Genomic DNA, 72,089 nt, shown 5'->3' on the forward strand with positions numbered 1-72,089 from the left:
GCTTTTATGTTTGAATCTAATCCTATCTGGTGGCCATGCAAAGAAAGATTTGGACACATTTTTTAAAATGGGGGAGCCTGGCATGGTGGCGCACTCACGTAATTCCAGCACTCAGGAGGCTGAGGCAGGAGAACCCTCGTGAGTTCCAAGCTGAGCTCAGCCTGGGCTACAAAGTGAGTTCAAGCTCAGTAAGAACCCTATAGTGAGACCCTGTCTCAAAAAGGCAGGACTAGATAAATAAAACATAAACAAAAATAAACCTGGGAGGGGCGCCTCTGTAGCCAGCGCTGTGGACAGTGGGCCCTCAGGAGGGGTCGCCCTGGGCTGCAGCCTGGCAGCAGTATGAGAGCCTCTTCTCTCAGGCACCACAGCAGGGTAGCAGGCTGCTGTGCAGCTAGGGAGGCTGAGCCAGCCCGCCCTTGTGGCTGCTGCCCCCTCCTGGCAGCGGAAGTCACTGTGCAAGTGGCAGGCCACCTTGATGTGGCTTTACTGAAGAAGAGCGAGAGCATGCCCTTCTCAGCTGGCAGCTGCTGAGCCACCTGAGCTTCACGCTGGACAGGGTGGCAGGGCTCGCTCGAGTGGTCCCTGCACGCGGGTCCCTGCTGGTGGCTGCAGCACAGTCTTTCACAACGTGTTCAAGCGAGCCGTGGCCACCACGTTGTCCAAGATCGAGCTGAGCTTTCTGTATTCAGATGAAGGTCAAGTTGGTCCAGAAGCAGTTACGACTACTGCCTATGCTGTTAAGAAATACGCTGTCCCAGCCTCAGAAGCACATTGTGTGGATTTCGCACCAAACATCTTGGAGCAGATAATGCCTTGATGCTGCTTACTCAGACTGCATTATCTGATGAAGCACAGCTCGCTAATCAGTGTCTGTCTCCACAGCATGAACAAAAGCACCTTGGATGCAATCTGAGCTGAAGGGCTCACTGATAATCATGTCGACAGGCTCTGTGCACTTCTAGAAAGAGACTCACTTAGCATTCCAGAAAGTCAACTTTTTGGGAAAAAACGAGGCAGAAGCAGAATGTTAGAGACAGCAATTGCTGTGAATTTTGGAAACCAAAAAAAAGTTCTCTGAAAAGCACTTTCTTTAATCCAGTTCGCACTGATGGCAAGTGCTGTCAGTCTGGCGTTTGTCAGAAGGTGAAGCAGTGAACCTTTGTCTCCACCTCACTGTCACCCCTAAACCCCTTAGAGCGCATGGATCCTGAAGCGCCACCTGCCGGAAGGAAGGAGGAGTGCGGCCTCCACAGCTTCCAGCAGGCCAAGAGCCACTGGGGATACAGAGGCACCTGAGATGGGATCCTGCAAATATAAATGATCAAAAACGGCAGAAGAGGAAAGACCAAATAGCCAGTTACCATGGAAGCAGTTAGAAGTTGTCAAAGAACGGTCCCTTTATCTGGGGGTTCTCACAGCTTCACAGTTACTAGAAGAATGGCCACAGTGGAGTTTGCCTTATGTGGATCTCTCAAGCATTATCAAGTAAATTTAGAGCTCATTGAGTTTGAGAAAAGGAGACCGAGGGAAAAAGCAATACTGGATTTAGTTGTGACAGAACTGCTAACACACTCAGAGCCATGTTCAAAGAACGTGTAGAGATCCCGCCCAACCAATGCTGCCTAGCTGTGCGACACTCCAAGGTCCTGATTCCCAGCACAAAACGGCTGAGGAACGTCATGCGTGAGAAGCCTGCTGTCAGCAAGTTCATTTTCTCCTTCTTTGGTTTCCCTGGTAGTAATGACGGTACTGGAATAACCCTGGGCAAATACCAGCAATAACATTTTATTCAGAACTGAGCATTAAATGTGTCTTGCTTAAACAGTACCTATGATACAATCTAGACTGAAACATACAAATAAACGGCCACAAAAGATACTTTGAGTGTCATGAATATTTATGATTTTAAGATAAGAAACATTCTAGTTTCTCAGAAGAAATAAAAAAATGTTTATTTAAATCTACGCAAAATCTATAAGCAATTTTCCCAGGGTTTGTTTTTTTTTTTTTTTTTTTTTTTTTTTTTTTTTTTTTTTTTTTTTTTTTTTTTTTTTTTTTTTTTTCGCCTTGATGGAAAAGAGAGCTGGGCTTAGTTGTATAAAAATGTGACTGTTTCAGTTACTTCTTGTATCATTGTTTTAGATCAGATGACTTCTACTCTTTCAGTACTTCTTAAATTGAATGATTCTTATTATATGTAGCTAATCTGGCTTCTTTAGTTTTAATTTTTGAAGGTTAGATTAGATGGGTCAGTATTTCTATAGACTTCTGTTAATTTCACTCAAAAATTGGCTTTTATTTGGGACTTAATAATGTCTTTTCTAGCCAGGCATGGTGAAACTTACCAGCCATCTCAGCAGTTGGAAGGCTGAGGCAGGAGGATCTCTGAGATTCTGAAGCCATGCCAGGCTACTGTGTGAGTCCAAGGTCAGCCTCTACTACGTAATGAGACCTTGTCTCAAAAACAAATCTGCCTGCTAACTTTTGGCATAATGCTAAAAATGCGCCTCATAAATGCCCAAGAAAAATTTCAATGAGTTTATACAAAAGGGTATTTTCTAATAGTTTTTCAACTGTAAGTAGATTTGGTATAAATTCATAATAATTTGATATAAATGGCATCTCTAAAGGTAAAACAAAACACTGAATTGTTTGCAACTCATCAGTATCACCACATCTGCCTGTGTATGTGGGTGCTGCTGCTGAGCCCCAGGATTGAGCTCCTGGCTGTGATTGATGATCATTTAAACAAACACCACTTGAACGTTGTGATTATCCTACACAGCAAGAAATGGAGCACAGTCAACTAACGTTGCTAACAGCGAGGGAGAAATTATAAAGCTATCCACCAGTGTCATTCTTGTCCAAAAGTATGCTTTCTGTCACACAGTTTTATTTGAGAGATAAATACGTTTAATGTTTGTGATCTCATAATGTGAGTGACATCTATATTTGAAGGAGGAAGAAAGTGGTGTATAGGGTAGAGTGTCATTTATATACAGCAATAATATTTAAAAATACAAGTTTCTCATCTAAAGTATCATTTCGTTATATATTTTCAAGACAGTAGTTCTATGTGTTAATGAGAGGTCTCTTGAAGTTAAAGAAAAGATAAATTATTCAGTCTTGGATGCCAAGTCCTTATGGGTATAACTCTCAGTTTAGGGGAATGCCTATGGAATGTGTGGCTCTGGTAAACTAAAGATTACCTGGCAAACACTCAATAGTTATCATGCAGAAAAGTACTTTTGTCTTTAAAGGCACAGTATTCCAGAGAGAAATTACTGAGGGACATTTGTGTTTGAGGCATTTTGCATGTGTTCTGTGTTGTGCCAACTATAAACAAATGTAGCTATAGAATGTGTGTACAAGAAACAGAACTCTACTAATGCTGGGAATTCACATGGAATTGTAAATAAATAAATGCATATTATCCTTTTTTCAATGAAATAAAATAAAGTCAAAGTGTATGATCATTCAACAGAAGGAACAACCCCAATGTAAGTTAGGGATCTTATAATGTTGTTTTAAAAATCAACTTTTCAACTTACTTTTTGGACATTGGTTTCTCATTATAATCAATGTAGCATATCAATAGAGGGTGCTAATGAACAAGGAAACTAAAGGTAGAGTACAATAGTACATGGAAACTATTATTTCTGCTCTGTTATCTTAAAGTGCTCTAAATCACTGGAAGAGATATGGAGCTCAGGCATTATTTTACCAACTTGTGGGCAAAATATGTGTCTGTGGACATATTTTCCAATGTTTACTAAAGTTTTAAAACCATTTCTTGGACTGGGTATAGTGATGCATGCCTGTATCATGCACTCGGCAAGCTGAGGCAGGAGGATGGCCATGAGTTTGAGGCCAGTCTGGGCTACTGTCTTAGTTACTTTTCACTCATCGTTGAGACAAAATACCTGATGCATAAATTTAAGGCAGGGAAAGTTTATTTAGCTCACAGTTTGTGGAGGTTTCCTTCCATAATCAGCTGGTTCCAAGGCAGAGAGGTGTGGCACAGGGACAACGTTTCATGGCATCATGGCAGTGAAGACAGCAGAGGGAAAAAAGCAAAAGGACAAAGGGGAAGATGGGTCCTCTTTCCTTCCCTTACATTTTGTGCAGGCTACCTAGGATGGGTGCAGCACTCATACCACGAATCCTAGCACTAGACAAAGAATGAGACAAACTCTAGATTCAGCTACCTCCCATACAGCCAGCCTCCCATGAGACTTTGGAGACATCCAGACACTAACTGTGACAACTGAAAAGTAAATTTAAGGCCATCCTAAACTGCCTAGCGAAACCCTGCCCCTCTCCCCCCCCCAAAAAAAAAAGCAGAAGCAAAAAAAGTCATCCCTAGTTTCTTGAATGTGAATGATTTCAGCATATCACTGGATTTTAAACTGTTGTTCTGTTTGAAGTCCCTGTTTCTCTATCTGCAGGCGGAGTTTTTCCCTGATGACTGCCTTGGTGATGGACTCTGAGACTCTTATCAGGACACTTTGATGTGGCTGTGTCACCTCTGTAACCAGTGGAACTGATTTTGTTAATTAGACCCACAATTTCTTTGTCTGTTCATGTCAGTTGCAAAGGTACAATACTCCGTTTTTAAGAGTTTCCTGCTTTTTAAACATTTTCCAACTAGATTTGAGATCTTTAGAGACACCATTGCTGGGTTTCCACATGGAGCATGCTTACTTGGTGTGAGGACTGTAAGATCGGTACATCTTCTTCAAAACACTTGGCTCCCTTCAGTGACACTGAAGTGTTTGAGGCAGACCCATTACGTCTGCCAGTAACGTGTGCAGCAGGGAATAGATGCAAAATATCTGAAAGCTCATGCTCTCGGTTGTTGCACTTTCATGTTTGGATGCACTTGCTAATATTTGTGAAAGTGTTTGTTCATGTAAGTATTGAATTTCTAATCCCACTAGAAATATAGTGAGTGTGTTGGTATACAGATTACTGATACAGCCTTGTAAGCTTCTCTGTTTCTGTCTGTCTCTGTCTCTCTCTTTCCCTCTCTCTGTAGATATGATTTTCCCTCTCTCTCTTCTGTTGAATTCTAGGAATAATTATTGAAGAGTGTTTTTGTGTGTCAGAAGCAATAATTACCTACTTTTTGATGCTACTTGAATTTAATTCAGCTAAAGAGAATTCTAGATATGCAGGGTCCTGAACACAGTCAGTTTTGTCTGGTTGTAGCTGTGAAGAGCTCAGTATGCAATAGGGAGAGACTGAGTACATGAGAAGGATGTGATAACACTCAGGGAGAGTGGCTGCTCAGAGGAGATCTGTAAGGGTGCCAGCCCTGAGCACTGTCCACTTGAAACTGCCACCCCTGTTGCTTCTGGTATGGCTGGATTTTGAAAAATGAATAGAAGTTTAAATAAACTTATACCTGCCTAAGTGAGATGAGCTGCCATTTAGCTTGGTTAAAAAGGAAGATGCAGTTTCAGATGCACCAAATAGCCAAAAACAATTTCAGCCTTCAAAATCTTGTTACTCTAAAAGGAGACAAGCGGCACCTAGCCATCAGTGTGCAGAGGAGGGGCGGGGCGGATCTGGGGCGCCTGCATCAGCCTCCCCATGTGCCTGGAGGACTGTGGATACCTCAGCAAGCAGGGAAGGATCCAAGGTTCCAGAGGCACTGTGGCCTGTGCTGAGTACTCAGTGCACTCTGCCCAAAGCCCAGACTGTTTGGGACCCTCCAGGCTTCCAGGTGCAGTGAAGTGGAGAGGTGGGTTTGAGGTGCCTACATCTGCCTCCACATCTCGGCTGCACTTGGAGAGCTGTGGAGCTTCCAACGGGCAGGTGGGTGCACAGTGCCCTGAGGCCCAGCTTATCTGGAACTGCAGAGTTCTGAACAGGCAGAGGAGGGCCATTGGTTCTGCAGGCCCAGTGGCTTGGGGTAATGTGGTGCCAGAGTGTCAGTGGCTGCAAACATAGAAGGGGATTTCCAACAGATCCTGAGGAAGCTTTCAAATAACACTTGAAACACAGAAATATAGGAAAATGAAAAAAACGAAAGACCAAATTACAACCTCAAACCTCCAGCCCATCACAAGAAACCCTAGGAGCAATGTATATAGAAGAAAATATATGCCATTCACCTCAAATATTGGACACAATAGCGACTGAAATTAACAAGCAACTCCGGGAAGCTTTAAAGAAATTCAAACTCGAAATAATCTCCCAGGTAAAAGAAGAAATGATAAAAGAAGTGAAAGAGATTCTGAATATATCTAAAGAAAACACAGATAAAAAATTGGAGGAACTAAACAAAAAGATAAAATCCCTAGACGAGCAATATAAGAAACAAACAGAATACGTAATGCAGATGCACAGAGATATACAAGAAATAAAAAAACTCCACTGAAAGTTGTAAAAACCACCTTAATGAAAGTGAAGATAGAATTTCAGATCTTGAAGACAGGATTGCAGCTAGTGAACAGGAAAGGAAAGATCTTTTAAAAATAACAAGGAATCAGGAAACAAGAATTCAACAACTGCAAGACGATGCAAAGAAAAATAACATAAGAATGATAGGGATTAATGAAAAAGAAGGAGACAACATAAAGGATGTCAAGAGGATATTTAGAGAAGTAATAGCTGAAAATTTCCCAAGCATGAGATCAGAAACTGCCATCAGGATCAGTGAAGCATATAGAACTCCAAATAGTCATAACCAAAATAAAACTACACCCAGACATATAATAATCACTATCCCAGAAATCCAACACAAGAACAGATTATTAAAAGCTGTCAGAGAGAAAAGACAGATCACTTATAAAGGAAAACCTATTAGAATCACAGCAGACTTCTCAGCACAAACAATAAAGTCAAGAAGAGCATGGAGTGAAGTATTCCAGATCCTAAAGCAAAATGTTTTCCAACCTAGACTGATGTATCCTGCAAAAGTATCATTCAAAATTGATGGTGAAATACGATACTTCCATGACAAAGAACAGCTGAAGAACTTCATGAACCCCAAACAAACCCTGCAAAAAATATTGAAAGACAGTTTAGATACACAAAGGAAAAAACCATTAAGCAAAGCAGATAATTAAACACAACAGAAAGACAAAGATGCAACAGTGTTGGGAGCCTGCCATGTTATTCATGAGAGCGTATTCATAAGATGGCACCCGCCTGCCACCTCCGCTGCTCCCCCGCCCATCGTGTGCCCAAGATGGCACACACATCCTGCTTCCTGGTTCTTGCTCGGCTTACTGTCCCCGCCATATATGGTAATGATTGATTGCTTCCTTGTTGCCGCCCAATCGCCTGTCCCCACGTGTAATCCCATGATTGGATAACATTAGCTATATAAGCCCAAGTATAGGAAGTGCCCGACGCACAACACGGGAAGAAGCCGTCGAGGACGGACGTGTATTGAGGTTGCTGTCCAGTCAATAAAGGTGCTTGCAGAGGCTGAGTGTTCGTGTGCTCCATTCCGCGGGACGGAAGCGGCTCCGGACAGCTGGTGGCCCATATGGGGACTTGAAACCATTCCCGTGCCTTCTGCGACTCCTGTGACTGCGTTGAGAGACGGTACGTACCTGCGGGTGAGTGGAGGCTCAACCCGGCCCTTGGTGGACGCACTTTAAGGGACGCACTGTTAGGGTCGATTTTGCCCGAAAAAGAAGGGCAGGCCCCTGCTGGCTATAGTGCCTCGGGGCTTTCTATATTTGCTGAGATGGGCAATGTTAACTGCGGCCCCCTCGCCTTATCGCTGCGGTTGTTGCTTAAGGCGCGAGGGATTAGGATAGATAAGCAAACGGTGCTGCAGTTTTTCGAATGTATTGATGGTTTGGCCCCATGGTTTCTGCCCACCGGACCCCTCACTTTACCCTCCTGGGAGAAATTAGGACGAGACATTCAATTTGCAGAAGAGCAAGGCACGGGTGTCGACCCCATGGTTCACCCCATTTGGGAGATGGTTCGTGCATGTCTCAAAACCGAAAGTATGGTAGGCGCAGCCCAGGGACTCAAAAAGGCACGCCACGCTTTCGAGCAGGCGCGCTCGGAAAGCTCCAGGGAGGCCTCAGAGGTTGGCTCACCGAGCCATTCAGATTCAGAGAGGGAAGACCCTAAGGTGGGCCCAAAGGAGGAAACTGACAGTAAGATAGGCCCACATGGCAATACAGGGCAGAAAGTTCATAAACCTGCTGGAGCCTTATGTAAAGGGTTGATGGAGAGCTTAGAGGAAGAGCTCGAGAGAGTGGAGAATGATATACAGGAAGTACATACCCCAGGGGGACGAGACCAACCCCGTCTGCCCCTCCCTGGGAGCCACCCCAGGAAATGAGCGTACCTGGAGGCTGGGGGCCGCCCCCTCCCTTCCCTGCCACACTTCCGTTCTCCGGACGCCGCTCATTTCATGGCCGTTTATGGGACATCTTGCGTAGGGGCCTTGCCTCGTATGACGCTCCCAGCTTCTACCCGGTCCTCCAGGACCAGGCCGGCGCGCCTTATTATCAGCCCCTGGACATGAAAGTGGTTAAGGGGTTAAAAGAAGCAGTCTCCAATTACGGCCCCAATGCCCCCTTTACGCAGGCTCTTTTGGAAAACATAGGAGCCACCCCTCTGACACCCTCGGATTGGGCACAACTCGCAAGGGCGTGTTTGTCCCCAGGCCAATTTATGGACTGGAAGGCTTGGAACGACGAGTATTGTGGGGAACAAGCTGAAAAAAACGCTAGGGAGCACAATGCTAGATGGAACAAAGATATGTTATTAGGCCAGGGAGCCCATGCGCAGGATCAAATCCGGCACCCTCAGGCAGTTTATGATCAAATTACCAAGTGCGCTATTGCCGCTTGGAAACAGCTTGCCAAGCCAGGCGAACATACCGCCTGTCTTACTAAAATTGTGCAGGGAACGACAGAGCCTTTTTCTGATTTTGTGGCCAGGATGTTAGATGCCGCCGGCAAGGTCTTTCCAGACCCTAGTGTAGCCCAGCCCCTGGTAAAACAGCTAGTCTTTGAGCAGTGTACTAAGGACTGCCGTGCAGTCATTACACCACATAAAAACAAGAGTTTAGAAACCTGGACCAAATTATGTAGAGAAGTGGGGGGACCACTCTCTAATTCAGGTCTTGCAGCCCTGGTGGGCGCTTCAATTAATGCGGCCCTCGGCTCCCGTCCTCCAGCAACACAACAGCAGATGCAAAAGAGTAAAAAATGTTTTGAGTGTGGCCAATACGGGATGTTCCGAGGTGGCTCAAAACATGATGAAACGGATGGGCTATACTCCTGGCAAAGGCTTGGGCATCAAATTGCAAGGAAATACCTCTCCTGTGCCCGCCCTCACTAAGAGGGACAGGAAAGGGGCTGGGAATTTAGCTCAGCAGCATAAGCACTTGCCTTGCAAGCAGGCAGTCATGAGTTCGATCCCCAGTACCGATAGAGACAAAAAAAAAAAAAAAAAAAAAAAAGAGCAGCCTATGCTGTTCTCTCCCTGATCTTTGGATTCCCGTGCAAGCCCAGGACTGGGTTGGACCGGTCTCACAGCAGATCTCGCTCTCTTCCTTACCAACCAGAACTAAAAGAGGGATAAAAGATTGGTTGTGGCAGGCAGCGGGGGTGGTCTCTTCTCTGTTTGTCCCTGCAGTGGGACAGGCTGTTTTGCAGGCATGGACCTCCGAGCAGCTCGCGCTGACCATGGATGCAGTCAATCAGCTGAGCAACGCCACATGAGAGACCATCAAGGCTCAAAGGCAACAGATAGAGCTAAACAGCCAAGCAATACTCCGGCTACAAGAAGAAATCCAACTCATCGGACAAGAGATCAATGCCCTGTGGCAGGTCGCCACTCAACTTTGCGACCAGAGGTGGCTGTCCTTCTGGGTGTGTGTCACCCCTGTTCACACCAACTTGACTGAAACTACAAAACTATGACCGCGTGGTTACAGGACACTTATCTGCCAAAATTTCATAATCTGTCTGTGATTGTTAATCACGAGTTAAACGAGATAGAAAAGGTTCAATTAAACCCAGTTAGGTTTGATTTGTCTACCCTGAGGGACGTCCTAAAAGGTTTGTGGGACCATGTCACTTCCTGGTTCTCTTGGCCCAATTTGACTACTTGGATTCTGATTGTTGTTGCCATACTGGTGGGGTTGGTGGTCGTCAAATGCTTGCTAGACCGCTTGATGCAAACCCAGCAGCAGGTCAAGTTCACAGCTATGGCAGCTATGCAGCTGGCGGAGGCTGGCCCATCTGGTGGTCGGGCGGCTGCATATCTCCTTCATGTTTCAGAGCATCAGTTATAAGGATGCTGAATGGGCGAGCCGAAGACGGGTAAGATCAAGGTACCCCACCTTGCTCAACCTAAGACAGGCCCCATTCCACACAATGACAGCAAGAGGCACCAAGGTGCGAGACCAGATGGTACTGCATGACATTCTACTCTTGGGGTTTTTGAAGAGAGATGTCAGGCTATATGTCTGTATGCATCTAGGTTTCATCCGAATTACCCTAGCCCTGTGCAAAAGGATGAGGCTTGGAGGTCCCTTCCGATGCGGGGGTGGCCAACCTGTGCCGGGGGATGACCTCAGAGCCATGCACAGTGGGGTACAGACCACTGTAGTCACTTGGAAGACCTCGCTGTCATTTGCTTGTAAATAAGAAAGGGGGAGATGTTGGGAGCCTGCCATGTTATTCATGAGAGCATATTCATAAGATGGCACCCGCCTGCCACCTCCGCTGCTCCCCAGCCCATTGTGTGCCCAAGATGGCACACACATCCTGCTTCCTGGTTCTTGCTCGGCTTACTGTCCCCTCCATATATGGTAATGATTGATTGCTTCCTTGTTGCCGCCCAATCGCCTGTCCCCACGTGTAATCCCATGATTGGATAACATTAGCTATATAAGCCCAAGTATAGGAAGTGCCCGACGCACAACACGGGAAGAAGCCGTCGAGGACGGACGTGTATTGAGGTTGCTGCCCAGTCAATAAAGGTGCTTGCAGAGGCTGAGTGTTCGTGTGCTCCATTCTGCGGGACGGAAGCAGCTCCGGACACAACAGCAGAGAGATAACATGTCAACAATAAACCAGCATTTAACAGTAATAACCATTAATGTAAATGGTCTCAATGCACCAATCAAAAAAAAACAGATTAGCAGAATGGATCAAGAAACAAAATCCAACCATATGCTGTTTACAGGAAACCCATCTAACCCAGAAGGATACTCAAAGACTGAAAGTCAAAGGATGGAAAACAATACTTCATGCAGCAGGAATCCAAAAAAGGCAGGAGTAGCCATTCTGTTTGCAGACAATGTGAACTTTAAACCAACAATGACCATAAAGGACAAAGAAGGTCACTACATACTCATAAGGGGAAAACTCCAAGAGGAAGAGATAACTATCTTAAATATATATGCACCAAACTCCAGAGCACCCAGTTATATGAAACAACTATTAACAGAAATGAAAACTCAAATTATCAGTAACACAATTGTAACAGGAGACCTTAATACGCCATTGACACCAAGGGACAGATCAACCAGACAGAAAAATGAGCAAAGAAATAACAGAACTCAATCACACCTGCGAACACATGGATTTGATAGACATATACAGAATGTTCCATCCAACAACATCAGAATACACATTCTTCTCAGCAGTACATGGATCATTCTCTAAAATAGACCATATATTAGCTCATAGAACATATTTAAACAAACGTAAAAGAGTTGAAATCATCCCTTGCATGTTATTGGATCATAGCATTCTGAAATTAGAAATTAATGATAAAAGATACTGCAAAAATCCCGAAAACACATAGAAACTGAATAACACACTCTTGAGTAATCAGTGGGTCACAGAAGAAATTAAACAATACCTAAAAGAAAATGAAAATGCAGATACAACTTACCAGAATTTGTGGGATGCAATGAAAGCCATCCTCAGAGGAAAATTTATTGCACTTAGTTCCCACATCAGGAAAACAGAACGAATACAAATAAATAACTTGATGCTACACCTCAAACAGCTAGAAAAAGAAGAGCAAGTCAAGCCCAAAGCCAAAAGAAGAGAGGAAATTATAAAAATCAGAGCAGAAATCAATGCAATAGAGACTAAGAAAACAATCCAAAGAATCAACGAATCAAAGAGTTGGTTCTTTGAAAGAATAAATAAAATCGATAAGCCCCTAGCCAACCTTATTTAAAAAGGGAAAGAAAAAGCTCAAATTCATGCAATAAGAAATGAAAAAGGTGAAATCACTACAGACCCAATAGAAATACAGAAGATCTTTAACAACTATTTCAAAAACCTCTACTCTCAAAAATTTGATAACACAGAAGAAATAGACAGATTCTTAGAAACATATGAAGCACCAAAGCTAGATCAAGAGGATGTCACACTGTTGAATAACCCAGTCTCTGTTAATGAAATTGAAAATGTAATTAAGTCCTTACCTACAAAGAAGAACCCAGGCCCACATGGATTCTACAAGAATTCTACAAGAAATACAAAGAAGACCTAATGCCGACACTCCTCAAACTATTCAGTGAAATTGAAAGGGAAGCAATCCTTCCTAAGTCATTCCTGGAAGCAAATATTACTCTAGTACCAAGACCTGAGAAAGACCCAACTAAAAAAGAGAACTATAGACCAATCTCCCTAATGAACACAGATGCAAAAATCCTCAATAAAATATTGGCAAATAGGATGCAGCAAATCATCAAGAAGATTATACACCATGACCAAGTTGGATTCATTCCAGGAATGCAAGGATGGTTCAACATACGTAAATCAATAAATGTAATCCACCATACCATAAAGCCAAACATAAGAATCACATGATCATTTCTATAGATGCAGAAAAAGCCTTCAATAAGGTCCAACATTTATTCATGATAAAAACTTTACAGAAAATTAGAATAGATGGTCTTTACCTCAATATAATAAAGGCCATTTATGACAAACCAACAGCCAGCATCATACTAAATGGCCAATAATTGAAAGCCTTTACTTTAAAATCAGGCACAAGACAAGGATGTCCTTTATCACCACTCCTATTTAATATAAAATATTGGAAGTACTAGCCAGAGCAATTAGGCAAGAGAGAGAAATAAAAACAGTAAAGATAGGAAAAGAAGATGTTAAATTATCATTGTTTGCAGATGACATGATACTCTACATAGAAGACCCCCTAAACTCCATTGACAGACTCTTAGATACAATAAATAAATTCAGTAATGTGGCTAGATACAAAATCAATACTCAGAAAGCAATAACATTCCTATGCACAAAGCACAAAATCACAGAGAAGGAAATAAGAGAAACTACACTCTTCACATTAGCAAGCAAAAATATGAAATATTTAGGAATTACTCTTACGAAAGAAGTGAAAGACTTATACAGTGAAAATTATAATACACTGAAAAAATAAATTGAAGATGATCTCAGAAAATGGAAAGACATCCCTTGCTCATGGATAGGAAGAACAAACATTGTGAAAATGGCCATTCTCCCAAAACTGTTATACAGATTCAATGCAATCCCAATAAAATTACCATCAACATACCTTATAGATCTAGAAAAATCACGCCTAAATTTCATCTGGAACGAGAAGAGACCTAGAATAGCAAAGGCAACTCTAAGCAGCAAAGACAAAGCAGGAGGCATCACAATCCCTGACTTGAAGTTATACTACAAAGCAACAGTAGTAAAATCAACATGGTATTGGAATCAAAACAGAGCCGAAGATCAATGGAATAGATTAGAAGATACAACCACAACTACAAACACACTCAACCACCTTATCTTTGATAAAGGAGCCAAGCAGTTTCACTGGAAGAATGACAGGCTCTTTAATAAATGGTGCTGGAACAACTGGCTCTCCATTTGCCGAAAACTAAAGCTAGACCCATGTCTATCACCATGTACTAAATTAAAATCTAAATGGGTCAAAGATCTGAATATTAAAACAGAAACACTAAATCTATTGGCAGACAAATTGGGTAGAAACCTTGAAGACATAGGAGTAGGTAGAGAATTCATGAACCGGATTCAAACCACACAGGAAATACTTCCCAGAATCAATAACTGGGACCACTTCTTATTAAAAAGTTTCTGCATGTCAAAAGAAATCTCCAGCATAGTGAAAAGAAAACTCACAAACTGGGAAAAGATTTTAGTGAACTCTCTCAGACAAGGGACTTTTGTCTAAAAAATATAAAGAATTAAAAAAAAAAAACTCAGACCCCCAAAATTCAAAGATCCAATCCAAAAATGGGCATCTGAGATGAATACGCACTTCTTAGATGAAGAAATGCAAATGGCAAATAAATACATGAAAAAATGTTCATCCTCATTGGTCATTAGAGAAATGCAAATTAAAACCACCCTTAGATACCATCTCACTCCTGAAAGAATGGCCAGGATGAAGAAAACCAACAACAACAAATGCTGGAGAGGCTGTGGGGAAAAAGGAACTCTCCTACACTGTTGGTGGGAGTGTAGACTGGTGCAGCCTTTGTGGAGGTCAGTCTGGAGATTTCTCAAAAAGCTGGGATTGGAAGTCCCATTTATTCCATCTATTCCACTTCTAGGCATATTCCCAGAAGAACTGAAAGCATCATACCACAGTGATATATGTGCACCTATGTTCATAGCAGCACAATTTGTAATCGCCAGATCTTGGAAACAACCCAAGTGTCCATCAACTGAGGAATGGATAAAAAAGTTGTTGTATTTCTATACAATGGAGTATTAGTCAGCTATAAAGAAGGATCACATTGAGATATGTATCAATAAATGGGCGCAGCTTGAGACCATACTCATAAGTGAAGTAAATCAATCTCGCCTGTGTGAATACGGAATAGTTTCCCTAATGTAAGTAATGATTCAAATATATAAAAATATGTGGTAATCATGATTCTCCATTATGTGGCCTTGAAGCCTTATAAAGTTTTCACTTATTAATTGGAAAGGCTTTATTCTGGGCTTCTTGATATGGAAATATTTGAAGCTATAGTATATGAAGTTTTATTCAAATATTTCAAGGAAAAAGACAGACACTATGGTAACTACTATTAAGTCGGGTTATTTGGTGGTGAAGCACTAGGTTGCTGAAACAGTCACGCTTTGACCTGTATTGTTATATTGTTATATCCTCTTTTATCTCAATCTCTCTCTTATTCATTAAAAAATTATTTAATTATTTCTTATGTTTTTTTAATTAAGGGGAAAAATTAAAAAAATTAGCAGGATATATATAGTAACTTTTTTTGATTTCCTATTAACTTGTTTTGAAGTCCTGTAATACTCACACTATCTTGTTTTGACTGATTAGACTCTGTTCCATTCTGTATGATAGTATCAAGTTTGAGGGTATAGGCAACTACTTTGAAGGCAATAAGATTCACTAAGATGCCCATTCTGGTTTGACTATTGTCTCCTTTGGAAGTCCTGTAATGTTTACAATGCTTAAGTTTTATTGGTCTTGTTCTCTACTGTTTTGTTCAACTTTATAATATCTAATGAGATAGACAATTCTTTTTAAGGAAACAAGAGACATTGTTGATTACCATTGTTGATAACCTTGTACTCTGTTCTACATCATGTGCTATGTCTATCCTTGGTTTTTTTTTTTTTTTTTTTGTCTTTTTCATTTTTATCGGTACCAGGGATCGAACTCACGACTGCCTGCTTGCAAGGCAGGCGCTTATACCGCTGAGCTAAATCCCCAGCCCCACTATCCTTGGTTTTGACTGACAGCTTTGTTTTGCCATATTTGACTTTATTCTCTCCCCCCCAAAACAGTAATAAGAACTAAGGAGTAATAAAACCCAAAATGTGTAAATTTTGTTGTAATAAAGAGAGAGGAAAAAAGTGCTCTAAATGATACAACTGCAAGTGTGTTTAGGGGTGTTAAATAGCTGACCATATTAATGTTTTTGGTTGGATCATTGAACACAACTGTTTGCAGTCTCACTGTTTGAATGTCCACTTTGTATGCTTTGATACTGTGATTTGAGCAACTATCTCTAAGATGATAATATGTAATCTATTAACTGGTGATTTCTTATTGTTTTTTTTTTTTTTTTTTGTAGTTCTGTATTACTTCTACCCTTACACCGTTTTGTTTTGTTTTGTGTTTTTCTCTTTTTCCTTTTAAATAAAATTTAAAAAAATAAAATAAAAGGAGACAAGCAAGAAAAATGTTGTTGGCTTTTGACTGTCTGCTTCACTATCTCCCAAGAGAGGCTTCCATCACAGTTGGATTCTAGTGAGGGATCCCCTCACCCATCACCCCTAAAGTCATGTACTCTTACCTGCTCTGCTCTTCAGAACTCAGCCTGGTTACCTGGTGGCAAATTTGGGGCAGTGTGGACTTTGCAGTGGACAGCAGGTTGGGGCAGCCCACTTAAAGGAGGACACTTGCATCCAGACCTGAAGATAAGAAGAAGCCAGCTGGGGAAAGTTTTGCAAACCAGGAGAGATGAATGGCAGAGTTGAGGAGGAGCAGTCCTGTCCTGTCCCAGCACCTAGAGAGAGGACATGACAGCTGGAGAGCGGAGAACTACTGTGCTGTGACCCGCATGAAGAATATGAGGATTCCCGTCAATGGCAAGGCCACCAGGTGAGATGGAACCTGGTCCATCTAAGTGCTAAGTACAGTCCTCCATTGTCAATCCCTAAGGCATCTCAGGGCTGTTGTTTCCATTTGTTTGTATTTGCAAATTTCATATCCATAATTTTAACACTCTAAAAGCTGCAAAACTGAAGTTTGTTGAATTTTCATATGAAATATTTCCAACCGCTTTTTGTGATTTTATATCTCTTACAAAAATTGAATACACTACTGTAATAAAAAAACAAAACTCAACCCCTGGGGTAGCAGGAGTCAGGGCTGATTCACACAGCTGTCCTTCAGAGGCTCATGCACACCTGACGCCTTATTGACTGGGGCAGCAAAAACAGGAACCTAATGCAGTCACACAAAGTCAGAATTACTTTCTTTCAGACCCTGAAGTATTGTTGTGCAGTTATTTTGAGTATGTAAATATATATACAAATGCACATGTCATGAGTTATTTTTACTACAGCTTCAATTTAGCAGTTGGAATATGGTCATGATTTTGGATGTCATTTTGAACTCTGTTTGCATTACAGCCCAATTTAAGTACATTTCCACTTTCTCTATGTTTAGAACTGTAAGTTTGGTATTACACTTGCCTCTTCTGCTCTCCTGTGGGTAATATCACCTTGGCTTTCCTGGTCTAGAATAAATGTTGCCAGATTGCCCTCGTCTGCCAAGATGATGTAATGCAGTTCTATTGTGTGAGTGTAAAAGAAGTTTATTTTCTCTCTCTTGTAGATGCTACAATTCCAAGATCACAGTATCACGGACTTCATTGCTGCCAAGCAATTTCTTCCCACTCTTTCATTACACAGCTTTCCTCCGTTAGGCAGGCAAAGGACAAGGTCCTGGTGTCCCATCTTACAAGGAGAACAGTCCCATTGGATCGGTCTCTGTCACTGTGATCTAATGTAAGGTCAGTTACTTCCTTAGAGGCTCCATGTCCAAATATAAGCACATTGGAATTAGGGCTTCAACATGTGAATAGCGAGGGGCACAAACATTCAGGTCACAACACGAATCTATTGTATAAGCTGTGTATTCCTTGACTCTCTTGGAAAACCAACTCACTATTCATCTTCTCTAAACACCCACATGGCTGTGTAGCCCTTTGCTTCCAAAAGGCTTCTCTGAAAGGAGAAAGGACATTATCAAAACATAAGTGCTTTTGGGGCTGGAGATTTAGCTCAGCAGCATAAGCACGTGCCTTGCAAGCAGGCGGTCATGAGTTCCATCCCTGGTACCGATAAAAAAAAAAAAAAAAACAACAACAAAAAAAAAAAAAACAACAAAAACAAAAAAACATAAGTGCCTTTGAATCTGTCCTGTGGTAAGAACATTAGGTCTGATCGCTACACTTTATGATAGGACATCTGAGCTGCTCTTTTCCCTCAACTATTTTATGGAACCCTGAGCTAAGCTCCTCAGTGATTCTAAGCTCCTCAGTGTTCATGCCTGCTGAATGACCTGGCAAGATCTTGCGTTTTTGAGAATGTGGCACTAATCACAGAATGATAATTGGCTGATTGGCAAGGAAAATCTGATTCCTTTTGTATGCTGTTCTGTGCCTGGTTGGACTTAGCAGTCCACAGTCAGTCGGTGAAAGGATCCTTTGGTGTGTCATGGAGCATACTTAATGTGGGCCTTACAAGGTGCATGTTACTTACTTTGTGTCTGAGAAGAATACTAGAGTGACAGGGAGATTACTGCTGATTGCATTTTGTATTTTACCAGGTTAGTGAAAACTCTGTTCTATGAAATGTGATTATGAAGTGGGATTGTGCTCTCCCTGGTAAATTTGTCTTTCATTAAGAATCTGTTCGAACATTCAATAAGTTTAAAAGAATTTTGCAGTGTAAAACTGTAGCAGTATCACGTGGTTCCACCACTGGTATTTTCTTTACTTGTTTTATCACATATTCACCCAAGTGTTCATTGTTTCCATCCTTTTTTCATGTATGTATGTCACAGTAAAGCGGTGACATTTATATAGTGTTTCCTCAACATTCTAGCATGGGAATCAGCAAGTCAAGTTTGGTATTTTTTTGTTGTTGTTTTTGTTTGGTGCCTGCGTGTCTTTGGATTTTGACAGTCCATGTACTGAAACATTTCTACTGTTTCCCTTCCCTAGTGAATCCTTCTCTTCATCTCCAGACCAAGGACCTTTTACTTTTTGGTAAAAAAAAAAAAAAAAAAAAAGTACAAACTTACCATTCTACCACAAACTTAACTTACTTGTTTAGGAATTTTATTTAATTGAATGAGACATACAGAGTCTTTTGTGTAAGACATTTATTTTTATTGATGCAAAAAAAGACACAAAAAAGGAAAACAAAAAGACACAAACAACAAAAAAAAATCCCGTACAATACCAGTATACTTACAAAACACGATGACAGGAATTTGACAGCGGTTCTAGTATTGCATATTGATACCATCAAAAGGGTTGCTTAAATTAACAGATACAGACATGTAAAATAGATCTAATCATATGAGTGTTAACTATTCTTTTCCAACAACTAAGACAATTAGTATATTGTCTATACTTTAGCTGTCTTATGTACATATATACAAAATTAAGTCTTGTTCGTTTTCCCTTCCTTCTTTCCTCCATTCCCCTATCCCAATTAGTTTTCCTCTTGGAGCAGTTTCTTACCCTTTCACAGGATTTATTGTGGATTTTGAATCGTATATACTTTTTCAGTTTCGTACAACTAGGGAAACAATACAGTATTTCCACATGTGATTTTGATTTATTGCACTCATCAGTATGGTCTCAGGTTGCATCCATTTCCTATAAAAGCTTCAATGTGATCCTTATTTATAGCTAAGAAGTACTCCATTGTATAAAAATACCACATCTTTTTTAATCTATTCCTTGATTGATGGACACTTTTGTTGTTTCCAAGATTTTGCTCTTACATATTGTTTTGCTATAAACATGGCTGCACGTATATCACAGTTGTATGATGTTTTCAATTTTCTGGGAAAATGCCCAGAAGTGAGATCCTGGGTCAAATGGCACCCGCAATCCTAGTTTTGTCAGGAATCTTGGCACCATTCACCAAAGTGGTTGCACCAGTCCCCACTCCTTCCAACAGTGCAGGAGAGTTCCTTTTTCCCCACAGCCTCTCCAGCGTTTGTTGTTGGTAGTTTTCTTGATCCTGGATATACTTTCTGGAGAAGTAGAATCTCAGTTTTGTTTTAATTTGTGTTTCTCTCATGACCAATGATGCTGAACTTTTCTTCATGTACTTATTTGCCCTTTGTAGTACTTCATATGAGAAATGTGTATTCATCACACATGCTCATTTTTGGATTAGGTCCTTGAGTTTTAGGGGCTGATGTTTTTATTTGTTTATGTGTTCTAGATAGAAGTCCTTTGACTGTGGGACATTCGGCTAAGGTATTTTTCCAATTCTTGGGTTTTCTCTTTACTCTGTTGGAGATTTCTGGGTTGAGCAGAGTTTGGATCATTCAGCTAGTGAGGACGCAGACCTGGAGTATGCTTCCTGGTCCTTACACCTGGCTGGGTAGAGTTCAGAACATCTGGGACCCAGGCAGCTAGGCACAGTGTGCCCCCATTCTGTTGTGTAAGACATTTTTAATTCCGAAGGTGCTGTGGGGTACAGGGCCTTGAATTTAGTACCTTCACACTGAGCTCTGTCTCCTTTGGCAGCCCTTTTCCTTTTTTTTTTTTTTTTTTTTGACAGAATCTCACTAAGTCACTGAAGTGTTCAGACTGGGTTTGGAGTGTCAGAGTGCTAGGATTGCAGATGTGCCTATCACACCTGGCTCAGTGTTTTTTTGTTGGACACCATGGCCTAGGGATTTAATTCCAGCTACATGGGAGGCTGAGGCAGGAGACTTGAAAATTTGAGGTCAGGCTGGGCAACTTAGTGGAACACGGTTGCAAAATTGAAAAAAACAATTTAGGAATTAGCTCAGTGGCAGAGTACTTGCCTAAAAAATGGACGGCACTGTCACCAAACTTCAAAATATTTTAAGAACGCTTTATGCTCATCTGTTTCCTAGATGTGTTTGCAGTTTATAACATTGTATTAGATATATAACTTTCCATCGACTTTGCTGTTGAAAGTCATGCTGCCTCCTTTCCTCCCTGTAGTTTCATTATTAATGAGAAAAGCTGTCAATGACATTTTTGTACAAGTCTTTTTCTGAACCCATTGTTTTGTTGTCATGATTAATACATGTAGGAGTAGCACTGAAACTAATGATTCACATTATTAGGAAAAATGTAAATCTACATATCCACGTGTTGCAGAAATATCAATAGACACTTAAAAGTATTCTTATTGATGTTGCTGATTTTCTAGGTATCATCAAATTTAAAAGAACATATCTCCCTCCCTGTCCCTTCCCATAGCCCTCCCATGTTGATCAGTTAGGCTAATTTACATGTGATTAGGCTACTTTACAAGTGATTCCCACATGCCTGAATCTTGACTGGAATATATGTATGAGTCACATATAGCTTTATAGGTCAGAGTAAGAATTCAGACTTTGGGGCCAGGTATTTAATTCAGTGACACAAACAATGCCTGGCAAGTGCAAAGTTGTGAGTTCAGTTCCCAGCACAAAAAACAAAACAAAACAAGTCACCAAAAAAATAGAATTCGGCCTTCGGGGAGGTTGTAAGTAATGGTATTAGTCAAAATCCACTGAGACAAATTTAACAAAGTTTACTTAAGGAAAAGCTTCTAAAACTGTTAATATCAGTCCAGGGTTCTATTCCTCACTAATATTCCTGATGACACAAGGTAATGCTTGGATGTCAACATTTGATACAGCCAGCTGTTGGTCGCTGTCTCTGTCAGCTGTCACTCTAGATCAGTGCTGCTGGATACTGGTCTCTACTGCTCATCACTGGAACTCTTTTGTGTTAATACCTGAGTATTTCTTCATCTCTCTTTGGAAATGACCACTTTGTCCATACTACTCAAAATAAAAATCCCAAGTATATTTAGAAGATTTTTAGAGCACATACTATCTGAAAAGTAATCAGAGATTTACAGGATTCCCAAAGTACATCTCCATCTTATCAGGGCCTGTGCTGCAATACTACATAGACAGTACACAATAGGGAACCTTTCTGGACTAAAACTAAAGAATTTCTAGGAAGTGCTACTTCTTTAGCAACCTGCAGGAAAATTTCAGAGAGGGTGAGTGCTGAAATCCGGGGATCTTCTGGAAGGCTGGTTGTGAATCCTGGCTGTGCAATAAAGGGCTCCAGATTCCTTCCTTCTGGCTCTTAGCCACACCAGGTGCCCTTTCTCTTCTTCAAAAATGCAACCTCATCCTCTTAAAGTGGCAGCAATGGGGGAGGGTCACCATACTGCCTATCTGGCTGCACTCATGTTGGAGGGAAATGCTGTGGTTTGTTAGCCAGAAAGGACACTGCTAGGTAACCAGGGAGGACACCACTAAACAGCCATGGAGGACTCCCTAGACAGATAGAGAGACACTGAAACAAGTGTCCCAATCCATTAGGGTGCAGGAGGAAACAAAGGGAAGCTAGGAGAGGGACAGACAGCTGCTGGTAAACTACAAACCCCCTTTCAGTTAGCAGTGGGAAATTTGAGAGTCAGGGGCTTCTTTTCTGTCTCAAAACTATGCAGCATTCTGCACCAAAGAAGGTTCAGACTGCTAGTGACTCCAGTGTGTTGAATGGCAGCTGTAGCCAAGCCAGAGCAAATCACACACAAACAGAATCAGGAAAAGAGTACAAAGATTCCCTGGTGGATGAAGTTCAGGGTTGGCTTCATTGGGGAATGCTTTAGCGACTTTCATCCTCTGATTGTCTGAGGTTTCAATTGCTATGATTGACGGACAGTTGGTTGATTGGTTACCAGGGTATACTGTCTAGTTAGATGATAAGTTGCCTGTAGATCAAGCTAGATTGCAGTTAACTTCATATGGAGTTCTCTTTAGTCCAAATGTTACCATACATTTATGGAATCTGGTATGGTCCAAATGTAGTTCAGTTTAGCAATGTGTAGTATATTAATTATGTTTCAAGTTATTTATATTGGCTGTGGTATTTAGAATAGCTAGTATGTGACAGAGTGGATTTGGGAAGACAAGTTAGAAGTTGTCACAATCATCTTGGTGAGACTGAAGAACTGCATGAGGTTACAAAAATTTAGACTGTAAGTATGGAATTGATTGTGGATATACTTTAGTTTGAAGTGAATGTACTGAAAGATGAATTGGACATTCACAGTGAAGGAAAGAGAATTCACAAGTGAGCTATGATGATGAATGAGGTTCCAATTTTGAAATGAAAACCTGAGAGGGAAAATTGTGTTTATACCTAGAATACTAGAAAGTCCGTTTCAGATTAGTCATTTGATTGAACATTTGGGTATATGAATCTGAGAATTATTAGAACTTCAGAGATATACTTTGGAATTATTAGTCTCTGAACATTCTATAAAGACTCATAAGAGGAATGTGAAGGAGAAAATGGGAAGCAAGGGAGGAGAAATTTAGTGCTGGTCATGGAGCCATGGTAAAAGTTGGCCATGGTAGAATAGTGGAAAAACAAGGAAAAGACCAGGAAGTTCACTAGGAAATAGTAAGTCAGAGAGCTTAGAAATGTTTGCCTTCAGTTGATATTGCCCATTTCCTAGAGTAGTTATACAATTTATACTTCTGTTAACAGTATTTAAGAGAATTACATTTCCTCAAATCCTCTTCAATTTTTTTAACTCATGACTAGCTTTTAACACTTTGTGTCTATAATATTGATAGCTGCAAGATATAAAACGTATATGGCTTACTAACTGTGCAAAATGCCTTGTAAAAGTGCTTACTTCCAGAGCAGTATGCCCTACTGCTAGTTCTACTACTAATGGCAATCAACATTTATTTGGTGCTGTTTAGGTGTCTGGTACTACGGTACTGGTTCTATTGATTTGTTGCTCGTGTGACTATTGGTAAGTACTACTCTTTGATTTAATTTTAAAGAGAATAAAACAAAAGAGAACACAAACAAAGCAAATCACAACAGAACAATGCAGGTAACAGCACTCCACTGCAAGAGGACAGGACATCAAAAGTAGCTACCATAATGTTTATTTTCTTCAACATAGTTGAGTATGCCTTCACACACAATAATATCAAACATAACAAAATAGTATAAAACCACTCAAAAGAATGAAAGCATTGCAGGACTTCAGAACCAAATAACAAGAAATGAACAATGACTACTATAGTACATCATTTTCCTCAAAAAATTTGTTTACACCATCTCACATAATAAAATCAAAGAAAACACATTAGGATAAAACCAATCAAAACATAAGAACAAAAGCACAGTAGGACTTAAAAACAAGATAATAATAAATCAGCAATGGCTGCCATGTCTTGTTTTCTTCAAAACAGCTGTTCATACCACCATGCATAATAAAATCAAACAAAACAGAATAAAACCAATCAATTGAATAAAAGCACTATAAGACTTCAAAGCAATATAATTGGAAACCATGATTACCATAAAATATCCCATTATATTCAAGATAGCTGGGCCTACCATCTGATAGCATAAAATCTAATAAAACAAGAGAGAGCTAAGCCAAACCTAACAAAATTGTGTAAACAATGCAAGAGTTCAAGATAAGAAAATAAGAAATTGACAGTAGTTTCCACCTTTCCCTCCCACGTGTTTACTCCATTTGCACTTACATTAACTATTTTGCCTTTGAACCCCATTAACTCCTTCTGTTTCTTATGCTAGGATTCACTCATATGAGTTCAAACTGTTTCAGCATGAACATGAGCTCCAGTTGCATACATTTACCTACAGGAGTCTTGAGATTATTCTACTTTATAGCTGGGTAGGTTTCCACTTCACGAAAATACTGTATCTTTCTTATCCATTCTGCAGTTGATGGGAAAGTTACTCTTGCTTCTTTGAGGGGTCTCCTGTCACATGGAACAATTGTTTTCTCTCCTATGATTTTCAGTTGATGAATTTCCTTTCTGGTTGGATGTGTTCTTGTATACAGTGTATTCATGGATCTTGTTTCATGATCCACTCTCACTGTGTTTCTATTTATTGCTGACCTGAGGCTGTCTACATCAATGGTTACAACCAGCATACATTGGTTTGTCTCTGCACTGCTATCCTCCTGTGGTTGGCCCTCCACTTTTCCCCTTCATTCAACTGACTGTCTTTTGGCGATCTTCCTCTGCTGCTGTTCCTGGAGCCATGGTCATCTTTATCTCTTTCTATAATATTCTTTAACACTCTCTGTAAGGTTGGTTTGGTAGTCATGAATTCCTTCAGTTGTTCTTTATCATGGAAGTATCTTATTTTTCCATCAATTTTGAAAGATAGTTTTTCTGGATAGATCAATCTGGGTTGAAAGTTGTTTTCTTTCAGGGTTTGAAATACTTCAAACTTTTCTTGACTCAATGGTTTATGTTGACAAGTCTGCTGTGATTCTGATTGGTTTTCCTTTATCAGATGATCATCAGGTTGAGAATCTTTGCATCAATGTTCATTAGTGAGACTGGCCTATAGTTCTCCTTATTGGTTGGGTCTTTGCCTGTTTGGCTATCAGAGTATCCAGGAACGATTAAGGGAGAATTGCCTCCTTTTCAATTTTATTGAAGAATTTGAGGAGTATTGGCCTCAAATGTTCTCTAAATTTCTTGTAGAATTCAGCCATGAATCCTTCAGGACCTGGGCTTTTCTTTCTTGGTAAGTTTTAATTACATTTTCAATTTCAATAGCTGATAATAGGTTATTCGAAATTGCTGTGTCTTCTTGGTTGACTTTTGTAGTTCATATCTTTCTGGATATCTGTTAATTTCCTCTGTGTTTTCCATCCTGTGAGTAGAGATTTTCAAAGCAGGGATTCATAATCTCTTGAATTTCCATGAGATCTATAGCCATTACCCTCTTTTCAGTCCTTATGCGCAAATTTGTGTTTTTTCTTTTTTTTTCCTTGATGAGGTTAGCCAGAGGTTTGTCCATTTTGTTTTTTCTCTCAAAAACCCAAATTTTTGATACATTAATTCTTTGTATTTTTAAATTTTCAAATGCATTAATTTCTTCTTGGATCTTTACATTTTCCTCTCTTCTTCGACCTCTGGGTTTTACTGGCTCTTCTTTTTCTAGAAGCTTGAGTGAAGCATTAGGTATTTTATTTGTGCTTGTTCTTTTTTCTTGATATGCCAATTTGTTGCTACATGTCTCTCTTAAGACTGCATTCATTGCAATCTATAGATTACAGTATGTGGTTTCTGCATTTTCATTGAATTGTAGGTATTGCTTTATTTCTTCATTAATTTCATCTGTAGCCACTGGTAGGTCAGAAGGTTGTTATTTACATTCCATGCATTTATGCCAGTTTTGCAATTTCTTTTGCCATTAATTTCCAATTTCAGTGTGCTATGGTCATATTATGCATGTGATAATTTTAATACCTTTGCATTTACTTAAGAATGCTTTATGGGATAATATTTGGTATATATTGGAGAATGTCTCATGAACAATTAAGAAGAATGTGTATTCTGATGTAGTTGGGTGGAACACTATGTAAACTTCTACTAAGTCCATGTGCTCACAGATATGATTCAATTCTATTATTTCTTGGCTGACTTTTTGTCTATTTGATGTATCTCTTTCTGACAATGGAGTATTAAGGTCCCCTGTTATAATTGTGTTCTTGTATATTTGGTTTTTTATGTCCTTTAGTATTTATCTTATATAGTTGGGTGCTCCTATATTTGGTGCATATATATTTATAATTGTTAGTTCTTCCTCTTGAATTTCTCCACTAACAAGTATATAGTGACCTTCTTTATCTCTTTTAAATATTTTACATTTGAAGTTCACATTGTCTACAAGTAGAACAGTTACCCCTGCTTTTTTCTTGCTTCCTATTGCATGGAACACTCTTCTCTATTCTTTGATTTTAATCTGTCAGTTTCCGTTCAGATCAGATGTATTTCTTGTATACAGCATACTGTGGAGTTGTTTCTTGATCCATTGTTTCTTGATCTTTTGATAGGTGAATCGAGACCATTTACATTTATAAATATAACTGATACATACTGGTTTGACTTTGCCATGTTATGTTCCAGTTGTTTGTTTTCTGAATTTCCCCACTGTTTAATTGTTTGTCCTGCCTGGTAATTTTTTGTTGTTGTTGTTGTTTTGGAGATCGTGGTCATTTCTATCTCTAGTATGTCTTTTAATGCTCTTTCTAGGGTTGGTTTGGTGGACTTGAATTTCTTCAGTTGTTCTTTGTCATGGAAGTATCTTTTTCTCCGTTAAATTTGAAAGACAGTTTTTCTGGATACATCAAACTGGGTTGAAAGTTTTTTCTTTCAGGACTTGCAGTACCTCACTCCAAGCTTACCTTGACTTGAGGGTTTGTGCTGAAAAATCTGCCATGATTCTAATGGGCTTTCCTTGAGAGATGACTTGTATGTTTTCCCTAACAGCTATTAGGATTCTGTTTTTATGTTGCCTATCTGGAATCTTAACTATTATATGGCTGGGTGTAGATTTATGTTGATTGTGACTGTTTGGCATTCTATATGCCTCACTTATCTGCCTATGAGATTTTCCCACTATGGTTGGGAAATTTTCTGCTTTTACTTCTGTGAATAGTTTACTGATGTCCTTTGCATTGACTCCTGCATCTTCACTGATGCCTATTAGTCTTATATTATTTCTCTTGGCATCCTTTAAAGCTGCTGGTTTGTCATTTCATGCTGCTTTGTTATTTTTAAAAGTCCTTTCCTCTCATGATGTGGATCCCTAATTGTGATCTTGTCCTCAAAGTCCAAAATTCTACCGACAGTTTAATTTAAACAATTTTTCCAGCTTTCAGTAGAACTTTTTATTTGTTGGATGTCTCTTTGACTTTGTTTCATGGATTCTGCTTGTTTTCTGTATTGTTCATTCAAAGTTTCAATCAGTTTCCCATGCTCCTGTATTTTTTTCTCTATTTCTTCTTTAACTGTGCTGAGCAACTGCTTTACTAAGGTTATTATTTCTGTCTTTACATGAGAGACTACTTCTAATTTGATTTCCTTTATAGCCTCATGGATTTGGTTTTTTATTTCATTTGCTAACTTTTCAGAGATTTCCAGTTTGTGATATTTGAAGTCCTCTATTTCAGTGTCTCCTGTACTTGCTCCTGATGGACGAGATGTTTGAGATTGCATTTTGCTTTTTCGTTTTGCCATTTTCCCCTTTCAGGTTAATAATTAGTCTTTCAATCCCACTAGTGTCAACTGTTGGTAGTGTGTATCTTAGGATCATACCGTAAGGTTGATGCTTGTCCAATTGCTGGGTTCCACAATGAACAGGTGGGCCAGTCACCTGAATTTCCCCTGCAGGGCCTGTTGGGTGAGTCCTATATTCTCCCTAGGCTTACAAGCCTAGGTTTATTGATGGAAATCAACATTTAGCTCCTGCTGGTATTATGTCTTCAGGCTGTTCAGCATCACCAGCCCTTCCTGTTTACAGTGTTTGTCTCGAGTGGGACCCTACTGAGTCACTGCATGTGTCATAGGCCTTTTTAATTTTCTCCAGGTTGGGGGAGGCCTTATTGGCACCCTCTTCAACCTTCCTGATGTTCTCTGTATGGAGGAAGGACTCTGCCACACTCTTGCCAAGCTTTCCCAGGGCCTACTTTTGGAAGGGGCTTCGCTATTGCTCTGGTTTACACACTGAAGTTGACAAGCTGTATTCCTATTTTAGGGGCAAACTCACCTTACTGATGGAAGCCTGAGTTCTTCTGTTTGGATGAGCAGTTACTGTGTCTCCTGTCTATACTGCACGGTTAATCCACTGCAGTCCAAGGCTCTGGTGGGAGGAGTGGGAGCCAAGGTCAACAGCAAAACTAGGTGCAGGAGGCCAGGGGTTCCCTGAAGGCAGCAGTGTCACTGCAGTGGTGTGGGAGGTCCTGGATCTGGCCCAGCCCTGTGCACAGCACTAGCTGGAGGTCCTGGGTTCCTAAGTGGGCACCTGGGATGGCAGAGGGCATGGGAGTGGCCTGACTCTGGCCTGGCCTTGTATGTGGTGCTGTTTGGAGTTCCTGGTTCCTAAAGTGGTCACCTGGGACAGCTTAAAACTCCATTCTTATCCAGATGTACTGCTGAACAATCAGTTGTTCATTGCAGTTTATCTTTGGTCTAACTCAAGGGTCTTGAAAAAATTTTTGGCTGGAAATTGTTGCTCATCTATTGTTGCTCTCCAATGTTGATCATATTTAGGGCCAGTGCATCCTCTCCCCATAACTCCCCCAGAAAATTTTAATTATCAATGAGAAATAACCACTTTAAGTAGAATAGACCAGGAGCTGGGTAAGGGTAATAAAGGCTGTGCTAAGCACCATCAAGAGGTTGATGTGAAGTACATTGCCTTCTATGCTGCCTGTGCTTAAAGGAGAAACTCTAAAGTTTGCCCCACTCTGTCCCATCTCCTGGTATTCACACCTCCATGAAATCTCTATTATCAGAGATGTAGATGGCACCTATGATTTCCCTCTAACTAAAAGACTGTTGAAAAGGTGATGAGGTATCATAACTAAGATTGTGATAATGTTGAATATCATGACAGTCCATCCTGCTAACAGATGTGAGGCTGTGTTGACGGACTGGACGAAATGAGTGACATGTTAAGAAAGCCCATCTTACTAGGAATACAATTGCCTTCCAGAACCCTGAGTAGCCTCTAAAAGAAAAGTGAAATTTCCTGTCAACAGCCCACAAGGAGCCATGGCCCCCAGCTTTACATGAGTGGGCAAGTGAAGTTTTTCAGTGACCCCACCGCTGACAAAAGTGGACTCTTCTTCACTTGAGGTTCATGATAAGTACATCACAATTTCTTAATTTTGACCAATGTCTTGCCTTCAGGATTTTTAGACCCACAGAAGAGGTCCCTTTTAAGCCATGTCTAAGTTCCAGACTCACAGGAACTGTGTGATAACAAATCTATGATGACTCAGGCTGAACAAAAATAGAATGTTCACCATTATCTAAGTAGGAGACTAAACTGAGGTTTGGATAGGCTGAGAATGTGAACAGGGAGGTCTTTCATGGACTATGAACTTCATGCAGTTTTTAAGTCAATTCTTTATACAATATACATTCAATAAATTTGACACTACTGAAATGTGAAATTCTATACTTTTCTTGTAATACTAGCAAACGAATCCGGGGCCTTTGCATGCAAGATTAGCATTCGTGTACTGAGCTACATATTCTGTCCATGTTCAAGAATATCGACTAATGTATAGAGCTGCGTAGCACCACCATGATCAAAATATTGAAAGTTTTTCTCTTCCCAGTGAGTAATTTCATGTACAATTTTTGTCAGACTCTCACCCATACCCCCAGCCATACACTGATATGATTTTTGTTTGTAGTTTTGTTTTCATAAAAGCACATAAATGAAATAATATATTATGTACCATTTACTATTTGTCTCTTTTCAGTCAGTGTATTGTGTTTGAAATCCACTTGATTTGTCGCAGTGAGCAGTAATTTGCTCCTTTTTATTTCTGAAGTTGTTCCCCAGGGAAAGAGCTAGGAACTCAACAATGTGGGATTCTTTGGCTCCTAACATGGGTACTTTTGGCCTCAGAAACCAAACAGGCTTGCTAGGTTCATTCTACTACTGATACTACCATTCCTACTACTACTACTACTACTAGTAGTAGTAGTAGTAGTAGTAGTAGTAAAGTTCTAGTACTCCTCTTCTTCCTCCTCCTGCTTCTTCCTTTTCTTCTTCTTGTTCTTGTTCTTCTGTTCCTTCTTCTTCTTCTTCTTCTTCTTCTTCTTCTTCTTCTTCTTCTTCTTCTTCTTCTTCTCCTTATCCTTCTTCTTCTCCTTCTTCTCCATCTTCTCCTTCCTCTTTTTCCTCTCTCTCTCTCCCCTCTCTCTCTCCCTCTCCCTGTCCCTCTCCCTCTCCTTCACCTTCTCCCTCTCCCTCTTCTTGTTCCTTTTCCTCTTCTTCTTGCTCCTCCTCCTCCTCCTGCTCCTCTTCCTCCTCCTCCTCTTCCTCCTCCTCCTTCTCCTCCTCGTCCTCCTCCTCCTCCTCCTCCTCTTCTTCTTCTTCTTCTTCTTCTTCTTCTTCTTCTTCTTCTTCTTCTTCTTCTTCTTCTTCATCTTGTCTTCTTCTTCTTCTTCTTCTTCTTCTTCTTCTTCTTCTTCTTCTTCATCTTCTTCTTCTTCTTTGGAGTTTTTGAGACAGAATCTCAATATTCAATTCAACCTGCCCTTCAGCTCACTTTGTAACCCAGGCTGGCCTCAAAACTGTGCCTCCTGTCTGAGCCTCCGGAGTTCTTGGATTAGAGGTGTATGCCACCTGGTCCATCCACCCGGTTCATCCTATGAACAAGTTGTGGAAGTAGCTCACATGTCTGGGAAAGTTTCCTACAGTTGTGTTCCTGTGTGGTAATTTCACACAATGCTAGTGTATGGGAGTACAATGCTCAATGCAAGCCCAGTAATTCAGTTGTATTATTTTTTGAGACAGAGTCTCACTGTGTAGTGCAGGCTAGCCTTGAACTTGCTTATATAGGCCAGGCTGGCCTCAAACTCACATCAGTGCTATACCTCAGGCTCCCAAGTGCAAGAGCTAGAGGTTTAAGTCATCTAGCCCAGGAATCTGGAAGGAAGAAGAAAAGCAGTGGTGATGTGGAGGGGTCTGCTAGGGAGTGCAAAGCAATAAGCAGGGACGAAAAGTAAAAATAACTGAGACATTGGACCAAGGCAGAAAGATGGTAGATATTGCTTGTTCTTTACTGGTTTGCTGTAGTGTGCCACCATTTACAGTTGTACTGTGCTGAATCACGTTTTTTAGGTTATCATTAAAGTAGTTTATGTACAGTAATTTTATGTGTGTTGGTTTTTATGTTTATGTGGCATACTTGTACAAAGATTTAAATGTCTCACTTTGTCAGAGTTAACCAATAAATCCAACTGGCAAACATTCTGTATTCTCACAAATCTTTGCTAACATATGAATAGCCTAGGACCTATGACCACTTCCAGCTACAGGTTTTGTGAATCATGTAACGCTGGGTCTTTCTTTAGTTGAAGGACCCCATCTGCTTGTCCTCTCCTTAGACCAGGCCTAATCCCTATGAAAAGCAAGACAGGCTAAGGCAGTATGGAAGGAGGCTAAAACTCAGTGTGGCACTGTCCTCAGAGACAACACCCAAGGGGGAGATTCAGAGCAAGATCAGAAGAGTTTTGGTCAAAGCGTTGTTGATAAACTATCTTTGGGGTTCCTCTGGATATATATATATCCTGGGCAATAACACCCTCCAGTGCACCCAGCTAAATGTGGTACTATCCATGGCTTTTAACTATATATATATATATATATATATATATATATATATATATATGGTCTTGCTATGTGGTTGAGGCTAGCCTTGAGCTCATTTTACTGCCCAGGCTGGTCTCAAACTCCCAATGATCCTCCTGCTTCAGCCTCCCGAGGGTTGGGATTCCAGGCTTTCACCAACTTTCAGGGCACCTATGCCTACTTTTAAGAATCTCATCACTTCCCATCTGTACCTATGTCCAGATAGCATGTTAATGCATCTTAATTTATATGATCTTATTTCCCAAACTGCTTCAGGGAATACTAAATTGAGGTGAGACTGATAATTACTTTATAAATATACTGTTCTTTGGTTTAAACTTCTCCCCCAAACTTCACACATGCGAACTTCAACCCCTGATTACACAGTGTCCAGGGGTGGAGTTTTTGAGAATGAATAAGATCAGGAGGCCTCTGATTTCCTTAATGTTATTCTCTTGGAATTGTGTCCTTAATAAAAAGGATGAGTCCACTTGCCCCTTTATATGCATGTGCATGAATAACAAGAATAACGTCAGATAACGGTTCAGAACAATATGCCAGCCAAATCGAAAATGATTTTAAGAATATATAGAATTTTTTTTTTATTAAGGACAGTTTTCTAATAGTTTCTTAAATTCTCTCTAGAAATGAGAAGACGCAGAATAGTGTTGAGGCGGCTATGAGCTGACCTTATGACCTCTACACTTCCAGTGACCTTGGTTAGAAATGGCCGCTAATTGACGGCAAGCCAGGAGGGACAATGTGAACTTGAAACGCTTTGAAAATCTTGCCTAGAACATCTTCATACTAGGAGCCATTAGACTACAAGTCTTCCTGGTGACCAGGTTAGCGGGGGTTTTCTCCAGGCTTCCAGCAGATTGGCAGATTTGGTGGCATTTGGTGGTGCTTGCACCCAGGGCCAAACTCTTGCAGGAGGCCGCATTCTCCATGATGGAAAAGACTCGCGAGACTTTTCCACGCGAGACCTGGGCAGGGTGGTGATGCCTGGGCGTGGCCTTCTGGAAGCTCCTGGTACTGTGTCTCTTTCCTGTAGGAGTTCCACTCACAGCCCTCGACACACCATTGGCCCGCTGGGTGTTCGGAAGTGGAATGTTCAGGTAGGAACCTGACATTCCAAGACCTTGAGTTCGCTAATTCGCGGCTCTCCACTGGGTAAGTGTGGCGAGCTTTTCCTGAAGTTTTCGAGGCTAATGGTTCAGGAGTGGAGTTTAGTAGCAGAGAGGCGTGGAGACTTTATAATGGAGTTGAGGAAAAGAAAAGTGGCCTGCAAAAATGTCAGAATTGTCTGGAGGCACCTGCAAAGATTATTTCCCTGGGATTCTGTTGGGGAGGCTCTGAATGATACCTGCTGCTTCGGCTACTCAAATTGAAGCCTTTGCATCTGAGGTTGGGTGGTGAGTGGGGGCGGGGCACCGGGCACTGCTCTTCCTAGCTGGCAGAGACATTCTTCGAAGGCAGCAGGTTGACAGGCTAACAGGCGGACTGTCTGCTGTGAGGCTCAGATGCCCGCTGCAACCTTCAGGAGCAGCCTGTTTGTACGTTTTTGTGCACATGGAGACAGCGGTGCATACCCGTGCTGCGGGCATGATGTGGCCTAGGAGTAGAAAATTTGTAGTTCGGCCTGGGCAATAACACCCACCAGTGCACCCAGCTAAATGTGGTACTATCCATGGCTTTTAACAATGGAGAACACGTCACCCCCTTACTCTGGCCTTTCTTGTCTATAAGAACCTTAATCATCCCTATTTCTTCTTTCTGAACAAACTGACATTTGGATTTATTGTAAACCAAGGCCAGCTTAAATTTTTCCAGTTAACGTAAACAAAGAATTTAACATGCAGGGAGAAATGTGTAGAGTGCCCCCTTATCAGTGTTCCAGAAGTTCCCTCACCACCAAATCTCAATGATTTTATTGATTAGGGGTAAGACATTTGCTGAGAGGAATATTGTTTTCTTTTTTCCTTAATTATGTCTCTGATCTTGCTGTCCAAGTTTTCCTATTAATCAAATGGAAATGAGTTTGTCAGATGGCTCTAATCTTCATGGGAGGGTGAAGAGACATAGAAGTTATTTTTGTATTCAGTAAAGGCAAAAGATCTGTACGATGTGAGAAATTCAAGTATGCCTTCTTTGTGAAGATCTCATAGGAAACACAAAGATTAAGTACTGAGGACTCTCTACTTTCATTTGACCAGTGATATCTATCATTTCACCAGTCTTTCCTAAACTCCTAAAAAAGCCAGGCTGGTTTGAATAATATAAGAATTGGTTTGATATTTGTGTTCTATGAATTGCACTATTTCAAAGTTGGGTAAGAAAAGAAGAACAACACCCATCTTTATGTTTTAAAATATTTATTAATTTTTTTTTTTGCCTTTTGAGAAAGTCTCGCTAAGCAGTTCAGGCCGACCTTGAATTCACTATGTAATCCAGTGTAGCCCTGTAGTGATCCTCCTGCCTCAGCTTCCCAAGTGCTGGTAGTTAATTTTAAATGTAGAAGTGAGGGAGGAACTTCTCATTTAATATTTGCCATATGATTTTGTCCTTGATATGTCCTTTCTTGTTCTCCTTTCCCTCAGTGTTCTTGGAAAGAAGATCTGTTCATTGGTTTTGTAGGAAAGCAAATTGGGCTTCAGTTGTCACAGGTGGCACCAGTGTGGCGTGGGTGTCACACACAGGAGTAAAAGTGTTCATAGACAAAATACTGACCAGGGAGTTGAAGGAGGATGTGTGTTTGTACCCCCAGGTTGGGGCTGTTGGTGGGTCTAAAAGATCTGTGAAAGAGAGCCTCAGTCGAGTAAGGAATACAGCCTACAAATAAAGCATCTTCGTCCTGAGTGGGATCACAAGCACTTCTGGAGCTTCTGTTTTCTTGAAGCACCTGTACTGGTAGGGTCTGTCAGTAAACTTTAGAAATTATGCCATCAGTGCCTGAGGCCAGATATCCACCCCAAAGAGCAGATGTTGGAGCTGCTGGTGCTGGAGCAGTTCCTGACCATGCTGCCCAGGGCAGTGCAGATCTGGGTGCAGAGACATCATCCACAGAACATCAGACAGGCTGTGATCCTAGTAGAATGCTTGCAGAGAGCATCAGGTGGAACAAAGAATGCAGTTAGAAGACAGATTCCTTGGACAGTAAGTAAGATGAAACAGGGTGGAATAAACATAACTGGGTGGGGCTTATCACAGAATGAGAGCCATGAAATCACATTTCTCCTGTTCTGTTAGCATAGCCAGCAGGATCTGAAATCACAGCCATGCAGTTGACAGTCCACATATTTCACTATTGCTCGTGAATTCTCTCCTAGTCTTAGAGAACAAAAAGACATGTTTCTCGCTTTAGGACCCAGATGAATTGACAGTAGTAGGCTTAGTGTGTCATGGATAAGGAGACAAGACCCGAATTGCTAGGAACAGAGATAAAAGACAGGAAGGAACTGGAAAATGGGAGGAAATTTCCGAAGCAAGATAGCACTTTCAAAGACCAGAGGAAAGTGAGGGTAGCAAACAGAAGTATATATGAAAAATGTCTGGGTAGACTGCAAAAGAAGAGAGGAAATGGAAAGTAAAACGTGGATGGCAATATGCACAAAGGAAAAGGCCAAGAGATAAGTGGAGGGGGTCAGGATGCTGGGGGCTTGTGTCCCCTGTAGTAGTAGGAGCACTGGCCTCTGGGCGTGGGGTAAAAGGCCCCCATCAGAGGGAGTACCTTTCGTTGGTATTGCTAGTTTGACTGGGGAGCCAAGGTAGGCCCTTAGGACATGACAGTACCCCATCTCACCACAGGAGCCCACCTTGCACCTTGAAGATAAGGCAGAGCATATTTATGGTGTCTTCCTGCAACCAAGCTATGGGCAGGGAGATTGAAACCCATCCCTTCTCTCGTTTTTCTTTCCATTCCATTCTCTTTCCCCATAGCATCCTTCCTTGGCTACATGAAGGTTGAAAAATCTGACTGACAGGAAAACTTAAATTTCATTTGCTCTCTTTTAGAGAAAATGCAAAATAGAAATCCACTAAGACAGGGATGCAAGTCAAGAAAGCAAGCCACCAAAAGTAGTGTGAGAATAGACATCCTATCCAAACCTGCTAGTGGCTTGAACTGTGGTTGCGTATTCAGGTAGGGGTGGAGGCTGCTGAGGTGGAGGAGCTGAGAGTAGTCATCATGTTTTAATTTTAATTTTCCCATATTTCTATGCATAATTCTTAGGGAAATGTAGTCATGCAATGTCTCCTTAGTCTTTTCATTATTTTTCAAATCTCAGCCCTACTCCGTCTGCCATCTCCGCTACACCAAAAGTAAGTTCTGTGTTAATGAGGGTGGGGATTATTTCTAGGTCACAACCCAAAAACTGAGAAACATGGCAGTGAACTTTGGAAGAGCAGCAGTGGCCCTAGGCTTGAAGTGCAAGCCAGAAGAACCCCAGTCAATGGGTTTGTGTCAGACAGAACAGAAGAATACATGCCCAGTACTACAAGAGTTGTTGGAGTCGCATACTCACAAAGAAATCCAGCCTGTATATAAAAAAGGTGAGGAGCTTTGTAAGAACTCTCCTAAGAGCTGTGGTAGCAATTAGTTAGGCTAGAATGGTGTACATTGATGGAGAACCTTCTAGAGCTTTCAGTGATCACAAACAGCCTGCTGTGGCACATGTGCCATGGTGTTGCCACCACTTGTGTAGGAGATTCCCAGGTATTCAATCATAGAGACCATTATGCTTCCCAGTAGGAGTATAGCAGGTGGAGGAAGCTTGAAGTTGGTCTGGGATGCAGCAATTATCCAAGTGACAGGTAGTCACACCATGATGGTCATCCTTTGGACTTTGCTCCTTAGAAACTTGAGAGGAAAGAAAATGGAGCATGGACAGGCAGGACCCCAATACCATTGTAAGTGACAGGAGGAATTCAGATTAGGAATGTGCTGTCGAGTGGTAGCATGTTAAGAACATTGTGTACCAGGAAAAAAAGTAAGACAAGACAAAAATCTCCTCTTTCTTACAGTACACCAGAGGACCTAAGGCCTTCATTTTTATGCACTAGCTCTTGCCCAGCTCAGTGAATAATTTATTTTATGCATTTGAGTCGATTTTATAGCTTTTTTGGTACCAAGAATTGAACTCAGGACCTTCTTCCTGCCAGGCAGGTGCTGTTGCTCTGAGATACATGCCCAATCCTATGTTTTCCTGTGTTAGTTTATGTCCTGCAATCTGGAGAAAGGGTAATCTGGGGAACTGGCTTTAGAAGTGATGGCTGTATGCTTATTTTCCATGAGAAGACCACTTCTGGACACCGACCAAGCTTGTCCCGTTGATCTATTTTTATCAAAGTTGTCCTGACATTCTGTAGTTTTGATTTAAGATTAGGATGTTCATGAGTAGAAAAAGAAATTTTGTCTGGCTCTTTTCCTCATACAGCTGTTCATACTCCACCGATTTTAGGTCTTTCTGGGCAGAAAATCACCACACACCAGAAGATGGCATCTGCGGTCATCTTGCCTGAGTCCCAGGTGAGCTTTCCAGTCTAGCTTTCTCAGGTGAACTTGTTTCTGCTCTTCCCTGCTGCCTATGACTTCTTGTGCCTCACAGGAGTTCTACAGTATCTCAGCACCAAATATTCTCCAGAAAAGTGGGGATTCGGAACCTCCCAGGCTGTTTCCTGATCTGCTTTTCTCCTTCCTTCCTGCCATCTCACTTTCTCCCCTAAATCCTGTACTGTTACTTTCTTTGCTAACAGTCTTACCATGTCATTCAGAGATGGGGTGATTCGAAGTCTTGTGGAGTGTCATGTACTAAATTAAACCCTTCACATTCGTTAGAGTCCGGTGACATTTGAAGATGTGGTCGTGTACTTTTCTAAAGAAGAATGGCAATTACTGGACCCTAGTCAGAAGACTCTCTACTGTGAAGTAATGCAGGATATCTATGAGATGGTCTCCTTTCTAGGTAACTATTTTCCTCTTCTTTGTGTAGAAGTTGAGTAACACATTGTGCTCTCAGGTTATGGAAATTTTAGCCTTCTGTTTCCGCTGCTTTTTGTTGTCCACCTGATATTGCGTGGGAAAGGAAAGGTACATCCATGTCATTTAGATAAATACATGTATGTTATTTCCCCGTTCTAAATAGCACTGTTGAGATGGGCAATGCCCTGGCTCTGACCCTGCAAACCTGCTTTGCCTTGTCTTTCCCGTGTCAGTACAGGGTACCACCACTGATTCAACCCTCACATGAGAAACCTTAGTCACCCTGTACTACAGTGTCTCTGTTGTGCTCCACAGCTGCTCTATCAGATCTTCTTCATGCTGTCTGCACACTCTTTCCCGAATCTAACCTTCTTTCAGTTTAACTGGCCTAGTCTATGCACCCTCATCTGTAACCAAGTCTGTCTTCCAGAACTCTAGATTCCCAATCCTCGCATCATTTACCTGACTTCTGTAGGCTTACTCCCTAGCTTCCTCACTGCATATGCACCCACATCCACAGCGGAGCATAAAGACATGACTGCACCCAAGATTTTGCTCACGGCAAGATTTGGAAATTTCAAAAGTGTGGAAGAGTCACTTATTCTTCCTGAAATAATGTGGAATTAATATAGCAGTTCATGACTCAAAATTTGATTCTCAGAGCGTTATTGATGCGCTTTAATGTTAAAATGATCTAATTGGAAGAAGGAAAAATACCATAAATCCAAATTCTGTGAGAATTCAAGGACAGTCTTAGAGATTTCCCTTAGGTAAATATATGCATGAGAAAAGGAGAAATGTTGTTTAATAGGAAACTTTACTTGACTTTAGGATTCTATTCCTATATTTTTTTTTCAGTTTTGTAAAGACTTGTTTTTGCTAGTGTTCTTGTAATTTTTATTCATAGTTTCACTGAGATGTTCTTAGATTCCCAGGCAGATTTAAAATGTAATAGTCTGTCTTAGCATGGTTGTACATATCTGTAAGCCTGGCGTGGGAAGCTGAGGCAAGGAGATTGCTACAATTTGGAGGCCAGCTTGGGCTACAAAGTGAGCTCAAGTTGATAAGCCTGAACTTCATACCCAAACTCCATATCCAAAAAAGGGCCAAAAAATGTCATATCCAGAGAATCTATATACTCATCACCCAGTCTCTGTAGTAACTTTTAAAAGTATTGTATTACAACCACATACTGATACTGATATAACCTACTGATTTTACTTGTATTTCTCCAGTTCACTTAAATTAATTTGTTGTGTATATTTCTGTGTATATTAGTTCCATATTCTTTTGTCACATATGTAGATGTGTATACGCGCCAGTCAAAATATTGGACCGTGCTTTTATGCTATGAATCTCTGTATTCCCTTTTTATAATCTCATCTATTGCTGTCTCATACACATGCCATTAATCTGTTTAACATCTCTAAAATTTTGCTATTTGGAAAGATTTATGTGCACATAATCATAAAATATGTAGCTTTTTAGGATTATTTTTTGAACATGTAGTGTACTTCAGTGTATAGTCCTGTAAGTTACTATATACCTCAACACCTCATTTCTTTCTAATTGCTGTACTCAGCATCCCTGTCACTGTTCAGACATTTACACACTGAAAAATATTTGTTGCCTCCATCTTTTGGCCATTTGAGTACAGTCGCTACGAACATTCATGTGGAGTTTTTGCTGTAGAGTTTTGATTTCTGCGTGATAAATACTTCAAGGATACAATTGCTGGCTCATATGATAATTACATGTTTGATTTATAGGAAACTGTCAAACATATTTTCCATATGGCTGTACGATTTTACATTCCTTTTGAGAATGAACGAACAATTCAGTGTGTTTTGAATCTTTGCCGGTATTTAGTATCAGTATTTCTTATGCTTTTACCCATTCTGATAGGTGTGTAGTAATATCATATTCTGGTTTTGATTTGCATTTCCTTAGTGTCTAGAGATGTTCTATATCTTTTTCTTTGTTTATTTGCCCTCTGTGTATCCTCCTTGGTGAAATGCCTTTTGCCCATGTTTTAATTAGAATTGTTAACTCTTGAGTTTGAGTATTTTTTGTATTCCAGAAATCCTTTGTCCATTTTATGGTTTTCTGTCAGTTTCTTCTTGTCTGTTTACCGTCTTTATTGTCTTGCCAGGGGTTTCCATAGTGGAAAGTTATCATTTGATGAGAAGCAATTTTCTTCTATTATCCCTTATAGTTTTGGGATCAAGTTCAGAACTCTGATCAGCTTAGCCTTTGATGCCTACAGTGTTCTTCTAATAGTTTTATAATTTTATGTTTGGTTTTAATGTCCATGATCAATTTTGAGTTAACTTTAGGTAAGATATGAATTTTAGGTTGAGACTTTTTTTTGCGTGTGCAAGTCCAACTTGTTTAATGTCACTTGTCATTTGTTGAATTGGTCCATTGAACTGATTTTGTCAAGGAGAAGTTGTGAATAGTATTTTTTGTTTTTGAAACTGGGAGTCGAACACAGGACCTCCCAGTTGCCAGGCAGATGCTGGCCACTGAGCTAAATTCCTAGCCTTAAGGGACTAGTATTTCTAAACTAGTCCATTGAGCTAGGAGTTTCCCTGTGTGAATATTGCACTCTCTTGATTGTTGTGGTTGAGAGGTAAGCCCTAGTGTCTATTGGGCAGCGTGATTTTCTCCCCACACTGTATTCTCCTTTGTCAAGACCTTTTTAGCTATCATAGTGCCGGTGCCTTTCCACACAAATTTCAAAGTAGGCTTATATGTGTTTAAATATATTTTGTTTAGATTTTGCCAGAAATTATATTCAACTGATACACATCATTTTAAAGATCAATGCCTACATCTTCTTTTATTTCTTTCATCAACATTTTAAAATTTTCAAAGTATTTATACACTACACTTTTAAAGAATATCCCTAAGCTTTTAATTTTCATTGGAATAATTGTAAATGATACTATTTTAATTTTCCTTTATGTATGTTTATTGTGTTTTCTATGGGAATGTCATGCGTCTTGTATCCTGTGACTGTCCTGAATTAACTTATTACTTGGAAGAGTAACTTTAGCTATAGATGTCATGGAATTTTCTACATCGGCAATTTTAAAATCTAGAATGACTTTTCTTGTTTTATTGCACTAAAATCTAACTGCTAGTACTGTGTTGAGTTAAAGTACGAATAGAAGACATCCTTGCCTTGTTCTAAGTTTTCACATGAAGACATTCAGTATTTCATCATTACCTATGATGTTAGCACTGTGTTTTTGTTGACATTAGTTAATAAATTGATGTGATTCCTAACTGTGAATTTTTTATCATGAATTGATGTAGGACTTTGTGAAATGATTTTTTTGTATCAGTTGATAGCAGTATAACATGTTCCTTCTTTAGATTACTGAAATGGTGAATAAGGTTTATTTTGAAATGATGAACAAAACTTATATACATGTAATAAATTCTGTTTTACTAGGACATATTATTCAGTTGAGTTAAGTTATTGAATATTTTTGACAGTTTCTTGTTTTTGAGACATGGTCTCACTATGTAGTGCAGGCTGGCCTTGAACTCACTGCGTAGCTTAGGCTGGCTTCAAATTCACAGCAATCGTCCTGCCTTAGCCTCCCAAGTCTAGGATTACAGGCATGCACCAGCACACTTGGCTATGTTGACAAAAAATTTATTTGATTTTGTGGGAGATGTTAACCTATAATTCTCTTTTTTATTACTGTCTGTGTGGATTTCCAGTCAGCATAATACTGGTCTTAAAAATGAGTAGTATTTCCTCCTCTTCTCTGGAAGAGATTATAAGCAATTGTTAATTCTTTACATATTTGGTAGAATATTCCAGTGACACAATGGAGGCCCGGAGTGTTTTCATCACGGGGAGTTCTAGAATTATGAATTCTTTAGTGGTGTTAGTGTTCTTCAGGTTATGTGTTTCATATTAGTTGAATTCTGGTAGTTGTCAAGGAATTGGTCCACTAACTTTTTAAATTCATGAACATCAAATGCACAATACAGTGGTACCTTGGTCTGTGAACTTAATTTTTTTTTATAATTTGGGGGCAGGTGGCTGTGGTCGTGTTTGTCACCTAATGCAGTGTTTGCAAATGGAAGCAAGATTTTCCAAATGCTTTTGTTTAGGAATAGAAGCATTTGCAAAGAGAAGCATTCGTGAACTAGGTATTACTACACTAACATCTTCTATATTAATGGCTGCAGAGTATGTAGTAGTTACTCCTCTACCTTCCTCCCTGTCTTTCTTTCTGGTTTCCCTCTTGCTTTATGGTCTGCTCTTGCAGTTTTACCCAGGTGGCCTTGAACTGGTGATTCTCCATGGTTATCCTCTCTGGTAGTTACATTCTTGAGATTGGTGGTCTGTACCTTTATTTTTGCTAGTCTACATAAAAGTTTAGCTGTTTATTAGTTTTTAACCTGAAGCTTTCAGTTTCACTGCAGTTTCTGCTCTTATTTTTGTTATTTCCCCTTTTCAGCCTGCTTTGGATTTATTTTCCTTTTTGTATAGTTTCTTGAGGTAGGAACACAGATGACTGAGTAGAAACTTTTCTCTTCTTCTATTGTAAGCACTTAGACCTGTAGCTTTTCCTCTGGTCATATTCTTTAATTGCATTTTATATATTTTGTGGTGCTTTTATTTCATAACTTTTGCTTTGAAACTATCTTTGAATTATGGATTATGTAGAAATGGGTTGTTTTATTTTGACGTGTATTCATATTTTCCTATTTTTTGTATTTCCTTTTTAGTTTGATGACATTTTCTGTCAGAATTGCATTTGTTACTGAAGTTGTGACTTACTTGGTTCTTCATCTAATGAATGATTTTGCATCTTGATACTTCTGTATATTAAAAGTATCTGGGCCCAATAAACTTTTATTTTAAAAGTTTAAAATAAATATTTCCTGATTTAAACTAGTTTGGCATGTAAGGTCTTCTGACTTTTATAGAATATGCTTCTATTGACATTTTAATTGTCAGAGCCTTTATGGTGTTAACTTTGGTTTATAGGGTACTGGGAAGGCTCCCATGATTCCCAACCGGTTTTACCTAAGCTGTGGAAGGCATTTCCCTCAATGAGGATGTCTCTCAGAGGGAACAAGGAACTAACACCCTTAGTAGTGAGGAGGCTTCCTAAGCCAGGCCTATTGTGTCTGGTTCACTGTTAATGGCTGTGTTCCTTCACTTTGGGGTCTTTTGTTCAAGAGAAGTAATCTCGTGTCTGTGTATTATAGAGGCTTCTTTTCAACTGTCATTGATTTGGTTGGGCAGTAAGGTTCAGGGAGACATAGTTTTATGCCATTTTGTCAGAACAAATCAAAGTCAATTCCTTGTTATTTTATAATAAGCAAGCAGTATAGGTTTTTCTTTCCATTCACATAGTTTTATGCTATGGGAAACATGTTTGATTATTGTATTTGTTCACAGAACTAAAGACCAAAAATTACACCAGAAATGAGCAACCTAAATCTGTTCTGCCTCGGAAATCCAGAACCACAACGCAGAGTATCAAAGAAGACCACAATGAAAGTTGCCCAGAAAAGAGCACCCAAGGACAATCATGGTGACATGTGCAGGGTAAAGAAACAAGTTTGCGGTTTTCCAAGGAAAAAGAGAAAGAAACTTTCAATTCATAAAGAAAAGCATCCAAAACTTAGGGATCTTCACAGGAAAGGTCACACAGGAAAGAAACCTTTTAAATGTCAGGAATGTGGGAAAAGCTTCAGAGTTAGCACTGACCTTTTTAAACACCAGAGAATTCATACTGAAGAGATGCCATATAAATGTGAACAATGTGATAGAAGGTTTAGAAGTTCAGATCTTAATAAGCACTCCAAGGCACCCGAACAAATAAAACCATATAAATGTTCATGGCATGGAAAAAGCTTTTGTCATAACACAAATTTACATACACACCAAAGAATTTATACAAGAGAGAAGCCTTTTAAGCGTTATCAATGTGAGAAAAGATTTTTTCAGAACTCCCACCTTGTTAAAAACCAGAGAACCCACACATCCTTATAAATGAAGCATGTGCAGGAGAAACTTTAGCAGATGGTCAAGCCTTCTTAGACACCAGAAATTGCATAGAGGAAAGGAAGCATGTCCTGTCTCCAGTGTGAGTGACAGTACAGAATAACAGAAGTGTTGAAATATTCTAAAATTGTGAGGGGTCCAATGACAGGGATGCGTTATCGACAGAAAATTTGAAACTGGTATGTGTCCTATATCACAGAAATGAGCATGGTTTGTCTCTTACTTAGCATGGTGTCTTCAGTCCTGAACACAATACTGATACATGATGAGTTCTTTAAAAGTAACAGGATAAAATTATAAATATAGGTCTTAGTTTATATGCTTCATCTGATTCTCAGAGCTCCCCTACCCTCAGTAATGTAAATTCTTCAGCTATTAGGGGCTGAATAACTGTATGATAACCGTGAATCCTACTCTCATAACTTCATATTTTTCCTCAGATAAGATAGAAAATAAGAGTATACGAGATGGTCCAAGGAGAGCCTAGAAAGAATACTAAGATTGGGACAGTCTGAGTGGCTATGATTCTATCTCTACCAACAGCCAAGCCCAGGGCTCAGGGAAATTTAATCTGGGACAGAAAGAGAATTAATTGTTTGCCCTGAGAGAAGTAACACTGTCATTCTAGTTGTCCTTTCTCTGAGTGCCCACTGCTGCTGTGCCTTCCATCAAATAACAAAAGCAGCAAAGGAAGACCTGAAGGCCAACACAAACCCAGGAGCCTGGGAAGAACTTGATGTTTCTCGCCTGTTGATCCTCTCCATACAGGCTTACACAATAAAACGTTAAGGGACACAGCCTGGATCTTAATCTAGGTGTCTGTATCTTTGTAGAAAGCATGGGACAGGGCTTCCTTGGCTTGATGTATACAAGTGGCTTTTGAATTGGCATGTACTTCTCCCGGGCCCAGACAGAGGCCCATTTTTATGACCGCTCATATTTATCTGTATTCCTAAATGCTCTGCCAGAAATTCTGAGCATTTAGTTTATTGAAAATGGCAATGAAAGCCATTAAGGATTAAATGGGACACAGATGTAAGCATACCTGTACAGTGACTGGCCGTAATAAAAGTTCTGTAAACATTTGAAACATTCTTTGCTTGTTTTTCACCTAGTTGTTTAGAAAAGAAAATACACTTTGTGTTCCTGTTCAACTTTTAAGCATACTAAATTGGTGAATTTTCCATCATTTCTAGATGGTGTTTAGGATGATCTGAATGGTACGCCTTTGGCATGATACTCCTTTTAGGCGTGTTCCTCTATATCTCTATAATCTGCATTAAACAAACTGATATACTAGTTCAGCTACGTACACTGATCTTAAATGAATCAAAATATACCAGAAACTCTTAATTTGAGGTGCCCGAAAATGGAGGGGAGATGTTAGCTAGGGGTAGGAATTTTGAAGACAATATATATGCTATTCAGTATACTCTCAAACCAAAGGAAGGGCTACTAGAAATGGAAGAGTTACTGCAAAAAGAGCCTATAAAAAGAATGAAAGAGCTAAACAAAGAGGAAGAAGTGATCTAGGAGGAAAGGCTCCCATTCTATTTCCAGAGTCTTGAACACTGGCAACCCTCCACCATCCCTTCCAGAGCTATCTGAGTTTGTGCCCTGGGAACTAAGGAGGGGAAATTTAACTTCCCTCAGAGGGCTCCACTTTCGTGGCGTGAATCCACATTTCTTTGCATTCTCTATATATGCTATGATACCACCATTCAGAGCAAATTGACTTATTAATGAAACTTTTAGAATGATTAACTCAAAAACTAAAGAAAGTACTTGACAGTGGAGCTAGTAGTTACTGCCACTCATGATATGTAGCTTAGCTCTTGAAAGTGGGCCAGCAGAAAGGACAGTCCCTTTTCACAAAGCTGCCAGTCCCTGTTAAAACACTTTCTGGCTTCAGTGCTCATCCTGAAAGTCTTCATTTACACTGGACTAATTCTCAGAAGAGATCGTCAGTAAGGTCCAGTCCCATTTGAGTGATCAGTGACTAAAGGCAAGTGACAGGACGTGGTTAGCTTAGATGTTCCTGGGCAGAAACAGAAATGATGTCACTATATAAATTCAACAGCTCCAGGAAGAAAGACATTCTCTTTGCAAAGATGTAGAATAGGATTTGTAATTCAGGGGTCCTAGCTGACCCATCAGTGTCTGCTGTTCCCTTTCAGCCCTCACACAGTCTTCCAGAATCCCATTTCCCACGCAAGTCTTATTCGTTCCAGAAGCCCTCACTGTCTCAGAACAACAAGGAAAAATACGCACCTGTGGAGATATAGATACTAAGGAATGAGATAGCAGAGTGAGATAAAGGAGAGATACTGTTCTGCTCCACACTTCTTCCACCTCCCCAGCAGACAGCTAAGAAATGTGAACTTCATAGCTTTCTGAGTACACAGCAAGAAAAGCAGCATGCCAAAGCTCAGGGCTGGAAAAGTAAACAGATGATTCACTCAGGAGACAGAGTAAAGAAGTGCTTGCTCCAGCTCTAGATCCCCTGGGCAGAGACCGAATCAAGGGAACAAATGCTTACCTGAACCAGGTGTGAGGGACGTGGGTTTATGTTCCAACCTCTGTGCTCCATGAGAAGATTGGATGAGTATGAGCAAAAGACAGCAGTGCTTTTCCACTCAGGTGTGCATTTGCAAGGCCTGAGGTTGGAAGAGGAGCTCAGCGAGCAGAGTGCTGTTGCTTACTACAGCTGAGGCACAAGAATATCTCTGTGGGTTAAATTCAGCTCACACAAGGCTTTTGTCCTCTCAGCAAATATTGATGTGGCATCTACCATGGTTCTGTTTGAGTGTCCTGCAACTCATCTTCCCCTTTGGCTCCTTTCACTGCCTTGATGCCCCTGTTACTGGATTTTAGGGTCGTGGAGTCTCCTAGAGGTGATTTCTAGGTTCATTCTGTCCTGAACAAAGAATTGAATGAAAAAAGTATAAATAGTGGCAAACTTTCATATTTACAAAAGGTAGGGAATATCAGAAGGGAGGGAAAAAGTGGGCTCTGCAGAGCAACACTGGGCCAGGTGAAAGGAAGAGGAGGGGGTAAAACACACCGTACAGCATAGGGCAGCTCACTGGAAGAAATAATAGCAAGTGCTTAGTGGTTTACTGTCTGTATTTTATATTTCTCACTCTGGCATCACTTGCAGCTCATCCTATCAAAAACCTGCTCCAGTTCTCACAGAAGTCCACATGCAGGGCTCTGAGAATCATTCTGCACACGGGTTCTAGGGATTTTGTCATGTCTCCCTTCCCAACTTGATTTAGCTACACTCTGTCTTCCTGCCTCCACATATCTTTCCCCATGTGAAGCATATTCCCTTAATTTTATACGGGGTGCTCAAGGAATAGACGTCTCTATCTTTACGTTCTACTGGACGTGGTTGTAGACCCTACCTACTGGGGGTTATATGCTACCCAACTTCTTTGTATTGTGGCTCATGGCTGGGTGAAGAAAAAATTACCGGTTGGAAGATATGAATTAGTGCCTACTAAAATGCTTGTTTAATGGGAGAAAGCCATCACACTATTGGCCTAAGCATGAGGAGCAATTCAAGTTTCCAAACTTCTGGTGGAAAACGTGTATCAGAGAGGGATGTCAGATAAATTATTAAGAGGTTTACAACCACAGGTTTAGAAAGATCTCATTTACTTATCTGTATTTTGAGCATCATTGGAGCCTTGCTTTTTCAAGAGAAATATCAAGTCTTCCAGAGGTTGACAGGAGTAGATTTTTCCTTTCAGGCGGTCTTTTCTTCAGATAGTTCAAGAGAGACTGGGTTTATCCTAGAAAGATGAATCCAGTTATCTATCTCTGCCACCTTTCCCTCCAGTGGGTATGGCAAGGATCACTGAAGAAGGGACCTTGCATTTTGGTTTTAATTGATCCTTGAGAGTCCTTTCTTTCCAAGTTTTAATGAGTACTTGATATCCGGGATGGACACTAGGAGGTTCCCCTGGGCCAGAAGCTGGCAGTATGCTGTCCCATACATTTGGATAGCCTGTTGTACTTGGCCCAGATTAATGAGATATTGTAAGAGTCTCAAGGTCTTGACCTGTTATCATATCAGAAGATAGAAGTGGCCTCTCAGATAACATCTCAAATGGACACGTATTTAGCCCAGTTTGGGGAGTATTATGAACTATCATGAGGGTTGTTGGCAAAAGAGACAAGACTCAGAAGTCATTTGGCAAAGTTTTGCCAGAGCTCACTTTAGGGTCTGATTGATTTCCTTGACCTTTCTGAAGGACTGAGGTCTCCGTGTAGAATGGAGATGGTACTGCATTTCTGCAGCCTTTGTGTTTGCTGCCTGAGTTATTTTTGAAGTAAAAGAAGGCCTACTGTCACTCTGGAGGCACTAGAGTAGTCCAGAAGGGGGATGATTTCCTTCCTGAGTACCTTGCCTACCTCCATGGCTTCTTCTGAAAGGTTAGGGAAGGTTTCTATCCTAGTCCTGTGAAACTCTGAGTGATCATTTCCAAAATATCATCTTTTCCAATGTTGAAAGAGTCGTGAGGGGTATTTATAGTCTTTCACTGTGTCCCTGGAGGAAAGAACAGATTGTCTTCTGAAAATCACCAGATTTTTAATTCCCCATGTCTGATGGATCATGTGTCTTCCTGAGGAGCATAGACTGGATTTCATGGTTCCTCAGGTCCTGGGAATAAAGCTAGGGTGTTAGGGGCTGGTAAATCTACCCTTAACATTTCTTTATTGACTTTTGATTCCCCCAAGGAGGCTTTAGGCTAATTTTCTAAGAGTGGCAAAATATGAAAAACAGTACTGTCTGAGATAAAGAGCATAACAGGCGCTTTGGCTGTTTAACTCATATTTGGTTGAGTGACTGCAAATGGGAACCAGAAAGAAAATGGAAGACAAACTGGAAACAAGTCTCCTATGGCTGGGAAGAAAAACACAGACGCCATGCATTCCCCTACCTCCTGTTCTGGGAAACAAGGAAACAGTTTCCAGTACTGTGAGAAGGTTCCTGGTTTCCCCAGCCTAGAGGAAGGAGAAGAAAATGTGCCCAGAGTTCCTTGCCTGCTACTCCTCGATGGGTCAACCAGATACGTTACTGGATTTTGGGGTGCTGGAGTCTCCTTCTAGAAGTGACTTCTAGATTCATTTTGTCCCAAACAAAGAATTGAAGGAACAAACATAAATGTGGGCAAACTTTCATATCCATTAAAGACAGAGAAAAGCCAAAATGGTAGAGAAGAAACAGGCTCTGTAGAGTGAACTTGGACCAAGTAAAATAAGGAAAAACAGGAAAAATAAAAATAATGATGCACCTTTCAGCACAGGGTAGGCTACCAGAAGAGAGACGAGAGCGAGTGCTTAATGGCAAGTGTCTATATTTTTTAAAAATACTTCCCACTCTGTTGTCATGACTAGGTCATCCTATCAAAAACTTGCTTGAGATTTCAAAAGAAGTCCACATGCAGGGCTCTGAGAATCATTCTGCACATATGTCCTTCGGCTTTAGTTGTGCCTCCTTTCCCAACCAGTTTTAGCCACATCGTATCTTCCTGCCTCCCCTCTGCCACATTTCGAGCCTGCTGTTGCCGTTTTGCCAATTCCGTTCTCCTTGAGCAGGAAAGGAGGGATGCCCATTGAGGGGCTAATGAGTCTTAGTATGTTTCCCTTTTCCCAGAGGGATGAACGTGGGAACTAAGCATGGGCAGCCGGGATTGGAAAAGAAAAAGGCGGCCAAATGGAATCATGGTCTAATTTTGGTCAAGAGATTTAAATGTTTCCTTGCTTGCTAACTCTTCTATTTCTTGAAAGACAGTAAATGGCATGAGATGGGCATAGAGGTGACCACGTGGAGAAGAAATTTGCTTCTAATTTGAAAACTCCCTACAAAAACCCAGTCTATGGTTCAGCATTTGTAGGAAGTCACTGTTAAGCCCTTCCATTCTGCTTTTTGTCTTTTCCTTCCTCTTCTCCTTCTGTGCTGCCTGCTGCTTCCTACCATTATGGGTTTAGGCAGGTGACAGAACTATAGAGACAGGAACATGAAGTCAGGAATGCTTTCAGGGATCAGCAGCCATGAACAAATGTGGAGAAAGGGAAGGACTCCTGATTGAGAGGAGCAGAAGAAACATGTGGCCTTTTGATACAGACATCCCCAGGAAAGGAGGTAAGGAAACAGACCATAAAATGTCTAGAAGCAGTTCTGTTCTAGATCGGGAATTCAGGAATTTAGTAGAGAGGAAGAGCTAGGTAGGTAACACTAAGAAAATTTTCTCTTGTGCCTTCTCAAGCTCTGGGTAACTCTGTGAGCCATGAGGAGGTGAAAAAGGATCTCACTTTTACGTGAGGGCTACAGCAGACTTTTCAGAGGAAATCTGAGTTCAGTAACACAAGCTTAGTGGGTTGTTCCTTCAGATACTACCCCATTATCTGTCCATCCTGAAACCTCTCTTTGGGAGGCCTTCAGCTTCAGAGAGAGTGGGTCCCTTTTTTTTCCTTTACTTTGTGCCCCATTCTATAAGGGACAGGTGTGAGAGGATCTTATTTAGTGGCATTCACCATTTTGAAAACTAGCATAGGTGCTCATGTGCTTTGGCTTGTATCTAGATGTCCCACCAAAGCATCATGCATTTATAGTTGGGCTTTTCAGAGATGGCTGGATCTTGGGTGTGTGAATCTGGGTTAAGAGTGTGATAATTTATTTACCCTACTGATTGGTTAGCATTGTTCTGGTTGTGGTTTTGGCAATGGGAAGCCCACTCTGGGGTGTGGGTTGCATCAACCATTAGGTTTATATCCTGAAAGGAAGAAAAAAGAAAGAAGGAAATTAGACTATTACTGCTTGCTACTTCCTGCCTGCACTGCCATCAACTGTTTCCCCTCTGCCATGCGGCCCTGCCTTGGAGCCAGCCAACCATGGACTGAAATCTCTACAATCTGTAAGCCAAAATAAATAAAGCTTTCCTACTTTAACTTTTGTGCCAAGTACTTTGTCCCAGCTACACGAAAAGTAACTAAGCAATCTTGGCTGTGTCTTACAAATCCAGGAATCTCTTCTTAGGATGTCTGGCACGTCCCTCCAGAGGCAGACTCTTCTCAGAATGTCTCAGCTTCACATTTCTGTTTTATGTACTCATTAATTTTCCTCAGACACCATGGTTACCATGTCATTTTATTATTTATTGCTCAAACTTCCAGTGTTGCCTCCTCACCTGTCCAAATCTTTCCTCCCACTTCACATTCCTTTTTTTCTCTTTTAGTTCCTCAAAACTTACTCCACATTATCTTTTTAGAATACCATTTAAAACCTAGATTTTGTTTAAACACCAATTTTTTATGGTTCCCACCCCAATAGTTTCTATTTCAATTGTTGTGAAATAGAGCTCAAAATTTAGCGTTTCTAACAAGATCTCATGTGCACTGATTCTTTGGCAGTCTCTTGGAAAGAAGTACTAACTTAGAGCATCTCTTGTGTCCTTTGTGTAGTGGACAGAGGCAGCCTTAGAAGTCATGTAATTAGCACAGACCCAGGGCTTGATATCTGTACAAACTCGACAATAGAAGCCGTTTGGACCTTCATGTTAAAGGGGAACTTAATTTCTACCTTATTCTCACCTACTTGGCAAATAGTTCATGCATTTCTAAGTGCAAACACAAAATCTCCGTATGCTCCCTCTGTTTTAAGGCTCACAGTGTCTATCTCCCTAATTTTACTTTCTGTCTCCAGGGCTCCCAATATGTTTGGTATCTTGTATGCAGTCTTAGTAATGGGCCTAAACCAGCTCTGGTCTCCTTGAGAAGGAAGCCTAAGAAACTGTCCTGCAGAAACACTTCTGCCATTTGACACCTTATTTAACCATGAAACTGGCATTGTTGAGGGCACTTCAAATCTAGCATTCTATGCAATGGATCTGATCAAAACTCCTAGGAAGCATATCTGTGCCTCCCTAAATATCCAACGTGCCTGCAGGCCCTCTGCAAATCAGCCTGTCCGGCATGCCATTCCCGCTGGGAAACGGCCTTGGATGAGGTCACAGGGAAACCTGAAATGATGCAACAAGGAAGTGCAGGGGCGTGGTTTGTCTTTCTCTCAGCACTCCTAACTTGCCTCACTCTGGAGACTGGCAGGAGCCTGTTCTACCCAGTGTCCCAGGGGAGCACTTGATAGTGGGTGCTGTGTGGAATACTCAGCATAGTTGCTCTGGTTTGTTCAGTTTTCTAATGTGAAGACCCCACCATCAGTTCTGGAAGCAGCATTACCTCTGGAGATCCCCAATCCTTGCACATTACCACTAGCGACTCAGAGAGACATGTGAAGATAGGATCTAAAGGGCAATTCCTTAAGAGTCTTTAGCTGACCTTTAAACTGAGGGTTACTTGTGCCTAGCAGTGCACAAGACTATCCTGGGATACCCTTGGCATTAAGAATTTTTTTTGTCTTTTTCCTTTTTATCGGTACCGGGAATTAAAACTCACGACTGCCGGCTTATAAGGCGGGCACTTACGCCACTGAGCTAAATCCCCAGCCCCCAACATTAAGAATTTTTAAGGGACTCCATTTCTTCACTCTCATTTCCATAAACACTTCTTAAAACTGATCTGAAGGAAACTTTAAGGGACATTCTCCCCTTTCACCTCTGCTTTGCCATCTGCCATCCACCAGCTTCCCCTGTAGCCTCTTGTAATCTCTATAGGTTTCACAGGGCACCTACCTAGAGTTCACTTTCTGTCACGAAGCAATGGGGATTTTTCTTTTTCAAATTTTTAAATTTTATTTTAAAGAAACAGATAAAAGAGGACATAACAAAGCAGATCAGAATAGAGCAATTTAAGCAACACAATATTTCACTACAAGGCAACCCGATGTAACATTAGCTACCATAATGTTTCTTTCCTTGAAATAATTGAGCATACTTTCATAATAATATCAAACATAGTAAAAGAGTATAAGACCATTAACATGAATGAAAGTATTACAGGGAATTCAGAACCAAATAACAGAAAATGAACAATGGTTACTATATTATCTCATTGTCCATAAAAAAATTGTTTATACTACCATACATAATAAAATTCAATAAGATAGTACATGATAGAACCAGTGGAAATAGAAGAAAAAAAGTACGGTAGGACTTCAAAACAAGATGCTATTAAATCAGTATTGGCTGTTTTAAATGCCTTGTTTTCCTCAAAATGGCTGTTCATATTATCACAGATAATAAAATCAAACAACCTAGGATAAAATCATTCCAACCAATAAATGGAAGCATTATAAGGTTTCAAAGCAATGCAGTGGGGAATCATGATTCCATAAACTTTTATATGTACTCTTACCATTTCTTATACTAGGGAGACTGTATGGTATTTATACATTGTGATTTTGATTTATTTTTCTTATGAGTATGGTCTCAAATTGCATCCATTGATTTATAAATATCTCAATGTGGTCATTCTTTATAGCTGAGTAGTACTGAATTGGGTAAAAATACCACAACTTTTTATCCATTCCTCAGTTGTTGGACACTTAGGTTTTTTCCAAGATCTGGCTATTATAAACTGTGCTGCTATAATCATGGGTGCACATATATCACTGTGGTATGATGTTTTCAGTTCTTCTGGGAATATGCCTATAAGTGTAATAGCTGGAACAAATGAGACTTCCAATCGCAGCTTTTTGAGAAATCTCAAGACTGACCTCAGCAATGGTTGCACCAGTCTACACTTCCATCAACAGTGCAAGAGAGTTCCTTTTTCCCCACAGCCTCTCCAGAGTTTGTTGTTGGTGGTTTTCTTGCTGCTAGCGACTCTTTCTGGAGTGAGATGGAATCTCAGTGTAGTTTTAATTTGCATTTCTCTAATGAGTAATGATGATGAACACATTTTCATGTATTTATTTGCCATTTGTATTTCTTCATCTGAGAACTGTGTATTCATCTCAGATGCCGATTTTTGGATTGGGACTTTGAATTTCCGGGATCTGATTTTTAAAAAATTCTTTATATGTTTTAGGCAGAAATCCCTTGTCTGAGGGACAGTTCACTAAGATATTTTCCCAGTATGTGGGTTTTCTTTTCACTATGCTGGAGATTTCTTTTGACATGCAAAAACTTTTTAAAAAGAGGTAATCCCAGTTATTGATTCTGGGATGTATTTCCCATGAGGTTTGATTCCTGTTCATGAATACTTTAGCTACTCATATGTCTTCAAGATTTTTACCCAGTTTGCTACCAACAGATTTAGTGTTTCTGTTTAAATATTCAGATCTTTGATCCACTTAGATTTTAGTTTATTACATGGTAATAGGCATGGGTCTAGTTTCCGGTTTATGGAGAGCCAGTTTTTCCAGCACCACTTCTTAAAGAGACTGTCATTCTTCCAGTGAACTTATTTGGCCCTTTTATCAAAGATAAGTTGGTTGGGTGTGTTAGTAGTTGTGAGTGTATCTTCTAATCTATTCCATTGACTTCAGATCTATTTTATCCCAGTACCATGTTGATTTTATTACAGTTGTATTGTCGTATAACTTCAAGTCAGGGATTGTGATGCTTCCTGCCTTGCCTTTGCTGCTTAGAATGCTACTCTACTCTCTATTCTACTCTTTGCTATTCTACTCTCTTCTGGTTCTGGATTAATTTTAGGAGTGATTTCTCGAGATCTATGAGGTATGTTGATGGTACTCCACTGGGATTGTATTGAATCTGTATAACAGTTTTGGGAGAATGGCCATTTTCACAATATTGATTCTTCCTATCCATGAACAAGAGATATGTTTCCATTTTCTGAGATCCTCTTTGATTTCCTCTTTCTGGGTATTATAATTTTCCCTGTATAGATCTTTTAATTCTTTCATAAGATTCATTCCTAAGTATTTCACGTTTTGGATATTAGTGTGAAGGTTGTGGCTTCCCTTATTTCTTTCTCAGTGATTTTGTTGTTAGTGTATCGGAATGCTATTGATTTTTGAGTATTGGTTTGTATCCAGCTATGTTGCTGAATTTATTTATTATATCTAGGAGATGTTCAATGGATTTTTTGGGGTCTTCTATGTAGAGTATCATGTAATCTGCAAATAATGATAATTTTACTTCATCTTTTCCTGTCTTTACCCTTTTTATTTCTCTCTCTTACCTAATTACTCTGGCTAGTTTTTCCAGTATCATGTTGAATAGGAGTGGTGATAAGGGACATCCTTGTCTTGTGCCTGATTTCAAGGTAAAGGCCTTCAGTTTTTCGACATTTTGTATGATACTGGCTTTCAGTTTGTCATAGATGGCCTTCATTATATTGAGGTAAAGACAATCTATTCCAATTTTCTGTAAGTTTCATATCATGAATGAATGTTGGACCTTGTCCAAAGCTTTTTCTGCATCTATAGAAATGATCATGTGATTCTTACTTTTGGCTTTCTTGATATGATGAATTACATTTATTGATTTGCATATGTTGAACCATCCCTGCATACCTGGGATGAATCCTGGTTGGTCATGGAGTATAATCTTCTTGATAATTTGCTGCATCCAGTTCCCCAGTATTTTATTGAGGATTTTTGTATTTGTGTTCATTAGGCCTATAGTTCTCTTTTTTAGTTGGGTCTTTCTCAGGTTTTGGTACTAGAGTAATATTTGCATCCAGGAATGACTCAAGAAGAATTGCTTCCCCTTTGATTTCATTGAAGAGTTTGAAGAGTGTCAGCATTAATTCTTCTTTGTATTTCTTGAAAAATTCTGTATTGAATCCATCTGGGTCTGGGGTCTTCTTTTTAGGTAAGGACGTTATTATATTTTAAATTTTAATAATGGAAATTGGGTTATGCAGCAGTTTTACATCTTCTTGACCCAGGTTTCATAGTTCATATCTTCTAGGATTCTGTCAATTTCTTCTGTGTTACAGAACCTATAAGAGTAGAGAGGTTTTTGAAATAGGTGTTGATAATCTTCTGTATTTCCAGTCGGTAGTGATTTTTGTCTTTTTCATTCCTTATTGCATGAATTTGAGCTTTTTCTTTCCTTTTTAAAATAAAGTTCACTAGGGGCTTATCAATTGCATTTATTCTTTCAAAGAACCAACTCTGATTCATTGATTCTTGAGATTGTTTTCTTAGTCTATTGCATTAATTTCTGCTCTGATTTTTATAATTTCCACCCTTCTTTTGCCTTTGGGCTTGGCTTGCTATTGTTTTTCTCGATGTTTGAGGTGTCGCATCAGGTTGTTTATTTGTATTCATTCTGTTTTCCTGATGTGGGAACTCGGGGCAATAAATTTTCCTCTGAGGATTGCTTTCATTGCATCCCACAAGTTCTGGTAAGTTGTATTTGTATTGTTGTTTGCTTGTAGGTATTGTTTAATTTCTTCTTTAATTTCCTGTGCGACCCACTGATTTCTCAAGATTGTATTATTCAATTTCCATGTGTTTGTGGGATTTTTGCAGTTTTTTATCATTAATTTCTAGTTTCATGGCACTATGATCCGATAACATGCATTGGATAATTTCAATTCTTTTGCATTTATTTAATTATGTTCTATGGGCTAGTAAATGGTCTATTTTAGAGAATGTTCCATGTACTGCTGAGAATAATGTATATTCTCATGTTGCTGGATGGAACACTCTGTATATGTCTATGAAGTCCTTTTGTTCACAAGTTTGATTCAGTTTTGTTATTTCTTTGCTGATTTTCAGTCTGTTTGATCTGTCCCTTGGTGTCAATGGTATATTAAAGTCTCCTATATTTGTGTTATTGCTTATTTTATTTTTCATATCTGTCAATACTTGCTTTGTAAAGCTGGGTACTCTGGAATTTGGTGCATATATATTTAAGATTATTATCTTTTCTCTTGAATTTTTCCCCTAACCAATATGTAGTGAACTTCTTTATCTCTGAGGATCATTCTTGGTTTGAAGTTCATGTTGTCTTCAATCAGAATAGATAACCCTGCTTTTTTGGTTCCTGTTACAAGAAGTATTATTTTCTATCCTTTGACTTCCAGTCTGTGAGTTTCCTTTTGGGTTAGATGGGTTTGTTGTAGACAGAATACAGTTGGATGTTGTTTCTTGATCCATTCTGCCACTGTGTGTCTTTTAAGTGGTGAATTGAGACCATTTACATTAATGGTTGTAACTGTTATGTATATTGGTTTTTTTGTTGACATGTTATCTTTCTGCTGTTGCATCTTTATGTTTCTGTTCTGTTTGTCTGTCTTGCTTAGTAGTTTTTTTTCCTATGTGTACCTAAACTGTCTTTCAGTATTCTTTGCAGGGTTGGCTTCTTGATCATGAAGCTCTTCCACTGTTCTTTGTCATGAAGTATTTTATTTCTCCATCCATTTTGAAGTACAGTTTTCCAGGGGTAATCAGCCTAGGTCGGAAATCATTTTACTTTAGCATCTGAAATACTTCACTCCATGCTCTTCCTGACTTTATTTTTTGTATTAAGAAGTCTGCTGTGATTCTGATAGGCTTTCCTTTATAGGTGATCTGTCTTTTCTCTCTAACAGCTTTTAAAATTATATTCTTATGTTGGATTACTGGTATGGTGATTATTATATATCTGGGTGTAGTTTCATTTTGGTAATTGCTACTTGGAGTCCTATATGCTTCACTAATCCTAAGATCAGTTTCCATTCTCATATTTGGGAAATTTTCAGTTATTTCTTCTGTCAGTAACCTCTTGTTATCATTTGTGTTGTCCCCTTCTTTTTCATTTATCCCTATCAATCTTATGTTGTTTTTCTTTGCATCATCTTGCAGCTGTTGAATTGTTATTTCCTGATTCTTTGTTATTTTTAAAAGATCTTTCCTTTTCTGTTCACTAACTGCAATCTTGTCTTTGAGGTCTGAAATTCTATCTTGACTTTCATTGAGGCAGTTTTGACAACTTTCAATGGAAGTTTTGATTTCCTGTATATCTCTTTGAAATTGCTTCATGTATTCTGTTTGTTTCTTACATTGTTCATCCAGGGATTCTATCTTTTTGTTTTGTTCCCTCTAATTTTTTAACTGTGTCTTCTTTAGATGTGTTCAGCATCTTTTTCTTTCATTACTTTTATCATTTGTTCTTTTGCCTGGGAGATTAGTTCTAGTTTGAATTCCTTTATAGCTTCCCGGATTTGCTTCTTTATTTCAGTTGTTATTATTTCAGGTGTATGAAATATATTTTCTTCTATGTACATGGCTCCTAGGCTTTCTTGGGATGGGCTGGAGGTTCGAGATTGCATTTTGGTCTTTTGTTTTGTCATTTTCTTATATTTCTGTGTTTCAAGGGTTGTTCCAAGGCTTCCCCTGGGCCTGTTGAAAATCATCTCCTATGCCCTCAGTTTCTGGGACTGAATGGAGGTTGCTGAGTGTGGTCTGTTCAGGCCCACAGGCTCTCCTGTGACACCTCCTGTGTTCCAGGAAGTTTTGCAGACACCTAACCAGTGGTTCAAAACTCTCCCCTGGCAAGGACTAATGCACTGGAACTCACTTCACGTGCCCTCAACTCCCTGGATTGAAAGGTCACTGGGTGTAATCTAGTTGGGCTGCAAAATCTCCCAAGCCTAGTCTGGTATAGCTGGAAGCTGGGTGGGTCCTTGGCTACTGGGAGTGATGATCTTAAACTCTCCTGGGACTTGGGATGGTGTGCAGGAACTCACTCCCGCTAGAAGCACAGTTCCAGGAATTGAAAGAAGGTCAGTGGGAGAGGCTCAGGCAGGCCTGAAACCTGCAGAGCCCAAGCTAGTGTGGCTGAAGCTGGGTGGGTCCTTATCCACTGGGAGCAATGATCTTAAACTATCCCGGAGCTCTGGATGGTGAGCAGGAAATCACCCCCACCGGCAGCTGAGTTCCCTGGATTGAAATAAAGTCAACAATGGGGATTTTAAGTGGATACTAGGTGCCCTTTTCTTTTCTGCCAACCTGAAAGACTTTAAGAAAGTCACATTACCCCATGGAATGTTCGTTTCTGCTTTTCCAAGGTAAAATAATCACACTTGTCCTATTTATTTCACAGAGAATTTTCCTGGGTCATACTGAAGATTGTGAAGTCAGACTTTATTAACAATTTATCAATGTTAGCTATTTATATCACTCCTATCACTATGTAGGGGAGTTTGCATTCTTGTATATTTTCTAAATTTGCTGGGTATAATGATGAAGACAGAGACTTTGCTGCATTCTGTTTAGAGAGAATCGAGAATCTAATATATTGTACTCAATGAGTTCCTCTTGAAGGTATACCACACGTTACATAATTCAACGGTCCCAGAGAAGTGTTAAGCTTTGACCCTATAAAAATGGAGAGACTTGCAGCTGTCTATTTGTTGAGAAGAATGAGGAAGGAGAAATAGGTTAGAGATGTCGAATCAAGGTAAAATTTTTAATTTTTTTCCTCACAACCTGACTTCATCTCGCTTACTTGCATAGACAAAACCTCTTCCCTTTGGAAAATCAACATTTACGAGGAAAGGTCCCCATCTGTCCATCTGATTACTACTGAGTACTTACAGTGTGTGCCAGGCACCAGAGTATAATCTGAGTAAAACACACAAAGTCTTTGAACTGTCAAACTATGCTGTGCAATGGAGAAATTAAAACATTAAAGAAAGACAAAAATAAATTTAACCCATTGTGGCATTCCAATGATGTTCCCATTTTTCCATCCAGGAAAATAACAGTTCCTCTTCTCAGAACTTAATTGGTTGGAAAAATCAAAATAAAGCAGGTGAGTTAGTGTCTTTTCCAAAGAACAATTCAGTGGGGATGGCTGGCATTTCTGTTCCTAGTGTTACTGTTTATGCTATATTATTTATATATTTGCGATATATCTAAATCTGTACCTTACAAAATTACATGTTGTTATTTATGTATCCATAAGGGATGGACAGGTTTTTGAAGCTGTGAAGAAGCAGGTCTCAAACAGGAAGTTTCACAGCTTTGTCTCCTCCTTGATGGAATGTGGTGATCAATGGACTACGTTGCAGCCCTTGAAATGGTGTGGAGGGTTTTTGTGTGCTAACAGGAAAAGATAAATAAATAAATAAATAAATAAGTATTTGCAAGGAGAAAAACAAATTTGCAATTAAATCATACATTGTGACTCTATTTCTGTGTCACCTGTCAAATTTTTAATATTAAATATTGTATTGAAAGTTTTGAATGGATATAAAATATAATGGAGACAGTATAGTATCATTGGTGAAAGGGTCACTATGATTTTTAGTTTATGTATTTATATACTTATTTTTAATGAGCATGAAATATTTTGTATCACATTATACATCATACATATATTATAATATAAACTAATATGGTAAATCAGAAAATATTGCAGCCTGAATGTTAGCAGAGGTCTTTAATGTTTTCCATTGTAACTTGTATCAGCAAAAACTGTTCAAAATTTCAGTGAGTTTGATATCTATCTGCATTTCCATTTCCAATACTTCATTTGTAAACCTCCTGTCCATCGTGTTTTTCACACATTTACTTTCCCTTAGGTAAATATGACCAGACGTTGTTCAATTGTTAACGAATCTTTTAACTTGGTGGCACTGTCATGCTCAGATAATTGCCACCCTCTTGCTATACTGCCTGTCTAACTCACTTGTCAGGGATAACTTAAATGTTCAGCTGAAAAGGGGTAACATAAACTCAACAGAGGCATGGATGAACGAACTGCAGTGATTCCAGGTCATTCTACACTCAGTGAAAACAATGGGAATTTCTGTGTGCTAACATGGGATGAAGACCATGTCTCTTATCAAATGAGGAAAATGAATTCACAGAACAGTGTGTATAGTAACAAACAAAATTTTCAAAATTCTGGGGAAATTAGCTTTGTGAAAAATACTTGGAAGGATGCACAATAAATGGCAGAGCTGCCTCTAGAACTTAGACGTCAAAAAAGTAGAATATCTCCTTCATAATTTTGATATCTTCAATAAGCATAAAATATTTTATATCAGAAGAAAGCATGTGTATACATTTTTGGTATAAAATAGTACAATATCATAGAAAATGTAGCCAGTTAAATGTTACAGGGGGGCTTTGGCTTATTTTTTCCATAACTTACATAGCTAAAATTTGTTAAAATCTTACTATGAAGATGTTTGCTTCACTGGGTTGCAGAGCATCAGAAAGTGTTTTCTAAGAAGCACACTGTGCCCACAGAAAAATATGTGGGGTATTCAAATAACTACAGGCTTGATTTCACATGTCAAATAAATATCCTTGAGCTAATAAGGAAATAAACACAGCACAGACCTTCTGCAAAATATACACATACCCAGATATGCAGAGTAGATTATGAAGTTAATACCAGTGTAGTCTAAGTGGTGCCGAAAATCTACCTGTCACTTGCAAGTGAACGAAATGGAAGTTGTGTGGTCTGTTGAGTCCTCACTTCAGAATTGATACAACTTCTACAATACTGGATTAGCAGTTGGCTGAAACCTGCCCAAGATTCCAAGTCAGGAGACACAGACCCCACCTCTTGGTGACAGGTGTGTAAGTTTCCTATTGCTGCCATAGTAAATAACCACACAGTTAGAGACCTAAAGCAGTGCAAGTTCATTTCAATGTAATCTTAGAAGACAGAAGTCTAACATCAAGGTACTGGCTGGACCTAGTTTCTTTTGAAAGACTTAGGGAAGAAATGATTTTCTTGACCTTTACTCCTTCCATGGGACACCCACATTGCTTTGCACATGCCCCTTCTGGTCATCAGTCTGGGGTCTACTCCTGACACTGATCATCCTCCTTCTTTGTATTTTGCTTACATTGTGCTGTCCTGGTTATTACAGTATAATACTCCTACCTTATAATCTTCAAGGTAATCATACATGTAAAGTATTTGTAAAACTTATAGTATCAGGTTTTCAGAATTAGGACTACTAGACCTTTGTGAGAGCATTTTTCTCTGAGCCAAGGATTGATAGGAAAGCATTTTCAGCTATGTAAAAAACAACTGCAACAAATGAAGGCATCAAGGTATAGAGACATGACAAGGACATTTGGTAAAAGATAGAAGACTTCTCAGTGATAGGTAAACTATCAGGAATGAGAAAAGCCTGTAGCAAGAATCACAGACAGCCTTCACCCTTCCTTCACATTGAGATGTACTGGGCACTCTTTTGAATGTAGGGGATCCCCATGAGTGTGATGTTTCGGACTTCTCTGATGGACACATGAGTCTCAATAGATGTGAAAGTGCAGGTGCTCCCCTCGAGCACAGTTGGAAATGGTGGCCACCAACCCTTCCCTGCTTACCTTTAACACTTTCTTTTTCTTAGGAAAAGAAATTAGGTGGGAAGTGGTCAAGGAAGAACAACTTGTATAAAGGGCAATGTCAGGGCAAATATTTTTTGTGCTCATAGTAATAACACTGAATATTGGTGGATATTCTTATGATTAACATTCCTTTAGGGGTAAAAGAAAAATGAAGTCTCCAGAAAGATATAAAAATCAACAAACATTTTAATGGCTGATTCCATGTTTTAGCTACAGCTTGATTATTATTACGCAGTGGTTTAGACTTGGAGGCTATTTCAATTGTATCTAAGGATTCACACTTCAGTGTTTGAAGTCATGTCCAGTATTTCATTCATCCTTATTCTTGTGCTCAACATAGGAGATATCAACTGAAGGCAGATGTGGAATATCTAGCAACGTTTGCAATATTTTTAATATTCAAGATCCTTAACAAGGGGGACTTGCCCAATGTTATTCTGAAAAGTCCTGTCTCAAAATTTCAACTGCAAACAACCAGTAAGAAAAAGCACCTTAGTTCTGCATCTAAACTGTTAACATCTAAAAACCAGGGCTGACTACGCTCAGCAGAGATGCTAAAGGGACTCTAGGGAAAAGGTCTCTCCCCAGTCCCATACACACATGCTACAAATACTAGAAAATAAGTTGGAGCTGGGCCTGGGTTTAAGCGTGAGTTCTGGTCATTTGTGATGATGTTGTATTTAGCACGCTAGAAGAAGGGGTTTGCAGGAATAAGGCTTATGTAGTGAGTAGGAAGTCTCTGACCAATGGTCCCCTTCGGAATGCCATGGAAACCTCAGATGCAAGGGAGTAAACTGCAATGACTCTTCCTGAGCGAGGGGAGAGCCACTTGGGGACAGATTCCCAGGTATTTCCCTATCTCCTTTAAGACACTATAGAACAGACCTTGCTGAATCAAGAGGACCAGGGTTGCAAAAACGTTAAAGGAACTGGTAGGCTTTTTCTGGGCTCCAGGGGAGGAAGAAAAGGCTCAGTGAGAGCATTCTCAGCCTGCCTAGACAGGCAAGGCTTTCCCTGGGTTCAGAATTTAGCTGTGAGTTTTAACTACCAGGTTCATAGGCTATTCACTTGTCCACAATTGTTCTTCAACATTCAGAAAATTGCTTCAAAGTCTTGTGCAAATTCAGAATACAAAAATGCAAAAGTTCAGGGAGGAGGATTCAAAGTTTGAGCCAAGCCAAGGCAACTTAGTGACTTGGAGAGACCCTATCTGAAAAAAAAAATAAATGAATAAGGGCTGGAGAGGTAGTTCAATATAAAGACCGTGGATTCAAACTCCAGCACCAAAGGAGAATGCAGGTAGTCAGCATGTGGAGCAAGGTAATGTGCTCCAGGCCACTAGCGCAGTGTTAGCACCAGGTTCACTGCTAAGGACATGGAGTCAGCTCGCAGTCCCACTACGTGTGCCCCACAAATTAAATGCTTATTTTCCATGGGTCACAGAAAATAAGCCTTCAAGAGAAACTAAATGAATACAAAGCAGAAATAGTGAGAACTGCATTTATTAATCAAAGTGCCATACAAGCAAAAATGGAGAGAACAATATCAGCATGGTCCAGTTCTTGGAGCCAACAACAAATACAATAACAATGACAACAGTAAATGAAACCACGATCCAGAACAAGCTCATCAATGCGGAAATTACCTCAAATTTATGGCAGGTGACCAAAGTTAGACCAAAGTTAGAACCTTTGCATTTTTTTTCTGAATTTGCACAAGACTTTGAAGCAATTTTCTGAATGTTGAAGAACAATAAAGTAAAACTCATTGCCATAAATGCTTTCACTTCAATCAGCAAAGGAAACAAGTTACAGACGGCGGCTGTATACCCGAAGCTGACTGGGGGCAGAGGCCGCATATGAATCTCTTCCATTTAAGGGACACAATCTGTAGTGGTGGGTACCTCTGGCTGTGCTTTCTAGTACTTGAGTTGGCCTTACACCCTTGCAATGGTCCACGTGTCAAAAGTGGACCCCGCTGAAGGCTGAAATGATGCCCAAATAGAGGGCCACAGCCACAGAGAAGCAGGTGGTGCTGTTGTGGGCCACAGCAAGGGTCAAGGAAAGTTCTTTCCCCAGAGTTTAGGAAGCATTGCCATGTCACTCAAAGAAGGAGCTGTTGAGACTAAAGCAGGAAAAGTACATGTGTTTCCTTCACAGATCAGACTTTTCTCTGAAAATAACACACAGAGAGAGTAATTGGTGTATCTATCCACACGGCCAATTATAGCAATCTCTCTTATGCCTATATTGTGGCTGCCTGGCTTGTGACAAAAAAAAAAAAAAAAAAAAAAAAAAAAAAAAAACTGTCATTGTGGTGTTTAACTTCTGCCAAGGCCGGCCCAAAAGTTAAATCTAGTGTAGTGCCCTACAGATGAACATTCTAGAGTTCATATATGTTGGAAGGTGAGTAATAAATGCAAATCTTTTGTCCGAAATGACTGCAAATGCAACTGCCTTTGCAGGACAGTGGACTCCTTAAGGAGCAGGGGCTATAGGTTCCTTCCACGTCTAGCAGGACCCGTATTGATGGGCACAGTCTTAGGCAGGTCTTTTGAAGTGTGATTAGCTTTGTGATTAGTAAGTTCTGTTTTCCTTATGAAGCTTTTATCACAGAGATTACACTTGTATGGCCTCTCCCCTGTGTGGATTCTTCTGTGTATCACCAGGCTCGATCTGTGTCTGTAGGTTTTGTCACAATATTCGCAAACAAATGGTCTCTCATCAGTGTGTGTTCTCTGGTGTTGCACAAGTGTTCCCCTCCGATTAAAGGATTTTCCACAGGTCAGGCACTTGTGACTCTTTCCCATGTTGTGAATTGTCATATGCTCTATCAGACTGGACCAGAATGTAAAAGTCTGCTTACACACCATGCATATAAAGATTTTGTTTTCATGGTATTTTCTCTCATGCTCTGTGAGGTGTGCCTGCTGAGTGAATCTCATGCTGCACTGGGTGCACTGGAAGGGTTTCTCATTTATGTGAATACGTTGGTGGTTGTGAAAGTCTGGCCAATTAAGGAATCCTGTCCCACATTTAGCGCACTCGTAAGTTACCTCTCGTGTTTGAATTTTTGGGGGACAAAGAAATGGTGTGTTAATGGCAAATGGTTGATCTAACTGAAGGTAAACACAAGGGCTCGTTCTGGAAGGCATTTCGCTATTGACATTAGCTTCCAGAGGCAACTGCTGGTTTGAACTCTGAGCTGCATCCCTTACACAGGGCTTCTGGGTGTCCACAGGTTCTGTGCCCACAGTCAGTAGCTGTCCTGGCGATGTTTCTTGGGGAAACTTCGGCTGTTCACTGTTGTTCAGTAAGTTAGGACCATGAAGAGCATTCCTGTCTAAAGAAGGAAAAATTGGACTCAATCTCTCTAGTTTTTTTCTGCTCTGATATATTTACTTCCCTTTCCCACCAAACCCAAGAGAAGAAACAGAAATTACAGTCTTCACAATGTTCCACGGAACACAGAAGCACAGGGAATAAGAATAACTCTAGGGCCAGGGATTTAGCTCAGCAGCATAAGTGCCTGCCTGGCACGCATGAGATTAGTCGAGAGTTCAATCCCTGGTACAAAAGGGAGAGAGATAAAGAGAGAGAGAGAGAGAGAGAGAGAGAGAGAGAGAGAGACAGAGAGACAGAGAGACAGAGACAGAGACAGAAAGAGAGACAGACAGACAGACAGACAGAGAGACAGAGAGAATAATTGAATAATTGTAACCTAAGCCTAGGGAGATGTGGGGACTCCCCAGTAACTTCGCCTTACCCTTTTCCTTGCATGGCCATGTTATTCTCTACTTTCTTCCTAGGCACTCAGCACACCCTCGCCTACCTTTTTTGGCGTCATAGAATTGTTCCAGGCTCTCGGAATCCTGCGGTTTCTCTGCGCATGGCTCTCCCAGGAGCTGCCTTGCATAGCTCCTGTCAGGCTGTGGTATCTCGTATTCTGGTCATGGGGGAGGTGGGAAGAAGAGAGTTGATGTCAGCACAGGAAAGTCTGCCGAGAGAGAGCTCAGGCTGCCTTCTTGGACATGTGCCCTCTCCCTGTATCCTTCCTCCCAGCCAGGTCTCCTTCCCTTGGGAGCCTCTGACAAATCATGTCTGTTCTTGTTTTTAGATCAAGAACCAAAGCAAAGTGAAGAGAAGAGCTCACTGTGTTCAATCCAAGGCTGTTGTCTTCTAAGCTGGAGAGAAACAACTCAAATCCAGGGTAAAGTCAGTAAACTGAAATGATTTTCATGTATATTTTGAGAAAAGACTTACTCATTTGAGGCAAAATACAAAGTTAATCTTCCTACGTGTTGGCAAAGCAAACTGAGAACCACTCTTTTTTTCTCTGCCAAAGGACAGACACATAGAGGAAGAGGGAAAGCTGAGAGGTGGGAAACTGCTTAGGAGAGTAATTTCCACAGGAACTACTCAAATTAAAAGGACTGCTGAAGTGAGTTGGTAACCAGTTCAAACTATCTGTGTGTGTTTGTTTCAGTTGACATCTGGCAGGAGATCTTCTGAAAAATAACCCAAACACATAGCAAACCGTGCTTCAGAATCTCAATCTAACATCGGCTGTGTAAATCTTCCCCACGGGCTCTCCCCCAGCTTCGGAGTTCCCTCCTCCATGACTAACATCCTCTTGTCCATGATCTTTTCTCTTTCCTCAATGTCAGCCAAATATCCTGTTCTGCAAAGGAATGTGACTTGGAAATGGATTTTTCATTATCATTATTAACACAGCATGAACAAGCTGATTTGAGTAACATTATTCCAAGGGAAATTTAAATTTTAGACATAAGATATTCATTAACATAACTTATTTGTACTTCCATGAGGGAAAAATCTTGTGTTTCTGAGTCATAAAAATGAAATACATATAAAATTAAGTGCCATTTTAACTCAGATATTTCTTTTTACTTGCACTTCAAAACTCATGGTGATAGCAGTGTAAATGAACAACAACTCAAATAAAACTGGAGGTCAGAAATCAATGGAAAGTGGCCACAAAGGAATAAAGGGTGCACCTCACTTTAGACAGAGCTAAAGCAGTACAGTATTGGAGTCACAGAAACTCGGCTGTCCAGAATACTCCCACAACAGAGATACAGCAAAGCAGTAGTTATATTCATTTATTTTTATTTAAAGGGAGTAAAACAGAACAGTAAAATGAAACAAAACAAAACAGTAATAGGACAGTAGGAAATCCACAATCATTACCATATTACATATTGTTATTCTCTAAATAGTTGCACAGAGTATCGGACCCAGGCTTGCAAAGTCCATCAAACAATATAAATGTCAGGTTGCAAGGAAGTTGTGCAGCCTCACTGTGTGCCAGCAGAGGCCTTGCTGGTCTAATTGTCACTTTGTGATTTTACTGTTGAATTCTTTTCTATTGCTAGTAGAAGTGTAGCTGTCACATTTAATAAATATTTACTACATATCAGTGTTTGGTTTGTATTAGTGTTTATACTACGATTATGGATCTCTTCTCTAATTAAGGGTGACATATTATTGGTTCTCATGGTATGTCAACGCCCTGCCTGGCTTAGATGATATTATTGCTGACTGGCTTGCTATTGCATTGGCATAGTCATTGCTATAATAGGCTTTCTATGTATGCCACTACGGCAATTATCTGTGTACCGTTAGCAATAATGTTGAGTATTCATGGAGTACTGGATGTGGCCAGTTTCACTGCATCCTTCCCTCCCATACTAATGGAGGCGGTTGGATCTTGGAACAAAGGCAAAAAAGTACATTTTCTCACATTCAGAATGCATTAGTTAAAAGCACATACTAATATTTTGTGAGGGTTTTGGGGGTCATAGGGTCTTGCTATGCAGTTTGAGCTCACTTTGAGCTCACTTTGTACCTCAGACTCGTCTCAAACTTGAAACGACGCTCCCACCTCAACCTCCCGAATGTTGGGATTACAGGTGTGAGCCTCCACACCCAGCAACAGTACATACTAATGAACAAGATCTCTATTCTAGCAGCAAATGCTTTGCACTGTTACTACTCACAAACCTCAGCAGAAAACAAAGAAAAAACAACACTGAGTACATTAAAAGGCAAAGCAGCAAAAACCTCACTAAATTCCCAAGCCCCTCAAAGCCAATCCACTGGACACTGAGGAGAAAGAAAGGAAAAGCCACATAGCTGAGTAAGATATAAATAAACAGTAAGATATAAATAAACAGATAGTGGGCAGTAAGGATTTACAGAAGACACTAATAAAAAGCTAGCTGAGCTCAACACAATGATATGAAACATGATGAATACTTTAGCAAAGAATTAGAGTCCAAGAAAAGTTTCCAAATAGAAATCCAGGACACAAAATTTGTACTGACAGTATGGGCAACAGAAGTGACCAGTGTGAAGACAGAATGTCCAAACTGGAAGACAGAGCTATAGAGATCACTTATTCATTGATACCTTAAAAATAACAAGAGAACCTGAAAATGGATTGAAAGTTGCTGCATGTGCAAAGGAGACTAATATAGGATTAACTAGAATTAGAGAAAATGGCACCAAAAAAACCCTGTGTATAAAATAGTAGCATGAAACTTTCCAAACATAGGGGAAAATTAAAATGCAGATAAGTGAGACATCTAGAACCCCAGATAACCATGATAAAAAACCCATACAAAAAAAAACTTCTCCACAAGTCATTGCAGTCAAAATTCCAGAAGTCCAACTCAGAGACAAAATCTTAAAAGCTGTAAGAATAGCAACGACTCACTCACAAAGCTAAATCCATTAGAATTAATAGCAGACTTTGTAACAGAAAAGTCTACGAAAGCTTGGCATGAAATGTTTCAAGTCCTAAAAGGAAAAAAAAAAACTTCTAAACTAGACTGATATCCTGCAAAACTATCTTTCAAAATTGATGGAGACATAAGATATTTCAAAGAGAAAAGGCACATAATGAAATTATTGACCACCAAGCCAGCACTCTGACAAATTCTCAAGGACATACTAAAAAGAGATAAAAAAGTAACAATGCCAAAAAGTCTAACAGAATGAATACATCAGTAAGGTGAAATTTAAGTGGCAAGGGGAGAAAAAAGGAATCAGAAACAGGAAAAAATGCATTTCTGGGAAAGTTGGGAGACAGGGACAGTTAAGGTCTCAGCCAGCTTTCTGGCAAGTAAAGAGTTAAAAGCCCTACTAGAGAGAGAGGAATTAGGAAAAACACACAGAACTGATAAGACTGCCCTGGCTCAGTTCATGCCAAGGCTATATTCCCTCCTCCTTTCACCTCCAATTAAACAAGCACAGACACACACAAAAGAGGGGGCTATATTCTAATAACGCAGTTAGTATATAAAATACACACAACACCCATACACTCACACAACCATATATATGATTGAATATATATTTTAATATTCTCACCATATTAACACACGAAAATGTACAACATCCTTTTTACTAATTCATCCTTGATTGTAACTGCTGTAAATCTCAAAGTTAAGCAATTGCACAACACAAGAGACTACATAAGTGCTTATCCAAAAATGTACATGTAGGCAATGGAAACATCAATGACCAAATCTGGGGTCTCAGAACCCTATAGCCATTAAAGTTTATAGTAACTCTCAAGGGGGAGAGCCTCTTTCTCATCATGCAATAAGAGACTTAGAGCAAAGACCCTGAGTTCTTGCTCAGGACTGCCTAACTCACTTCAAAAAGGTAACTAGCTACCTCCTTATTTCTCTCCCATTTTCCAATAAAGTGATTTTGTTTCTCTTTCTGAACTTAAGTCTCCAATTCTTTTATTGATGTAGGTTTTCGGTGCACCTTGGGTAAAAGTCTACTCTTACGAGATGTAACACAACGACTGCAGCAGTTCAATACCTAACCATAATAACTCTCATTATGAATGGCAAATTCCTCAACTAAAAGTTAGTTTGCCAGAGTACGAAATGAAACAAAATCTTTAAGCTCCAAAGAAATTTATGTGTTAAAACTTAAGATTGGAAAATATTTCAGGCAATGAAAACCCAGGAAAAATAGGTGATGGTATCCTATTTTCAGAAAAAGTAGAGTTCCAACCAAAAATGTTCAGAAGAGGCAGAGAAGGCCACTACACTGTTTAAGTGAACAATTTGACAGGAAGACATAAAAATTATTAACATATATGCACTGAATAGTGGTACAACCAAGTTCATAAAGAGGTACTGCTGGGCATATAAGATCAGATAAACATCAACACAATTATAGTGGAGGACATCAGTAACCCACTGTCACAAACACAGAAATCAACTAAACCAAAAAAATTCAACAAAGAAATATCAATGTTGATCCAAACCTTCAAACAAATGAACTTAATAGATATTTACTGAGTATTTGATCAAACAGCAATAGAATGCACATTCTCAGGAGCACATGGAATCTTCTCCAAAGTAGACCATATACTAGCCAATAAAGCATGCTTAAGTTGTCATGCAGATTAACAGATCACAGAGCAATGAAACAAGGAATCAATGGCAAAAGAAAACACAGAAATTATGTGAATGTGTGGAAATTACACAACACATTTTAAAATTGTCAATGGTTTATAGACGAAACCAAGGAATAAATAAGATAGTTTCTAAAGCCTAGACAAACCTCTAGCCAATTTTACCAAAAAAGGAAAAAAAGACCAAATTATGCAATTAAAAATAAAAAAGATGCCTGTTTTTGCCCTTTTCGCTCTTGTCTCCTGCAGCTGCCATGAATGGCTGCCCCTCAGCCATGCCACCCACCGTGGAGCCAGCTGGGTATGGACTGAGACCTCCAAAACTACTCCAGCCAGCTGCCCATGCAGAGCCAGGCCAGACCCAACAGATCCTGCTACACCCACCATCCAGGCCAACCACCTCAACTCCAGCCAGCAGTGCATACAAGGCCAGGACATATTCGGGACCTCCCACACCCCCATAGTCCCACTGCTGCCATGAGAATCTCCCCACCTCCTGAACCTAGTATTGCTGTTGATCTTTGGCTTCCACTCCTCCACCCAGAGACTTGGACTGCAATGGATTAACTATGCGTATTGAAGGAAGACTTGGTAAACCCTCATCCAAACAGAACTCCAGGCTTCCATCAGTGAGATGAGTTTGCTCCTAAAATAGGAGTACAGTTTTTCCGCTTCAGTGGGTAAACAGGAGCAACAGTGAAGCCCTCTCCAGAAGTAGGCCATTGGCCAGCTTGGCAAGAGGGTGAGAAGTCCTTTCTTCACACAGAGAATATCAGGCAGGTTGAAGAGGGCACCAATATGGCTTCCCCCAACCTGGAGAAAATTGAAATGGCCTGTGAGACATCCAGAGACACAGTAGGGTCCCACCCAAGACAAGCACTATGGACAGGGAGATCTGGTGATTCTGAACAACGCAAAACATAGTAACAACAGGAACTAAGGGTTGATTTCCATCAGTACTCCTACTCTTGTCAGCCTAGGAAGAATATAGGACTCACCCAACAGGCCCTGCAATGGGAATACTGGGTGACTGGCCCACCTCTTCATTGTGGGACCCAGTAATTGGGTAAGCATCAACCTTACAGTAGTACCCTAAGATGCACTCTAAAATCAGTAGAGACTATTTGGTTTGAAAGATTTAATATTAACCCAAAAGGGGAAAATGGCAAAACGAAAAAGCAAAATGCAATCTCCAATATCTAGTCTCCAGGAGCAAGGACAGGAGACATTGAAATAGAGGACTTCAAAAGTCACACACCGGAAATCTCTGAAAACATAACAAGTGAAAAAAAAATAACTACATGAGGCTATAGAGGGAATCAAAATAGAAGTAATCTCTCATGTAAAGACACAAATAACAACCTTAGTAAAGGAGTTGCTCAGC

General features: G+C 40.0%; 1 pseudogene; it reads left to right on the plus strand.

Annotated features, from left to right (window-relative positions):
• The first annotated feature begins 16,474 nt into the window (after nt 1-16,474).
• On the plus strand, nt 16,475-44,101 carry LOC100722049 (zinc finger protein 75D-like; annotated as a pseudogene).
• The last annotated feature ends 27,988 nt before the right edge of the window (nt 44,102-72,089 follow it).

This window comes from Cavia porcellus, unplaced genomic scaffold (assembly GCF_034190915.1).
Source record: "Cavia porcellus strain 051 isolate PalLab524CR breed Dunkin Hartley unplaced genomic scaffold, mCavPor4.1 scaffold_3, whole genome shotgun sequence".
In the NCBI taxonomy this organism is placed as follows: Eukaryota; Metazoa; Chordata; class Mammalia; order Rodentia; family Caviidae; genus Cavia; species Cavia porcellus.